Source organism: Alligator mississippiensis, chromosome 4 (assembly GCF_030867095.1).
Source record: "Alligator mississippiensis isolate rAllMis1 chromosome 4, rAllMis1, whole genome shotgun sequence".
NCBI classification, from domain to species: Eukaryota; Metazoa; Chordata; order Crocodylia; family Alligatoridae; genus Alligator; species Alligator mississippiensis.
The window spans coordinates 146,492,912-146,564,583 of record NC_081827.1 but is presented as its reverse complement, the minus strand read 5'-3'; the positions used below and the strand labels follow the sequence as shown (position 1 = coordinate 146,564,583).

Genomic DNA, 71,672 nt, shown 5'->3' with positions numbered 1-71,672 from the left:
GCCAGGTAACACTGTGCAGTAGCACGCTGAAGTAAAAACCAAGCTAATAACTGACTGCACAGTATTATTAGGCTAATGCACAGTAAGTACCACTAAATAACTGTGCACCTCTGCTAATGTGCAGTAACTCTAGGTATTGCACATTTAGTTAGTCCTTTAGGAAATACTAATCGAAATACTTAGTATCTCAAGTGCATTAATGAACATATAGATGTGCCCACTGGTCAGATGTGACCTGATGAAGAATGCACGGCATTCAAAAGCTTGCCTAACTTTATTCCAACCAGGTATTTGATCCAGTAAGATACCACCCTCCAAAGATCTCTCTCTCTCATCAAACGTGAAAGCATATTACCTCACTAAGATAACTGCACCTACTGCAGATCATCCTCTTCTCTAAAATGTACTTTTGGAAATCAAGGGACATGTCTACACAACATGATTAACTTCACATTAGCATAGTTTACTGCAAAGTAAGTGTGTGCATCTACATGTGCACATGTTTACTTCTCAGTAAAACTCCCTAGTGCCTAGTAAATTTGCTACCTGAAAATGCAAGTAGAAAATTTACTTGGCATTAGTAACAGCACCATAGTGCTCATGTAGCTACCTGCCCATGAGCCAAATCTGCTCCCTTCCCTTGGGAGCTGCCTGCTGCTGGGGCAGGCCCTGCCACAGGAGCCCAAGCAGGAACTATGTCTCCCTGCCCTGGCAGCAGGGAGCTCCAAGCCCTCTGCTCCCAGATCATAGGGTTGTCTGCAAGCACAGAGCTGGGGGTGGGGGGAGGGGGGACACAGGCTGGGGAGCTTGTTTCCACTCACCACAGGTCTGCACTCATGGAATTGGGTGGGGAACAGGGTCTCTAGGCCCTAACTGGGATAGTTCCCAGCCAGAAAATCACATACAGCCTGGAGTTGGCTGGAGACTGTTCTGTTTCCAGCAGTCCTGCCAGGTCCAGGCTGCAAATGCAGACTTCCCCACGCAGCCTGGGACTGGCTGGGAACTGTCCTGGTCAGAGGCAATTCCCAGTCTTGCTCCCTGATCAGGTGATTGAGGCATTAGTCTTGGAAAGAGCTGCAGGTGTGGCATAGGTCCTAGCCCCTTGCCCCAATCTACTGGTGGGGCACCTAGCATTGAATTAGCTGCTAGCTGCCCCACTTGCAGATCATGGAAGGGAGCTGGGACCTTCCCCCTCCCCTGCAGCTTTTTCCAAGCCCCATGGCCCTGATCAGGGAGCCAGGGTCAGGACTTCCCTGCTGGCAGGGCAGGGGGACATGGCCCCTACCCCAACAGCAGGCAGCTTCCCCAGGCCAGGAGACAGCCCCCTCCTGTCCCGATTGCCAGCCTCTGATCTAGCATCCAGGGGGAGCATGGAGCTCTCCCCAGTGGCCACAGGGGTGCATTGCATGGCTGCAAGGAACTGGGTGCAAATCTTCTCCCTAATCCTCACATGTGTAGATGCTTGCCCCAAAACTCTTACTCTGGTTTATTTTACATCAGAGTAAATCTGGACCAGAGTAAATGGATGTGTAGATGCACCCAAGGTCTACATTCTGATGTGTACACAGATTGCTTGCATTTGTCATCACACAAACACACACCTTGGACAAATCAAAGAAAAGAAAACAGCAGCAGTTGTAAGAACTGAATTTTTAAGAGTTAATGAAGGGTATTTCTGTACAATTCAGTTTTTCAGACTCCCAGGCCCTTTGAGGAAGCTACTGAAAACCCCACTTCATACCCAGGACATTTGCAAGGCATCAAGAGCCACTTGTCAAGTAGCCTGCAAAAAATGAGACACACCTTGCGTCTGGAAGGGATGATTAAGAATACGAATAAGAATAAAAATAATGGTAAATGGGTTTGTCATTCATAAGAACAGGTGTCCTTTATCTCCCCATGGGTACAAGGTGGACACTGTCCATACAGTAGATCCCACAAGTCTCAATCCAGCCCTTGTCTTCCTCACTGTAGTGGTTAGTCAGTATCTGATGTGATGCTGGGCAACACACTTCAGTTCTACACTCAAAGGAAGCACCTTTGTGTTTTAAAGAAATTAGTTCACTTTTGAGGATCACTTTAGTTCTTGCCTTCTAATGGGGCAGATAAAATCATGCCATTTATGATTATGACTGTGTGATATTGATATCTGGCCCCTAAGAACTGTACTTGGCAATGTTTTTAGCCCAGGTTCTAGAACATCCTGTAAACTGTCTTAGTGATGCTAAGTGTGGAAGGTCTAGTACCCTGGGGCACAGAGGGGACGTAGGTAAGTGGGGAAGAAGGCTGGAAGAAGTTGCATGGCTAGCTTCAGTTTAGAAGAAGTGAGAAGGAACACCTTCTTCCAAGTCTTGCTTCGTACTGGTGATTTATATATTGTCTGTGTTTTGGCTCCTTCCCCACTATCTGGTATAGCATTACAATGTTTAATAGGGAACCCTAGCCCTGTTATTAGGAAGCAGGGTGGTCCTTTAAGACCAGAGTCTGAAAAACCAAGTATCAAGAGGGCAGGGGTTAAAAGCCCAACCACACAGGTCAGTCAGCTGACTGGAAGGAGATAGGGCTCTGGGCATGTATAAGCCCCAGGCTGAGGCTGGCAGGAGTTAGTTTTCTGGCAAGGTGCCAGGGGAAGGAGCTCCTGCAGGGAAGAATGACCCAGAAATACTGTGGCTGCTGGATAGACTGTTTACATGGCTAATGAGGCTCCAGAAGTCTACAAGGTACCCAGGGCTGGGAGGCATTCAATACTCAAGGAGCAGTTTGGGGTTTTAAAGAGGCAGAGTGTGGCTTGCATTACTCATATTCTGTTATAGCCCAAGCATTCATATTTATGTTGTTGTTTTTAACTTGTGGACCGGGCTGCAGCTATTGGAGAGAACAAGGCCTCACAGAGGGGGGTCACACTACAGTATAGAGCCCCAGTGCCAGAGAGGGTGCAGAGACAGGGCTGTAGCAAGCCCAGCACCAGAGAGGGTGTAGAGACAGGACTGCAGCAAGCCTGAGGCTGCTTAAGGCCAAAGCAGAATTAAAAGTGCTAGTATTTACATACCATCCGTGAGGCATGGGCCACCCTGTAGGGGAGGTTTGGAGCAGTGGATAAGTGACCCCTGGTGTTGGCATAGTAAATGGGCAGCCTCCCACCTCAGTAACATCATAATCATTGTTCTATCAAGGCATGGCAGGAAAGAAAGGTGGGCAGTTAGCCCAGAAACAGAGGGTTGGGCCAACATTGGACAGGCCTGGGGATGGCCCCCTTTCACACTATGACAGTGGAATCTTTACTACTTGTCCCAGGACAATTCTTCTGTCATCATTTGTCACTTCCAGTATTTCTATTTTAAAACAATTCTATGGACTAATAAAAGTCAGCTTTTGATAAGACTCTAAATTGTGTCACATGCCCTTCTGGCACCATTGTTATTGCACTGTCATTTAGTTCTTCCTTTTGGAAGTACTAAATGATGGCGTGGTGAGAGCCAATACTGCACCATCTGCATAGCATATGGTTATTTTTTAGCCGCTTTGTCACCGTAGTGATGTGCTATACCGAGGGAGCACATCACTACAGTGACATAGCTGTGGAGTCAAGGTTTTTGCCCACCAACACTACGTTACTGTAGCCCATTCCTACAGTGACATAATGTCTTATATAGATGTACCCAGTGTTTATCAAATGGTGTCCTGAGCACCACAGAACTCAGTTACAGTGTTTGGGCAAAGCACTGGAAGAAAGCCAAAAAGCACTGTAGACACAGAAAAAGATTAGGACTAGAATGTAGTCTGGTATTCTCTAATGCACAGTTGTTTATAAGAAAATTAATTATGCTGGTACTTTCTTTCTCTGTTTTCCAGAAGTGACTTGTACACTGTGCCCTGCTAACTGGAAGTGGGAGGAAGATAATTCCTGTTACTACGTTTCTACACAGATGGAGTACATGGGAGCAGAGTCAGAGGTTCTGTGCCTCAAAAAATTCCACCCTTCTCTTGGTGAAAGACAGAGCAAAGCTGGTATGACTCTTAGAGCAACCTGGCTTATTTGAGTAACTTTCAGAGCTGCCCACAAGGCAACAATTGTATTTGGGTTCTTGTTTCTCCACTGATAGTATCCCAGTTCAGTGCTGGGGAGAGTTCATTGTAAATCTGCATGGCTTCCCTGACTGAGTGAACCCTTGATGTGTCATTAACCTGAGCAATCACCTGCCAATGGCTGCATATTAGACAAGAGGCAGAAAAGAACAGTAGAAAAGATGTAGGAGGAAAAGATGTGGGATAGCAATGAAAATAAAGGAGGCTAAACCTTTGGAAAAATTAGTGAGCTTATAGATGGTCACCAGGTCCCCCCTCAGCCTTCTCTTGTGAAGGCTGAACAGGTTCAGGTCCTGTAGCCTCTCATCGTAGGGTCTGCCCTGCAGTCACCGGATCATGCAGGTGGCCCTCCTCTGGACCCTCTCAATGTTGTCCACATCCCTCTTGAAGTGGGGTGCCCAGAACTGGACACAGTACTCCAGCTGCGGCCTAACCAGTGTCGTGTAGAGGGGGAGGATCACCTCCTTGGCCCTACTTGAGATGCATCTGTGGATACACAATAGGGTCCGGTTAGCCCTGCCGACCGTGACCTTGCATTGTCGGCCCATGTTCATCTTGGAATCAGTGATGACTCCAAGATCCCTTTCTGCCTCTGTGCTCTCAAGAAGGGAGTTTCCTAACTTACAAGTGTGTTGCCGGTTACTACTGCCCAAGTGCAGCACCCTGCATTTGTCCGTATTGAAACGCATCCTGTTTTTGTTAGCCCACCCTTGCAATCTATCCAGGTCTTTCTGCAGTCTTTCCCTCCCTATTAGCGTGCCCACCTCACCCCAAATTTTGGTATCATCAGCAAATTTGAACAGGTTGCTTTTCACCCCATCGTCCAAAACGCTGATAAAGAAATTGAACAATGCGGGCCCAAGGACCGAGCCCTGGGATACTCCGCTGCCCACTTCCCCCCAGGTTGAATATGACCCATCCACCACCACCCTCTGAGTATGACCCTTCAGCCAATTGGCAACCCATCTGACTGTGTAGGCATCGATGCCACAGTCACCTAATTTATTAATAAGGATGGGGTGGGAAACAGTTTCAAAGGCCTTGCTGAAGTCCAGAAAGACTACATCCATGGCGACACCTGCATCCAATGCTTTTGTGACCTGATCATAAAAGGCAATCAGGTTGGTCTGACATGACCTGCCCCTAATGAAACCGTGCTGGTTGCCCCTGAGCATCATCCCCGATGCCGGCCCATCACAGATGTGCTCCTTGATGATCTTCTCAAAGAGTTTCCCCAGGATCGAGGTAAGACTGACGGGCCTATAGTTGCCCAGGTCCTCCCTCCTCCCTTTCTTAAAGATGGGGACCACATTGGCTATCTTCCAATCATCTGGCACCTGGCCCAAGCACCACGAGCACTCGTAAAGCCGTGCCAAGGGCCCAGCAATAACCCCTGCTAGCTCCCTCAACACCCTGGGGTGGAGAGCATCTGGACCTGCTGACTTGAACACGTCCAGTCCCTCCAGAAGCACTCTAACCCGGTCCTCCTCAACCTTAGGTCTTGAGGCGTTCCCCTCAAGTCCGTCTGAAAACATGGTGGGGGAGTCCCAGTCCCTGCACAAGAAAATGGAGATGAAGAATTTGTTAAAGAGGTCTGCCTTCTCCGCTGGCGCAACCACCAGATTGCCCAGCGCATCTTGCAGGGACCCCACATTTCCCAGTGCCTTCTTCATCCTCCCTATATATTTGAAAAAGGACTTCTTATTATCTTTGATGCTAGTCCTAGCTCTATGTCCACCTTAGCTTTCCTAATAGCCCCGCTACAGGCCCGAGCAGTGGAAGTATACTCTTCTTTGGAGATAGTTTCCCCCCCCCCCCCTTCCACCGGGTGTACGCCGCCTTTTTGGCAACCAGACATTCCCGGACTTCCTTGGTGAGCCAGGGAGGCTTTTGGGCACTCTTGCCCCCTTGCTTCTTGGAGACGGGTTCAAGGAGTTTGGTTTCAAGGAGATGGGTTCAGGGGTTTCTGGAAAACTGCACCTCAAGCTGCTGACAAGCAAAACTCATGACATGGGTAACAGAAAGCAGGGCAGTTCAAACAATGTTGCCTTTTATGCTGTTTTTCCATTCCTCCCCCAGAGCACTGGAATTGAAAGGGACTTCAGGGAAGGATGACAGTCCCTGGCCAGTTACACACTCAATATGAGAGCACTCCTTCCCCCCTCTTCCCCCTCCCTCTCCTTACTTTTTGTTTCCCTGCAGGGAAACCCAGCTTCAGATTTGAAACTTTTCAAAACTTTTGAAATATTTCGACTGCCCTTATTTCATTTCAAGGCTGTTTTGAAGCCCTCGGCCTCATTTCAGTTTTGCTGTTTCAAGCTTGAAACAAGTTGAAACAGCATCGGAATGAAACAGCTGGCAAAATTTTGCGCAGACCTGCTTGGCAGGTACATGCCTGTATACCTGCCCACCTGAGGGTAAGTGCTGGAAAATCAGAGGAGAATGACAGGTTCTCTCATGTTTCAACAGTGCTTTTGACAGGATCCACTGCACCTTGCATTTAATATTTATTGAATAATGTATACAGAGTGCAGTAATGAAGTTTTTGCCTCAGTAGAAGCAAAGGCCATGGGTAAAGCCAGTCTCCCCTCCCCCTTAAAGTAGTAACCCTCTCAGAGCCACGCTATATATTTTTTGTAATCCCATATATCCCCCCTCTCTTGGCTGCTTAGGAATCCATCTTAAAAAAAACCCATTAGTTAATGCTTGACCTATGGCATGGCAGTTAAAATACTACACAAGAAAATCAGAGAATATACATGGAGTCAAACCTCCTTTGGGAAAGGAACACCTAAAACTTGGGTCTTCTACATCCTAGACAAATGCCCTAACCATCTTTCCAGAGCCACCCATCCTAGCCTTCAGACAAGCACCAAACCTCGCCAACCTCATCACCAGAAGCAAACTTCCTCAGCCCCAGAACACACCAAAAGGATCCAGACCATGCCATGACAAGAAATGCAAAACCTGCCCCCACATCTCCACCACCTCCATTATTACTACACCCCACAACAGAGCCATCAGCATCCCAGGATCTTACAGCTACACCTCCAGGAATGTAGTATACCTCATCCAATGCACCAAATGCCTTGATGGAAGATATGTAGGAGAGACCAGACAACAACTGCGCACCAGAATGAACGCACACCGGAAATCCATCAAAGACAGAAACACCCAATTACCGGTGGGGGCCCATTTCTCACAGGAGGGCCACTCTCTCTCCAATCTCTCAGTCCTGATCCTCAAGGGAAATTTACACAACACATCCCAGAGACAAGCCTATGAGCTCCATTTCCATCAACCTGCTGGATACTAGAGATCAGGGACTAAACATAGACATTGGATTTTTGATACATTACAATCTGCCTGGCAACTGACTCCCCAGCCCAGCCCAGCCCAGCCCCTGGCTTGTTTACTTTTCATTCCATCCAGGAAGAGCACGCAGCAACTGCTGCAGCTTCCTTAGCCTGACGAAGGGTTTTTGAACCTGAAAGCTTGCTTAATAACTATTCTCCAACCATTTGGGTTGGTCTAATAAAAGATATCAAATTCACCCAAGGAACCTTGTCTGCCTAACCAAACAATGCCATTTTAAACCATTGAAAGCATGCAACTGTACTCCTATCCGGCCTATTTGTAGCTGACTTTGTGCATGGGTGCTTCACTTAACACTGCAGGGTTTATAGAATTGAACCAATGCTGCTGCAGCAGAACTATTCACATATTTATGGCAGTGGTAGTTAAGCATGTTCCCAGTACTTCTTGTAAACTCTAATTTTATGTTTAATATTGAACAAAAGTACACCTTGCAATGATGGTTCCTGTTACTTTCCCCCGGTAAATATTATGGAGGTGACAGATATAACAGAAACTATCATGTTAATAAATGGTATCGCTGAAGTTTTTCCTACAGCATTCTGTAGGAAGATATGCCTACGCCTCTGGAAGGATAGGGCTCTCTTACAGGTATCCTGATGGGTAAAAAAAAACAAACACATTCTGCTCCATTGCACTTACTTTCTTTGAATGAGCTAAAAGAACTTGTTTTGTTTTTAATTGTCTGCTTTTTCTCATAGGAATTTCTAACTCAACTATTTAACAAACAAACTTATTAGATTGGATTATCGTTTAGAAAGAAATGGAAAGCCTGGGCTTGGGAGGACAACTCACTTCTTACTTATGCACAGATAGACACGTAAGTTTCAATAAACTGAGCTAAGGTTTTCAACTGGAAACACCTAAACATGAGCAGAGGTCACACCTTGGCATGAGCAGGTATCACTGCAATGAATGTCTCCAAGTAGAATTGCCATATTGCACATCCATCCCACCATCCATACCACTATCAGTGCGTAGCAACCTCCAGCCCAAATAAACTTTTCTCCTAGCTGCCATAGACTTCCTACAGCTCAGCCAGGGACAACAGTACTGTTAGGGGTATGATCATGATATGGGAAGTCAGGACTTGACTCTAGAGGGTCATGACCCAAAGGATATGAGTAAAGTCCAGACTAGAGTAAAAAACTGGGGGTTCAAGAGAAGATGAGTCAGGAAGCCAGGGCTCTAAAGGTGCTTGTATACATGATGATATCACAATGTACATGTAGTGAATATGTCATTGTGTGGCTTAATGGTGTCAAATATTACACATGCATCAGTTTTGAGGGTTTTAGATGAGTTTCATAATTGCAAACTAAACTACATCCTGGTGTAGTTTAGCTTGCAATGATGCATTGCAACTATTAGTCACCTCATCCACTGGTTGCAAGAGAGGCATGCAAGGCTTCACAGAAAAGAATTGGGTCCCTCACCACTTTTGCCTTCAGCAGGTGCCTGCTGAAGGCAGAAGTGGAGAGGGGCCTGATTTTTTTTTTTTTTTTTTTTAAGCGGATCCTGCTCACACCCAGTGGGCAAGCTTCTGGTGGTCTGAGATGCCCCTGAGCTGCAGGGGGCCCAAGTCCTTCTTTCCATAGCGGTGGTGCCCACCAGAGCTGCCCAGGCAGACTGCTAGCAGGCCAGGTACTGTCCCAGCTTGGAGGCAGTACCCAGCCCAACCCAGCTGTTCCCCAGGAGCTGCTTCCACCAGGGCCCCCCACAGCTCAGGGGCAACTCAGCTCTCCAGCAGCTGTCCCCCTGGGAATGGGCAGTCTCCACCAAAAAATAAAAAAGGATTGGGTCCCTCATACTGCAATGGAAAAAATAAACCCCCTAAATTGAGATGGTGTGGGCATAGAAAACTAAACCCTTGTCACATGTACAAGTACCCTAAGGGACCAAAACATGGGCACTCACTATCATAGAGCCCCAGGTTCATAGATTGATTCATAGTTGTTAGGGGCTGAAAGGGACCTTATAGATGATTGGGTCCAGTCCCCCTGCATTAGGCAGGAGGTGACTGTCCAATCCCCTTTTGAAGATTTCCAGGGTAGATGACTGCACCACCACTGGAGGGAGTTTATTCCACAGTCTGGACATCCTGACTATTAAGGAGTTTTTCCTGGAATCGAGCCTGAAGTGGCCTTCCAGGACAATTGCTTCTGGTCTCTCTCAGGGGTGCCCTGGTGAACAGCTGTTCACCAAGATCTTGAGGTACTTCCCTGATGTAGCAGTAAGCCTTTTCTTCTGTAGGCTGAAGAGGCCCAAGTCCCTCAGCCTCTCCTTGTATGGCTTGTCTTTCAAGTCCCTGATCATATGGGTGGCTCTTCTCTGGACCTTCTAAATTTTTTCCATGTCCTTGCTGAAGTGCAGTGCCCAGAAGTGGATGCAGTATTCCAGCTGCCATCTCACCAGTGCTGAGTACAGTGGAAGTATACTTAGTTTTGCATAAGATGCAATGGTTAATTTATGCCAACATGTTGTTTGCCCTGCTGCCCATATCATCACACTGCCAGCTCATGATCATGTGATGGTCAATCACTACCTCTGGGTCCCTTTTGGCTGTGATGCAAGTCATATTGTTGCCACAGAGCCACTAGGTATTTTGCAGATTGTTTGTCCCCACATGGAGCAACTTACACTTCTGAGTATTGAACTTCAGATGGCTCCAGTTCATCCAGCTCTTCAGCCTGTATCTACAACCTGTCTTCTGACATGACCATACTCCCCCATAACTTGGTGTCACCCACAAACTTGGCTAGTGAGTTTCACACCCATATCCAAATCATTGATAAAGATATGGAAAAGCACTGGTCCAAGCATGGACCCCTGAGGTACACCACTGGCCACTACTCGCCAGGGTGACACAGATCTGTTCATGAGATCTGTCTGGGTCCTACCATGCAGCCAGTTTTCCACCCACTGAACTGTTGAGCAGTTAAGCCTAAAATCTTCTAATGTTTCCCACAATGATATTGTGGGATAAACATTGGATAACATGGGTTAGGGGAGTCAGGAGCAGGAAGGAAATCGGGATCCAGACTAGAGTCACTGGCTAGGGGGTCCAAAGCAGTAGCTGTAGGTATAAGAGACTGGGATGTAGGCAATCACCAAATTAGAACTGCAAGGCAAGGGCCAGCTGTTGGAAGACAAGGGTCTGGACTGGAGTCAAAGTAAGGGAAGGCCAGGGCTGGCAAAACTGGCACAAAGGGATCCAGACTGGTGACTAAGGCCTGGTTTAAATCACAATTTTGCATTTTTCATGTAAATCACAAAATTAAGTAATTTTCACCAAAAAAAAAAAAAAAAAAAAAAAATGCTATTTGCAAAGAAATGGGAGCAGTGGGGGAGAACATATACATAGAGGAGCACCTACCTGGTACAGGGCCATCTGACAAGGCAACCCTCACATGCCCCTATCCCCCCCACCCCGGTTTTGCCACTTAGAGAAGCAAACTGCTCCGTCCCTACCCACCCCCAACCTCTCTCCTCCCCTTGTCCTTTTTGCAACCCCTTACCTTCTCCCCTGGGCTGCTAGGCTTTTGGTGCTGGCTTTTCAGCAGTGATCAGAGGCCTTGGGAGTAAGGCCTCTGCTGCTGCAATTAAACCTGACCCTAAACCTACCCCATCAGCCAGTCGGGGAGGGGAGGGGAAAAGGGGTAGGGGCTGTGAGAGAAATTGTCTGATCAGGCTCCCAATCTGGTAAGGGAACACCTGCAGACTCTCTTAACCCAAAGAGGGCTTATTTCCCAGCTGAGACTCAAATAAGCAGGAGACGAGGGTGTGGTCTTTTCAGTTTATTTGGCTGAAGGTCCCCTGTCCTCGTAAGGGCAGAGAGACCCTGACTGCAACTCACATATAATTATAAGCTTTGGTTACATAAGCTTCTTCATAACGCATGCACAAAACTCAGCAGAAATTTACCAAGATGGCTTGGCTTTGCTCACCCCACATGGTTGGGCCCAATCACCTTGTTTGCCCGCCTATATTGACAGATCACGGCAATTTTACTGCAAGGTTGCATCAGCCAGCATTGACCAAAGGTCATACAAAGGTCACATTAATTTCCAACAATATTTTCTAACAATCCCCCCTTATGGCCAAAGGCCTATGGCCTGCTGGCCATTTCCCAGGTTTGCATAACATTAAGATTAATTACTTTGTGTGTAACTCAAACTACACACGCTTTAATTACAGCATTTATTAGGATAATAACCAAGAAGATCCCTTATCCCCATAAGATGTATTCTAAGATATACTGTCACAGCGGGGTCCTTTAGGAGGGCCGTGATCTCCTCGAGGTCCCTCGCTCCGTGTCAAGGCCGGCCCAAGGGCACCCTCTAATTCTCACCCACCACATCTTGTTGGAAAAATATAATAGGGAGGCTACCTTGTGACTTCCCTGGGCACAGCTACTCGAGACCTCTGTCCCCGCAGTTCTTCCGGGCCCCCTGGGGGCCTCCCAATATGATGGGTGCTCCCCAGACACCCTAGCCTTATGGGCTATGCGTGGCTCCTACCCACCCCTAATACCACGCCCCAAGCCTCGCAGATGTAATAGACGTTGGAGTGTCTGCATGCCTGCTTCCCGGGCTCTCTCTAACACAATGTCCCTCACTGGGGCCCTTGTCCACTCTGGGACTTCCTGTCGGGCCCCACGGTCTCTAAGGCCCACCGCACTACTACCATCTCTGATATTGGCTCACTGCACTGCTATCCCCTTTTGCCGGGGAAACCGCAGCACCTTACCCTTCTCCTGGGGCACTGTGCCACTAACCCCTTCCGTCGGGGTCCACCACGGCACCCTGCCCCTGTCCTGGGTTTTCCTGCAGTGCAGGCCTATCACCGCATCCGCCACGCCCGTTCTGGACTTCTTGAATATCACCCCTCTCGGGCTCCTCAATAATCACCCCTCTCTAGGGCTCAGTATAGCCCCTCTCGGGCTCCTCAGTAATCACCCCACCCCGGGGCTGGGGTCTATGCACCCTGCAAGTGACACCCTTGCTGGCATCTGCTGCACCTGTCCTGGGCTTCCTAATATGGTGCTCCCCCTCTTCAGGGCTCTCCACGCCCACCTTGGGCTTCTCAATGCTACCCCGCTCTGGGGCTGGGGTCTACGTACCCCACACACAACCTGGGGTCTTTGTTCCCCGCCCGCAACCCACTGGTTGCGCTCCTCACTGCCAGTTGCGCCTTCACTGGCACACAAGCTACGCCTTCACTGGTGCTGAGGTCCCCATACCACTGGGGTACCTATGAGGATACTGTACCCTCTTGGCACTAGACTGCGCCCTCACTGGCACTGGGGCCCCGCGCCTCCTGGGTCCCTATGAGGCCTCCTCCAACCCCTACAGCCTCACCCAAACCTCTGGTTGTAATACAAACACTAACCAAACAAACTCAAAGTACAAGCCTCTAGGCTATAACATAACTACAAACCACATGGCTATAACTTAGTATCATGGCTCAAGCCTCCAGGGCTATCTTGAGCTATACTTGCAATCTAGCTTCTTCCCCATCCTGGCCACGAGAGCTCCTGCCTCTCCAGTTGCTGGCAGAAAACTGCCAGCCTCATCTCAGCCCTGGGCTTTATAAGGGCCAGGCCCTGCCTCCTACAGGCAGCTGGCTCCCCTTAGTTGCTCCGGCAACCCGCAGCTGCGCTCGTTACCCTGGCAACCCTCAGCTGGGCTCGTTATATCAGGCCAGGACTCGCTTGCTCTCTCCCTGGCAGTTTCTCCTCTCTAGGAGCAGGGGCACCGAGGTGCCCTGTGACATATACCTTCCCCACATTCCTAGAGATGAGGCAATCCATCCCATTAATGACCAGCTTCATAAAGAGTTTACCTGTCATGCTGTGTCTCGAACTGTTTTTACTACAGCAGTTATATTGTCAGAGTGGTCAGGAATGTAGGTGCAGCAGGGTCCTCCTGTGATTAAACCACATACCCCTTCTTCTCTAGCTAACAAATAGTCTAAAGCTAAGCAATTTTCTAAAGTCATAGCACGGTTGGCAGAAGCCTGGTCTTGCAATAATTCAATGCCCTCTGCTGTGCTATTGGCAATAAGTTCCAATGCATGTGCTAGTTGGTTGACGCAGTGATCTAGATAGAAATTTCCAGATAAGGGAGTCGAAACACCTATGAAATGAGACGCAGCTCGCCAAAAGCTATTCCAATCCCGTTTTTGTCGTTTTGGCCGAACAATTGGTAGGTCTGAGTGGATAATGATCGCCCCGGGCTTAAGGAAGGCTCCTCCAAAAGTACAGCGCCCTGCCCAGAGCTGTGGTAGGCTGGTATAGGCTTTGGTACCACAAATGATAACATGTCCCATTAGGGCATACTTGTGAGTATGAGGATCTCTGGGGCAAGGTATTGAACCATCTCTGTAAATGGTATAGTTAACATACGAACAACTTGGTTTTGCAAAGGAGCTGTATATGCAAGACATGATACAGCCATGACTCCAAGCCCAAGTTTTATTAGGGGTGGAGCATCCGATAGAGCCTTCCATAAACTGCCATACATAAGGACGCTGCAAGGAACTGCAGGGAGCAGAGACATTCCAGGGGATGTAACCTTTCTTTTCAGCTTCTTTGGCCCCCACTGCAGTATTGTTAGGCCAGATTAAGTGTATGGCGTTAATGGTTAGTTTACAGCCTGGCTACCATCCTAAAAATCTTTTTCCTATTCCACGAGGATTTTCCCAACACACCTGGGCAGATAACATGATGTCTGAAAGTACTATCTCTTTAAAATAAGGATTGTCCTGCCAGGTACTTATTCCAGCTCTATCCGTATCAGCCCACTCTGGATTAGAAAAATTCCCTTCCCAAGGGATTAAAGGATAGGGTGGAAAGTTAGTAGAAGGAGGCTGTTTACCACATATCCAGCAATTAGATAAATTTAGGGCCTGTGCTATAGCTATAGTGGAAATCAGGTAAGTATTATCTTTCCACTGGTCTTCCTGTTCTGTATCGCTTTCCCATAAATAAGCGTGTGTTCTATATGCTGAGAGCAATAATCCTGTCAGGATAACCCACTGAAATTTCATCATTAACTTATAACCTTCCCTGCTTTCACAGCAAAATACAAGCACAAAGTAAAACAAGAAAGATAATACAAAGCAATCCTAACACATATATCAGTCCTATTAAGGAGTCTGAACAGTCCATGAATCTCCGATTCTCTTTAACCGCAAAAGCGGAACAGCAGTGGATTGGTCTTCACTTGCCAATGTTCTGTTTTCAGAACTTGGCTCAGCACCGGGTTTGAGGTGACTGTGATGAATCCAGCCTTCTTTCTCGGCAATTTTCACAGCAGTGTGCGTAGCAAGGAGAACTTGGTACAGACCTGCCCAGACTGGAGCCAAGGCAGTTTTTCGCCGATGTTGTTTCACCCAAACCCAGCTTCCTGGTTGATAGGGATGAAGGTTACAGTCCAGGGGTACCGGCTGAACCAAAGCAGCTGACCTGTGTAAACACTGGAGAGACTCCTGTAAGGATAAAACATAACTAGTTAAAGCTTCATCTCCGCCGAGTAAGCTAACATGCGGATTTTCCCATCTCTTATATATAACAGGAGCGTGACCAAACAGCAACTCATAAGGGGACAGGTTAAGGGGTCGCTTGGGTTTGGTTCTTATAGCGAACAGCACTATTGGCAAAGCATCTGGCCATTTCAGTTTGGTTTGGGAGCAGATCTTTCCTAAAAGGGATTTTATACTCTGATTCATACGCTCTACCTGACCCGAGGACTGAGGATGATAGGGTGTGTAGAAGTGTGCTGTTATTCCAAGAACTCTGTTAACCTCTTTTAAAACAGTTTCCGTGAAATGAGTTCCCCGGTCAGAATTTATTTCTCCTGGAATACCGAAACGCGGAATGATTTCTTTTAATAAGTGTTTAGCTACTGCTACTGAATCTGCTTTTTGAGTGGGGAAAGCCTCTGGCCATCCTGTTAGTTGATCTACCACTACTAGGCAGTGCTTGAAATTTCCAGCTTTGGGCAAATCCATGTAGTCAATTTGTAATCTTTCAAAGGGTAAATAGGCCCATGGTCGGGCCCCTTGTATTTTTTTGTGTCCTCTGTATTTATTGAAGGCTCTGCACTCTGAACATTGCAAAGTTATTCGGGCAGCTTCTAGATGTATACCTGGAGCAAACCAGGTGGAGAGGACCTGTTCTGCTATTTTTCCTTTTCCCGAATGGCTGCATCTGTGGGCATCCTGAGCCAGAGTTCGGAGCAAGGTGCGAGGAGCAATTGGTCTACCGTCCTGCACACACCACATTCCATCCTTTCCTTGCACAGCTTCCCACCTTTGGACCCATATGGATACTTCATCCGCTGGGACTTTGTCATAAATCACAGACAAGGGTGGAAGAACAACTTGAGATGCAAGGAAACTTTTTTTAGTCTGTAGTGCAGCGGCTCTAGTGGCAGCATCTGCAAGATGGTTTCCTTTAGCAATTTCGGTGTCTTCTCTGGAATGTCCAGGACAATGTATTACCGCTATTTCAGCTGGTAACAGGATAGCTTTTAGCAGTTCTTGGACTTCGGTTGCATTACTGATTACATGACCAGAGGACGTGATAAAACCTCTTTGTCGCCACAACTGTCCTATCGCATGACAGATACCAAAAGCATATTTAGAATCAGTATAGATAGTGACCCTGGAGGCTGTGGCCAATTCGCATGCGCATCGGAGTGCCACTAACTCAGTGGCTTGGGCGCTGGTCCCTGCTGGCAGAGGTTGCACTTCCCATACCCAATGATAGGTAACAACTGCATACCCTGTGTGCCGAATTCCTTCTCGAATGAATGAAGAACCATCTGTGAAAAGCACGTAATCAGGATTACTTAAGGGGATGTCTAATAAGTCAGAGTGAGGTTTTTCTTGGACCTCTACCAACTGACAGCAATCGTGATGAGGGTCCCCATCCTCAGGATTTGGAAGTAAAGTAGCTGGATTCAGGACTGTACATTGCTGAAATTGCACATTTTCTGCTGCTAACAGCAGTACCTCATATCTGTTTAGACGCTGGTTAGAAAAGTGTTGAGTGTTGTGCTGTAGCAGGACAGCTTCCACTGCATGAGGTACTTGAACCACAAGAGAGTGTCCTAACACTAAATCTTGAGCCTTTTGAACTAGCACGGCGGCAGCAGCGACTGCTCTAAGACAAGGAACTGCTGCCCTTGCTACAGGATCTAACTGAGCAGAATAGTATGCTATGGGACGATTAGAAACTCCCCATGGCTGACTTACGACACCTGAAGCAACGCCTCGATTCTCATGAGTAAATAGGGTGAAGGGTTTCTGGTAGTCTGGTAATCCTAGGGCTGGAGTGACCATGAGCGAATGCTTGAGCTCATGAAATGCTTTATTTAATGTAGGAGTCCAAACAATCACCTCTGGGGCTTCTTTTATCATAGCTTCTACTAATGGCCTGACCATCTCTCCATATGCTGGAATCCACTGTCGGCAGAAGCCCACCATGCCCAATGAGGCTCGTACTTGCCGCTTATTTTTCGGTATGGGCAAATCTTGTATTGCTTTTATGCGTTTAGGTGACAGCTTACGGACACCTGGACCAATAATATATCCTAAGTACTCTACTTCTGATAGGCAATACTGAAGCTTTGTTGGGGACACCTTATGGCTTCTGGCAGCTAATCCCTGAAGTAGAGTCAGTGTGTCACGCTTACATTGTTGTTCCGACGGGCAGGCTAGAAGCAGGTCATCAACATACTGGATTAGAGCAGAGTTGGGCCCCAGAGCAATAGTAGGTAAATCCTTATGTAATATCTGTGAAAACAAGGTGGGGGATTCCACGTATCCTTGGGGAAGGCGAGTCCAGCATAGTTGCCGATTTCCCAATGTAAAGGCAAATAGATACTGAGAGTCTTTATGAACAGGAATGCTAAAAAAAGCTGCACAAAGATCAGTAACTATAAAATAAGTGGCGGTCACTGGGATCGAAGTAATTATGGTGGCTGGGTTAGGTACTACTGGATGCCTGGGAACCACATAGTTATTGATAGCTCGCAGATCCTGCACAAAATGGTAGACAGGTTTTCCTTCTGCATCAAGCTTAGGTTTTTTCACTGGCAATATGGGTGTGTTGCAAGGTGAGGCACATTCCCTTAGAATGCCTTGCTGCAAGTAACTATCTATGAGTGGCTGTAGACCCTTTACTGCTTCTTGTGGTATCGGGTATTGAGGGACTGAGGGTGGTGGACCAGGCTTCACCTTGATACGGATAGACTCTGCAGACCGCAGGAGGCCTACCTCCGTAACTTCCCAACCCCACAAGGAATGCGGTAACCCGTTTAAATCTGAGGGGAGTGGAGAATTTTTTTGGCTAGGTAACAATGCCATCTGAAGATGCTCCATCCGATGCGCTGGCAAGGCGAGAGTGATACCGCTTGGAGAGCATTTGATAGTAGCCTGTAATTTACAGAGTAGATCTCTGCCAAGGAGGTGCACTGGAGTTCCCTCAGCTAATAGGAAAGCACAATTAGTGGTTAAGGGTCCTATCTGCACTTGTGTTTCAGTGCCACGGGGCACTCGCGTAGATTTCCCAGTTACTCCCATAATCTTTTCAGATCCTGAGACTGCAATTCCCGCCCTTTTTGGAGATTCTCCCAGTGAGGACAGATCTGCTCCCGTATCTATAAGACATTTATAAATTTTCCCTGCTATTTGAAGTGGTACATAAGGGGATGAAGGGGCGCAGGTATACTCAAATGTGGAAGATTCCCCTAGATACATAATGTGGAAGAGCCCCCCCACTTATTTCATTGAGAATCATCTATATATTGTTGCAAACCTTGGACCCAGGGATCTGTAGGATCGGTGCTGGCAGCCCGGTTGTTTCCCTGGGTTCCCCCTTTCTTCCTCTATAAGGGGGAGGTCCCTTAGGGTGGTTTGGGCATTCTCGTTTCATAGATTCATAGATGTTAGGGTCGGAAGGGACCTCAATAGATCATTGAGTCCGACCCCCTGCATAAGCAGGAAAGAGTGCTGGGTCTAGATGACCCCAGCTAGATACTCATCTAACCTCCTCTTGAAGACCCCCAGGGTAGGGGAGAGCACCACCTCCCTTGGGAGCCCGTTCCAGACCTTGGCCACTCGAACTGTGAAGAAGTTCTTCCTAATGTCCAATCTAAATCTGCTCTCTGCTAGCTTGTGGCCATTGTTTCTTGTAACCCCCGGGGGCACCTTGGTGAATAAATACTCACCAATTCCCTTCTGTGCCCCCGTGATGAACTTATAGGCAGCCACAAGGTCGCCTCTCAACCTTCTCTTGCGGAGGCTGAAAAGGTCCAGTTTCTCTAGTCTCTCCTCGTAGGGCTTGGTCTGCAGGCCCTTAACCATATGAGTTGCCCTTCTCTGGACCCTCTCCAGGTTATCCGCATCCTTTTTGAATTGCGGCGCCCAGAATTGCACGCAGTACTCCAACTGCGGTCTGACTAGCGCCCTATAGAGGGGAAGTATCACCTCCCTGGACCTATTCGTCATGCATCTGCTGATGCACGGTAAAGTGCCATTGGCTTTTCTGATGGCTTCGTCACACTGCCGGCTCATGTTCATCTTGGAGTCCACTAGGACTCCAAGATCCCTTTCCACCTCTGTGCCACCCTGCAGGTCATTTCCTAGGCTGTAGGTGTGCTGGACATTTTTCCTCCCTAGGTGCAGCACTTTGCATTTCTCCTTGTTGAACTGCATCGTGTTGTTTTCTGCCCACTTGTCCAACCTATCCAGGTCTGCCTGCAGCTGTTCCCTGCCCTCCGGTGTGTCCACTTCTCCCCATAGCTTTGTGTCATCTGCAAACTTGGACAGAGTACATTTGACTCCCTCGTCCAAGTCGCTGATGAAGACATTAAAGAGTATCGGTCCAAGGATCGAGCCCTGCGGGACCCCACTGCCCACACCCTTCCAGGTTGAGACCGACCCATCTACCACGACTCTTTGGGTGCGACCCTCTAGCCAATTCGCCACCCACCGGACTGTGCAGTCATCCACATCACAGCCTCTTAACTTGTTTACCAGTATGGGGTGGGATACCGTATCGAAGGCCTTCCTGAAGTCTAAGTAAACGACGTCAACCCCTACTCCTGCGTCCAGGTGTTTTGTAACCTGGTCATAAAATCATGTTTTGTAACCTGGTCATAAATCGCAGTTATGCAGCTAGGAACAATTTCCCCAGCCCCTGCTCCATGATTGTGAAGCAGGGGCTGTGAGCTCTCTGCTGCAGGAGCACAGAGACATTTTCCCTGACCAGGCTCTAGTGCTCTGACAGCAGGCAGCTCCAGGGGGCAGGAAGCAATCTCCCACACCCTGCTGCCTGGCTGACTAGGAGCAATTTTGTTTCCAGTTGGCCATCTACATATGCCATATGCCTTCCTGAAGTCTAAGTATATGACATCCACCCCTCCTCCTGTGTCCAGGCGTTTCGTAACCTGGTCATAGAAAGAGACTAGGTTGGTCAGGCACGATCTGCCCACCACAAACCCGTGCTGGTTTCCCCTCAGCATAATCTGCCCTGCCGGGCTCTCACAAATGTGAGCCTTGATAATTTTTTCAAAGACTTTACCAAGGATGGAGGTGAGACTGACTGGCCTATAGTTGCCCGGGTCCTCCTTCCTCCCCTTTTTGAAAATGGGGACCACGTTAGCCCTTTTCCAGTCCTCTGGGACTTGGCCCGTGCGCCACGAGCGTTCGAATATTCCCGCCAGTGGCTCTGCAATGATGTCGGCCAGTGCCTTCAGCACCCTCGGATGGAGCCCTTCCGGGCCTGCCGATTTAAAGGCATCCAGTTCTTCCAAATGACTCTGCACCACCTCAGGATCTACGTATGGAAGTCTGGCGCCTTGCTGCTGCCTCTCTACAACCCCAGTGAGTGACTTGTCGTGCCCCTCACTTAGGAACACTGAGGCAAAGAACTCGTTGAGGAGTTCAGCCTTGTTCCCCCTGTCTGTCACCAATTGTTTCTGCCCATTTAGCAGTGGTCCTATTCCTCCCTGGGCCTTCCTTTTACTCCCAATATATCTAAAAAACAATTTCTTGTTGTCTTTTACTTGGGTTGCCATCCTCAGCTCCATGGTAGCTTTGGCCCGCCTAACTGCCTCCCTACAAGCACGAGCAGAGGAGGTATATTCATCTTTAGTGATCTCACCCTGTTTCCACTTTTTATGTGCTCCCCTTTTGGCCCTTAGGCTGCCCTGGATTTCTCTGGTCAGCCATGGAAGCCTTCTGGCCCCTTTCCCTTTTTTGCCTCGCTCGGGGATCGTCTTGCTTTGTGCCCGAAGGATCGTTTCCTTTAGGCACAGCCACCCTTCTTGGGCTCCCATCCCTTCAAAACTCCTACTCTGCAGTGCGTCCTTGACTAATCGCCTGAGTGCATTGAGATCAGCTTTCCTAAAGTCTAGCACTTTCACCCTACTAGTTACCTTACCCACTCGCCGTCTTATGTTGAATTCTATTATAAGGTGATCACTGTCTCCCAAATGACTACCGATCTGGAGGTCCCCGATCATGTCATCCCCTGTTGCCAATACCAGATCCAGTATGGCATTCCCCCTAGTGGGACCATGCACCTCCTGTGTCAGGTGGAGGTCCTGTATATAGGTTAGAAACCTGCGTGAGCGATGGGACCTTGCTGTCTGCGTCTCCCAGCAGATGTCTGGGTAGTTTAGGTCCCCCATGACTACCGCCTCTTTAGCTTTTATGGTCTCCGAGAGTTGCCTCAGGAGCCCCGCATCTATTTCTTCCCCTTGGTGTGGGGGTCTGTAGCAGATCCCTACCACCAAATCCCTTTCTCCTTGCCCCCCATGTAGCCTAACCCACAATCCTTTTACTTCCTCAACCTCGGATTCTGTCTTGATGAGGGTTGATGTATATTGCTCACTGACATAAAGTGCAACCCCCCCCCCCTTTCTTCCCCGACCTGTCCTTTCTATACAATCTATAGCCCTCAATATGTACCGCCCAGTCATGGGATGAATCCCACCAGGTCTCTGTTAGCCCCACTAAGTCATAGGTGTTTAGTGCAAGCAGGAGCGCTAGTTCATCCTGCTTGTTCCCCATGCTCCTAGCATTAGTATATAGGCACTTGAGCCCTGCGACTGGTGCCTTTGCTGCCCCCCCGCTCCGAGTCCCAAGGGGCCCATTGTTTCTTACCTTCTTGTTTCTTACCTGTTCTGTAGTGCTGGTCTCCCCATGGCTTTCAGGTTCCCAATGCTCTCTTTCTTCAGGCTGGGCTGTCCTTGTGGGTGCCACATGGTTTGGTGGTCCACAGCTTCCCCTGCCCTCGTACTCCCCTCCCCCCGATGAGCCTAGTTTAAAGCCCGCTGGAGGAGATCCGCCAACCTAGTAGAAAACACATGCTTACCTTTGGGGGACAGGTGAAGCCCATCCCAGCTGAGCATGTCCCTCGTCGTGATGTGCGGGTCATTGTCCAGGAAGCCGAAGCCTGCCTCGAGACACCACTGCCGAAGCCGCCAGTTGGTCTCTCTGATGCAGTTCTCCTGCCGTCTTCCTCATCCGGTCACTGGTAGGATGGAAGAGAAAACCACCTGTGCACCGAACTCCTTCAGCACGCCACCCAGAGCACTGTAGTCCGCCATCAGGTGATCAGGGGTTCTCCTGGCCGCATCATTAGTACCCAGCCGCATCATTAGTTTCCAATGCCCCAACTGTTTACAATAATTGCACATATCATTGGGAGCAGGTTCCCTTGGAGTATTAGGCCTCCCTTGGTACCGCCTATAACCTCCTCTGCCTCTTCCCTTTGACTGAAACTGAGAGCTGAGAGCAGCTGCCAAAAATTTAGCTGCTTGTTGTTTCATTTTTAATTTCTCGGCCTTTTGAACTTCTGGTCTTCGATCAAAAGCATGGTTAGCTAAGTCTACTAATTGTTGTATGGCTTTCGTGTTCCAATCAGGGTTATATTTGACTATATATTTTTTAATATCTGATGCGCAACCCCCTACAAAGGTGGATGCTACAATGGTTTGATTTTGCGGAGCCTGTACATCGAAACTTCCTCCATCGGTTGCAATGGCTTTCAGCAGCCTGCTGTAAAAATCTTGCGGATGTTCTTTCGGACCTTGAACCACAGAAGTTACCTTGGTCCAGTCAATAGTTTTGCATCCTGCCCTATTCATTCCTTCTAACAAGGTCTGTCTAGCTAATTGTAATCTGTCTCTTTCATGGTTATCTCCATTTATTTCCCAATTTGGGTTAACCAGCGGCCAAGGGACTCGTCCTGCTGGTTCTTCCTGTTGCCATTGGTTCCCCTGATTTATTATATCTAATTTCTCAGCAGAGGTTAACAGTGTATCTAAGAGTTGATTCATATCTACCCACGTGGGGTTGTGTGTGGAAATAATGGTCTGTATCTTCCATCGAACAGCCTCTGGGTCATCACAAAACTTCGGTGTTCCCTGTTGCCATGCCTGAAGATCTCGGGGATTAAAGGGAATATGAGTATATGGATACTGGATTCTGTCGGCAGTGGGCACAGGATACTGTCTGAGAGGCATCTGTATGACCTGATTTAAACGCTGCCTGGTATGTCCTGCAATGGGACTGAAAGTAGGCTCTGAGGGTGCAGGTATAGACCCTGACACTTCTGTTGCAGGAGGAGAGGAGCCTGATGGAGGGGTAAAAGGTGCCGGAAGGGCCATGGCCGAAGCAGCCGGGTTTATTACGGCTGGTCCCCTAGCTGCCGGTGGTGGTATAGTGGGCCGCTAGTCATCTGTTTCTGAGGCATTTGGGTGAGGATAAGGGGGAGGAGATGCCGCAGTTTGACATTGTTGAGCGGCCAGAAGTGGTCGTTTTTTCTGCGGAATTAAATCCATCAAATCGCACCAGAGATACCAATAATCCATTTGTCGGGGATGGGGTTCCTCTAGGAACCCCTTGAGGTACCTTAATTTATCTACACTGAGGGATCCCAATACTGGCCACTGAAGTTCGGGGTTTTTATAAGTGTAGCCAGGCCAGACATTAGTGCATAAGGCTATAGCGCGCTTCTTACTTAATTGGCCATGTCCAGATAACTTATTCCAGTTGCTTAACAATTCTCCAAGAGGACTCCTGGCGGGAATTGACTGTTTCTGTCCCATCGTCACTCTTGGCGGACGTCCCTTTCCCAGATGACCTGATATACTATAAAGCTCCCCAAAAACCCTGCTTTCTTGGCTGCCCTAGACCTAAACAATCTGGAAAGGCAGGTTCTAGGATGCCTCAAACAGGTTGGAGGACTTATCCAGTTACAAGGTGAGAAACAAAGACAGTTCCTCAGTGCGCGAATGGAGACATAAAATGCGCCACACAGATTTATCGGCTCAAAAGAGTCGAACGGGCAAATAAATAAAATTGCCTGTGTGCCCAGGTTTGAGGAACCGGAGAACAGACTGGCCTATAACACATCAGAAAAGACATACACAACATATAAAAGACCACACCATGCCAGTAAAATTGAAGGCGTCACCTTATCGTCCTGCCGTGTCTGCAGCCTCAACCCAAGACTCCCATGGTGAACTCACCTCTGTTATGGCCGGCTGGAGGTTGGGTTCAGGCGGCAGCGGCAACGCGTCGAGCTGGTTGCTCCTGCCTGGCTCGCCAAATTGTGAGAGAAATTGTCTGATCAGGCTCCCAATCTGGTAAGGGAACACCTGCAGACTCTCTTAACCTGAACAGGGCTCGTTTCCCAGCTGAGACTCGAATAAGCAGGAGACGAGGGTGTGGTCTTTTCAGTTTATTCGGCCGAAGGTCCCCTGTCCACATAAGGGCAGAGAGACCCCGACTGCAACTCAACACATATAGTTATAAACTTTGGTTACATAAGCTTCTTCATAACACATGCGCAAAACTCAGCGGAAATTTACCAAGATGGCTTGGCTTTGCTCACCCCACATAGTTGGGCCCAATCACCTTGTTTGCCCGCCTATATTGACAGATCATGGCAATCTTACTGCAAGGTTGCATCAGCCAGCATTGACCAAAGGTCATACAAAGGTCACATTAATTTCCAACAATATTTTCTAACAGGGCACACCACGATCTGGGTGTGAAAATGATGCTCCCTGATGTGATTGGGCCCATGATATTAGCAAGATGGGCCCATGATTGAAACCATGATTGAAATCATGTAGGAACTGGAAACAAGGATGAAGCCAGGAAGCCAATAAGCAGGATGCAGGGATCAGGAAAGTAGAAGTACACTCGTGACGCTGAAAAGGCTGATGCTTGAAAGCAGGCAGGCCAACCCTACAGGCAACTGGGGCCACTGTGAACCAGGCCCACTCAGTAACCAGGGCCAGTGGGGGTTAATTAGCTTGTTGACTACCCCGATTCCTTACAAATACACGTCAGTGATAGGAGGGAAACCTAAAGTAGATGTGATCTCTCATTCTCCATGGCACAAGCAGGGGTGACAATGCTGTGCAGGATATTCTCAAAGCCTGTGGCATTAATGCTGTATATGTCATCCAGGCCACTTGAGGTTGCAGTTGTGGTTTCTGTCTCTCATTGTTATTAAATCTGCTTCCTGCTCAAAACACTGGAGGCTGGATCAGGACAACTGGAAATTTGGTGATCTCTATGGATACCAGTCATGTTTGCATCCTGGGTTCTTTCCCATCTCTTGAAGCTAAAAGTGCAGAGAATTTGGTATGGGCAGGGCTATTGCCCTAAGAGTCAACAGATCTGGGAACTACCAAACTCTTCAACAAGTTAGAGGGGCATATTTCTGTGAGAATAACTTTTTGTGATTTGACCCTGTGTAGTTTTGCTAAGAGGTTAGACAACAGATTTGTATGGGATGGTTTGGATAGGGATGCTGCTGCTGTAAACAGTGGGTTGGACTTAGATGACCTCTCAAAGTACTTCCCAGCCTTACTTCTCTATGCTTCTATGATAAGGTCTGTATGGGTGTAAGGTCTACACTACGTTGCCATAGCAATGCACTATGGCAATGTAGCTTTACAAGCATATACATATGACCAGCAGCTACTTTGCCATAGTGACATGCTCCCTGGTATAGCACACCACTATGGTGAAGTAGCTGCTAAAATAACTGTGTATCACACATACGGCACAGTACAGGCTGTTACTGCACCATGATTAAATACTTCCAAAAGGTACATACAGCGACATGTGTAGTCATGCCCTATGAGTATCACCAATGTGGCACAATGTAATGTAATATTGTTTTGATTTCTAGGTTCAGTTTTCATAACAACTATCCCTGTGCATCTCTTTCTGAGTGGTACATCTATGACAAGAACTGTGAAGACAAATATTACTGGATCTGTGAGAGGGCACTTCTTGAACTGAAACTAACAGAAATCAGCACCAGGAAGACTGATTTATCATGAAATGATTATTTCTTAGTAGTTGCAGCATCTTCTATGAACACTATGTTAGATTCTTTGAATTTTGATTGTAATTTTCTTTCCAAAAAACTATTTAAATCTGTGTTTAATGAGTCACATTTGGAATCAGTAATGTAACTTGGGGTGGGTGAGTGAGGAACTAGCTTCAGGTGCCAGCTTAGGAGGGGCACCAGAATTGCCCTGCACCCAGGTGGAATCTGTGCCCTGGCTACAAAAGCAGCCCCATGGTATTGCTTTGGCAGCAGCAGCTGGGGCAGGCAGAGCAGGCTGTGGCAGTGGTGGCAGCAGCACAGCAGCTAAGGTCTGTTTTTGAGTCCCCAGTGTAGATAAGACTCCTGTGACTCTGCTCCTCCCTCTTCCACTCAGAACTCCCACTCCTCTGGTGCTCCACAGCATTTTCCCCCATCTCCTTCCCTCCCTCTTCTCCCACAAGGATTGCCCAGGGCACAAACCCTGCTTGTTACTCCTCTGATTGGAATCTCCATTTTCATTGAGGGAGTCTTTCTATCACATGCCTAAAGTAACCATTTGGGTTGGTCTAATAAAAGATATCAAATTCACCCAAGGAACCTTGTATGCCTAAAGTAACACACACAGTGGACTTGTCTGCAGCAGACTAATTTGCTGCACAGGAAAGCAACACCATCTAACAATACTTAGGGTGCAGGAGACTAATATACTGCACTGCTGTATAGTAGGGCTGTGCGAAACAGCACCATTCTGTTTTGACATTTCATCTGAACAGCATTTCGTTTCGAATTGCGTTTTGATTTGAAACCGCTGCTCCGTTTCATTTTGTTGAAACAGTTTAGCTGTTTCCATGCTGTTTTGACATTTTGCCCATAGGCTATAATGAGGAAGCTCAAAACAGCTTATAACTTTGTCATTTCTGGCCTGATTTAGATGGAATTTGCAGGAAAGGTAGCCCCTGCTGAGGCCACAAAGCCTGCCAGCTGTCAAGGAGATCGGTGCAGGGGGAGTCTGGGTTCTGGGACCCTGCACCTCTACCTGCTGATAGGCAAAACTCGTGACATGGATGGGTGACACTGTGTATATATTAAGGTCTGCCCTCACTCAACTGACACCAAGGCAGAAAGCAGGGCAGTTCAAACAATGCTGCCTTTCATACAGTTTTTCATCCCTCCCCCAGAGCACTGGGATTGGAAGGGACCTCAGGAAAGGATGACAGTCACTGGCCAGCTACACAGTCAATAATGAGCGCGCTCTCTCCCCTGCCCTTCCCCCCTCCCTCTCCTTACTTTACTTTCCAGTTCCTGGCAGACAAACCCAGCTTGAGCTTCAAAACTCGAAACATTTTGAAAAGTTTGAAACATTTTGACTTGCCTCATTTTGTTTTGAGACTATTTTGAAGCTTTCGGTTTTGTTTCGATTTTGCTGTTTCAAGTTCAAAATAAGTCAAAAAAGTATTGCAACAAAACTGCTGGTGAAAATTTTGCACAGCCCTACTGGATAGTCCCATCAGATGCAAGTGGTATCCAGGAGCACAGCAAGTTACTAAGCTTAAATGCACATGTAGACGGTAATGTCAGGATTAGTTTACTCCAGCTCAAATTGAGCCAGAGTATATTCAACGGCATTAGTGGGGCACATGACTCTGCAGAGAATGTATCAGGTCCACCAGTTCACATCAGTAATGAGCAACAGCTGCCAAACTGAAAAAAACCAAGAAGACACAAAGTGATGCAAATAAGGTTTAAAGAAATATAAGGCCTAGGCTTCTCATCCCTTAAAAGCTTAATGAAAGATTCTTTCCTATTTCCCCAATTTTTATCCAGCATAGGTAAGGATGAAGTTCCACATTACATTGAGACCACTCTAAAGACACTTAATGTGAGTTTCTTCATGTTAAAACTCCTTGACTCATGCTAAGTGCACTCTGAGCTTCTCAAAGTTATGCCACTTCAGGCAAGGATTAACTCTGGGCTATGCTACCTAGTTCATATTAGGGTAACTTCAGTCTGCTCCATGGAGACAAAATGAGCAATTTTCAGTCCTCCAGAATCCCAGATACACCACTTCCAACACTGATTTCCCCCTCTTCCCCCCTGCCCCGCACCCCCGACCCCCAGCAGGGATAGAGTCCAGATGTCCTGGCTCCTACCCATGTCCCTGCTCACCTGCCCTCTAGTGAGAAGTCAGAGCTGTGCAGGTAAAAACATTATTAACAGGTAGTGACATGGATAGCTGTTCTTAAACTAATACAATATTTACTGGTCAACCTCAATACACCAGTTATGTCCTTGAACCCTGTGGCAAAGTGGGGGGTCCCTGGCTAACCACAGAGCTAGTTTCCCCCCTGCCTCTGGGCACACCATCCACCTGTCTCTCCTGCCACGCCTTGTTGTTATTAATTCTATTGTTAATTAAGGCAGGAGGCTACCCATTTTACACCCTGATATTGGGGGGGGGAGGGGGCTATCAGTGGCTTCGTTCCACACCTACTCTGCAGCCTAAGCCTCACAGATGGCATCTCAGGCAGTTGGCTCAACTGTCACATTCGCCCATTAGCTGTGGCCCCACTCATGGGACCTTTGGCTTCCATATAAGCTCTGGCCCCATCTCAGGTCAGTCGGGACCCCAAGCTTCTTTGTTCATCATGGACATCCCTCATGGTGGGCCCCTGGCCCTTTTGACCCTTCTGGTCCTAGCCCTAGCATTGACCAGTTGAGTCCCTCAGTTGGGTTTACACCTCCTGCCTGCACTCAGGTATCAGGGTCCCCCATTCCCAGCTCAGGTGCTTCTGGAAGCATGCCTGGCCCTGTGGGGTCACTCCCCCAGCAGGCTCAGGCCCTTCCTGAAGCTTACCTGGCCTACCCTGCCCTGATGGTACATGACCCACCCAAAGGTGAGGGCTGGGGTTAAGGCACCCCATCCACCTTTCACTGGGGTGATAACTGGCCTGGCATTTCCTGGGGACTCCCATGCCACTGAGAGCCCCACCAGGCCACCCACTACCAGCAGGGTGCAGTTTTAGGTCGTGCCCAGGACCAGGAGCCTCCAAGACATTCCCTAAAGCTCCTGCCCTTACCTCCAGGATGTTGCATGCAGCCTTGCAGCCAAGCAATGTTACTGCCTGGCCTGCCAGCAGTGAACTGCCCTGTTTATATAGGCAGCTACGGATCTAAAATAGCTGCCACAATCAATCACCTGCTTGCTGCTTGGTTCAGCTGTTAAAGTGGCAGGCACCAACAGTGCCCTGCCACAAACCCCAAAACGTGTGCAGTGCATCAGGAAAACAACCCTAGCTGTTCTTTCTCAAGCCTCAAACTCCTCGCTTCCTACCTGTTTGTCTGTGCACCCCTTGTCTCTGGGAGTATCCTATTCAAGATAGTCTCTTTTCACTGGGCATGTCTACACATGCATTTACACCAGCTTAAATTTACTGTGCAGTAAATAGGAATAGGCCAGCATCTACATGTGCAGTCATGAAAATGCATTAACACTGTGTGTGGACTGACTTGGGACTAAAGTTACTCTCAAGTCAGTCCATACACACAGTGTTACTGTGCAGTAAGGCATCTACATATGCATTACTAGTCCAAAAAAAGGCATCATTGACAAGTCCAGACAAGGGTGCATATGCATTTTGTGACACTGCAGACCCATCTACAGTGCTGCAAACCACATGGGCCACACATTCAAGCATTTGCTGCACTTCAAATTAGCAGTGTGGGTGGGTTTTTTGACAATGGGAGAACCTGATGTCAAAAAAACCCATGCCAGAAAAAAGTGGGGCAGAGCATGTGGCAGCAGTGTCCTCTACCCAAAACCAGAGCCTGGTTAGCCAGAGTCACACTCCAGTTGCTGGCCAGGTTCTGCATGTCTGTATCACCACTGTTGGATCCCTAAGGGGGCCCCAGGTAAGGCTGCTGGAGCTAGCCCAGGTGCCAGCCCCAGCCTCCCCTATCCATACACAGCAACTTGCCATGTACCAGAGCACACATACAGGGGCATTCCCCAGGAACAACTAGCAGTAGCACAAATATGTGCTGCTGTTATTTGTCCCTGGGGAATGCACATTCCTGCTCCTGGGCGACACACCCAAAGGTTAATAGCAGAGTATAAGAGGATATAGGAGGAGAAAAAAAAAAATCAAAAAAGGAAATTATTTCTAACTGAGAAAAAGAGAGAACTACTCAAGCTCTGGAAAGTAAAATGTATAACTCTAATCAAGTGTAGGTTTCACTCAAGCATTGTTGAATATACTGCTTACACAAAGGCTTTGCTAAAGAATTGGCCAGAGTAGGCCTGATTGGTGAACCTCACCAATGCAAGAACTCTTTACATATACAAATATTGGCATGTGGGCCAGATGAACACTGCTACCAGAAAAGGGGAGGGGGAGATGGCTGTACACACTGTAGAATAGTCCAGTGCTACAATGATAAGGCTGGAATGTGAACACCCAAATCAGGATGTGGAAAAAGCCCATGATACAGAACAGCTTAAGATATTCAAAATACTGGTGAAACATAATATTTAATTTGTTCTGACCACTGTATAAAAGGAGAATTGGAAATTATGGTAACTTTGTATTGGTCAAGGGGAGTCTACGTGGTATTGTGCCAACCCCTTGTCACAGGCATATATGAATGAATGTAGGGTTACCATGCATTTGTGTTTTCCTGGACACATCCTCTTTTTGGATCCTCTGATCTCCATTTGGACAGTTTTTTGAAATCTGAACCAATGACCAGGATTTTGCTCTGATCCACTGGCGGGAACAGAAGGAGGGCAATAGAAGGCAGGAGGCATGTGCATGCACATGGCCAGCATGCAGCCAGGCAGGATGGTGGGAGTGTCTTTGGTAGCTGGATGCAGGTAAGGTTATGGGGACCAGGGCTTGGAAGACCACGGCTTGGAGACTGTCCAGAGGGACTGTGTATGTGTATGTGAGCATGGGTGTGTTGGTGGCTGTGCGGCAGGGGGTGCGGAGGGGATGGGCGTGTGAGGGGGGAGGGTGCCTGGTGATGCTGTGGAAAACTGTCTGGGTGCCAGGGCTGCATCAGGGTGGGGTGCTTGCCCCTTCAGAAGGGGAAGGGAGTGGGGAGGCCTTTAGTGGTAGCAGGGAGCTCCATGGCCAAGCTGGCAGCAGAGGGGCCAGTGCCAGTGCTCACAGGGATGGGGTGGCCAGGAGATGCTGTCTGCGAGGAGAGAGGGGAGGGAGGAGGTGGGGCATGGCCAGGTGCCCTGGTGCAGCTGTGGAGCTCCAGCCCACCACAGGACTACCCTCCTCTTCTGCCTAGCCAATGCTGGGGCCAGACTCACTCTGCCACCATCCCTAGGAATTGCAGCCACCGCACTCTGGCCCAGTCAAGATGGGGGCAGCTGCACCCCCCCCCCCCCCCAGCATGGCTGGGGGGAGCAGATGGCTATGGCTTTGGAGTGAGCGGCACCAGAAAAGACGGGGGGCAGGGGACTCGGTCAGGAGTGAGGGGCACTGGCAGAGCCAGGGGTCTGCGAGTCGGGAGTGAGGGTCAGCAGCAGGGATAGAAGGCTGTGGGCTGGGACTGAGGGGCACCAGCATAGCCCAGAGGGGTGAAGGACTGTGGGTCAGGAGTGAGGGGCATCAGCAGGGCCTGAGGTCTGCCGGTCAAGAGTGTGGGGCAGCAGCAGGGATGGGGGGCAGGGCTGTAGGTTGGGAGTGAGAGGCACTGGCAGGGCCAAGGGGCTGTGGGTTGGGAGTGAGGCACCCTGCAGGTGTCTTTTTTGGAACTGGAAATATGGTAACCCTAATTTAATGCCTTGTCTGTCACACTTACACATCACACTTAAGATATGATTAACCAGTTAATCATATTTTGTGATGCAGCCACACATTAATGCAACAATGGTGTGATAAAACAAGTAATAAGCCACAAAGTTATTCCACAAAAATGTGTAATAACTTTGTAGTTCTTTCTTATCATGCTATTGATTGAATGTGTAGCCATGTGCACCCCCATGGTTGGGACCCCCATTAGGGGACAGGGCTCCCAGCCATGGGGGTGCATCATGCACTGCCATGGCTGCAAGCCCCATCAGCTGACAGGGTTCCCAGCTGTGGCAGCTTGCTGCTTGCCAGTGCAGGGGGAGCCCAGAATCATAGTCTCTTTCTGAGTCCCGTAATCATGTAGCATGTGGCATGGAAGGAGGCACTATTGTATGTATAAGGCCTCTACAATGCTTCTGCAACCAGGTTAGCAACACTCAACCCCCTAAGCAGGGCCAGCTGAGCCTGAGCCTGCTGATTGATTCCAGGGCTGCTCTTAAGGAGCTCTTGCAGCACTGGCCTTTACTGCTCAACATAGTGACCTCCCTGATGACTGTGTGACTTCCCTGGTGCCTGTTCCTGCATTCCTGCCCATGTACTCAGACCCTGAAATCAAAATCCCAGTTTGACCTCAGTTCGTCCCCTGACCTCTGCTCCTGGTACCCCCTGGCTCAGCCTATGGTCCCTGGTATGACTCCGGCTTGCTCCCTGACCTCCCCTGCGTGTTACCCCTCTGGCTCAGTGTGTGATCCCAGTTTGATCCTGGCCTGCCCCCTGACTACAGAAGCTGGTAATAACTTCTGGCTCTAGCCACTAGCCCCAACACCTCTATGGACCATGTTAGTGTGGATTGTGCATCAGATTCTATCACACCTTTATCTGAACATGTAGAGGGACCCTCAGATCACAAGTGTATTAAGGCCATGTCTTGTAGACAATACCCCTAGCTAACATTGTTGCCACTAAACCAAGCCTGTGGTCATTCTTTAAGACAAGATCGATGTTGGCATCTCCGTTTCTGCACCTTTTTATGGACATTGCAGTCTCTGAGACTTCAACACTAACAGCACATCAATAATACTTGACATAGCAACAACGACATCAGGCAGGCCAAAAGTAATTTGCGGAACATCTTACTAAAGACACAGAAACTAACCATATTTTTATAAGAACATGTGAAGCAGGAAGAGTCATAAGCTGATGGAGAATAGGTTTAGGTTGGAGATCAGAAGGCAATATTTTACAGTTAGGGTGGCCAAAAACTGGAACCAACTTCCCAGGGAAGTGGTCCTCAACCCTACCTTGGGCAAATTCAAGAGGAGGTTGGATGATCACCTGTCTGGGGTCTTGTGAACCCAGCATTCATTCCTGCCTATGGCAGGGGGTCAGGCTAGATGATCTGTTCAGGCCCCTCCTGACCCTAGCTACTATGAAACTACTAAGATCATCAAGGTGCCCAAGGGAGAGTGCAGGGAAGAAGAAACAGTGGGACATGTGTTTTGGGATGTGGGAAAGGATTCACCACTTTCTGACTGTCACCAAAATAAACCTATCATTATAACAGGAGATTTATACTATATGAACTCATTCCAAAAAGACTGGAGGAAATATTAATGACTTTATTAAAGTGTTAAAACTAGTTTCTGGGAAGTGGGAAACCTATGGGGCACTTGTACACATCACAATGTTACCATGTACATGTAATGAAAATGTCCCTTCATGTGGCTTAATGCCATCACACTTTACACGTACGCAAGTTTTGTGGGTTTTAAATGAGTTTGCATCATCACAAACTAAACCACATCCTGATGTAGTTTAGTTTGCAACATTGCAACTTGGAACATTGCAGCCATGAATCTGTCAGCTCACCCCTGTCTGCAAGAGACATGGGCAGGTTCCGCCAAAAAAAATATAAGGCCCCCCACCACTTCTGTCTTCAGCAGGCACCTGCAGCCACCAGGAAGCCTGGGGACACTGGGGAATGGGCTGGCTTGCCCCTGGGGCAGGGCAGGAAGATGGCAGGAGGGTGGCTGGGTGTACTGGCAGCCAGAGAAGGCAGTGGGGATGGTGCATGGGGCACTGGAAGCCCAAGCAGGCTCAGGGAAGAGTTGGATTGGGCACCTCCAAGTTGAGGCAGCACCCTGCAGCTCAGAGGCACCCAATCACAGAAGAGGAGGGCAAACTCCACTGAAAAAAAGGATTAGGCCCCTCGCTGTTTCTGCCTTCAGCAAGTGCCTGTGGCCATCAGAACAATGGTGTGTATACAGTGACGGGAAAATAATACCCACCATTTCAATTTAGGGATCATAGAATTCAACCCTGAAGGACTAAACCCCATCACGTGTACAAATGCCCTGGATATTTAATTGGTGGCTTTCACTGAAAGAGAGTGCCTGAAGCTAGGGCTGCATGAACTGAAATACTACATCGATCAGAACAAGGAAAAGATCAGAGAGGAAGAGATGAAGAAGAAGTGGAGGAAAGAGGACTTCACACACTTACAGAATCACAGAATCATAGAATATTAGGGTCAAAAGGACCTCTGGAGGTCATCTAGTCCAAGCCCCTGCTCAAAGCAGGACCATCTCCAATTAGATCACGCCACCTGAAATTTCTCTAGCTGGGTCTTGAAAACCTCCAAGGATGGAGCTTCCACCACCTCTCTGGGTAACCTGTTCAAGTGTTTTACTACCCTCAGGCTTCTCTTCTCTAGAACAAATAAGCCCAGTTCCCTCAGCCTCTCCTCATAAGTCATGTGTTCCTGCCCCCAAATCATTTTTGTTGCCCTCTGCTGGAATCTCTCCAATTTGCCCACATCCTTTCTGTAGTGGGGGGCCCAAAACTGAACACAGTACTCCAGATGTGGCTTTACCAGTGCTGAAGAGAGGGGAAAAATCATCTCCCTCGACCTACTGGAAACATTCCTACCGATGTAGCCCAGTATGCTGTTAGCCTTCTTGGCAACAAGGGCACATGGTTGGCTCACATTCAGCTTTTTGTCCAATGTAATCCCCAGGTCCTTTTCTGCAGAGCTGCTGCCTAGCCAGTCAGCCCCCAGCCTGTAGTAGTGCACAGGCGTCTTCCATCCTAAAAACAGGACTTTGCACTTGTCCTTTTTGAACCTCATGAGATTTCTTTTGTCCCAATCCTCAAATTTGCCTACGTCACTCTGAATCCTAGCCCTACCCTCCAGCATATCTACTATTTCCCCAGCTTGGTGTCACCTCCGAACTTACTGAGTGTGCGCTCTATGCCATCTTCCATTGATGAAGTTATTGAAAAAAACTGGCCCCATGACTGACCTTTGGGGCACTCCACTTGTTACCAGCTGCCAACTAGACATAGAGACATTGATTACTACCCTCTGAGCCTGATGGTCTAGCCAGTTTTCTATTCACCATACAGTCCATTCATCCAGCCCATACTTCCTAAGCTTACCTGTGAGAATGTTGTGGGAGACCATATCAAAAGCCGTGCTAAAATCAAGGTATACTTATTTACACTTATTTCACTAAACCAACAGAGAGGACTGATAGGAGGGGCAAAGAGTTTCAAGTGGTTACTGAGGTAACAGTTTTTCATATGGTTCTATATGGAGAAAACATTTCTATAAAGGTTTGTTTTTCTGTGAGAAGTTGATGTATGTTATTTAAGGATTTAACATATATGTAGTTGTATATTTTTGATATGTAGTTTTTTCTGTGCTGTGAAGTTTTGGTAAACGAGAATGCTCAATACATGTAACTTTAGAAGTGTAGTGTGATTTGTGTTTTTAATAAAATGTATTTTAAAAAAAAAGTTTCCATTAACATCAAATGTAGCATCTTTGGCACCAAAGGAAGGGTGTCAGGGCTGGCTGGTCTGGCATTGCAGTACCTCCAGGCCTACTCTTTGCAGGTTAGTCTAAACTGCACAGATTAAATTGCAACAGAAGTGAACAAACAGTTTACCTTTGATTCAGTAAATTAGAGAGTAAATGCAGCTACATGCCTACACAGGCCAGAAACCAGGGGGTGCTAAACCATGGCTCTCTGGCATGTAGCCAGCATGGGCTGTGTGTGTTTGTTTTTCGTTCCTGCTGCCCCCGAGGTTTCTGGGATTTGTAGTCCAAAATAACAGCAGTAGGACTGCAGGGTTGCTCAGCACTTCTTCCTACTTCCAGGCACCTCTGGGATTTGTAGTCCACAGTCTCGGCCAGGAGTAAGTTTGAATGGGGGAAGAGGTATTTAACCTCCACTCCCTGGCCCCAGACCCCAGCCAGGGTTTGTCTCCCCCCCCCCCCCAGACTGGGCATCCCCAACCAGGCTTGCCCCCCCTCACCCCTCTACCGCCTTCTTGTCAGCCAGCCCTCATTGCTCCAGCTAGAGAGCAGAGGGGCAGGGCCAGCCCTGCTCTCTGGAGCAGACAGCACAGCACAGCCCAGGGCTGCAAAATGCTGGGATGCTGGAGGACTGTGATTGAACTTGAACCAGGAAGGAGTCTGAAACAGAAGTATCATAAACTGGTTTAACCTAAATCAGTTGTGTGATAACTACATTCAACCAGGTTTATCTTAAACCAGTTTCAGCCATTTTGGTTCTGTTCAGCCACTGAGGTTCTGTTCTGTTACAGGTCTAAACCAGTTTCCAATCACTTAAACTGGTTTATGTGTAACTTCTGTCTCTAGCCTAAAGCCTCAGAAGATGTAATGGCTCTCAGGTAATGCAAATGCCTGTTGAAATCCTCCTGAACCTTAGCACTGCACAGCTGACAACACTTACCCCTTACAAAAATGTAGTGCACCAGTCAATTTTTTGGGCAGCCAATGTCTCTCTAAACATTTTGGAACCTGTAAAACTGTCTGCAAATGCCACTTGTATTGGCTCCTAAGCTTTTCACACACTCAACACTTTAACAGAGGTGATACCAAAAGCACGATTGCTTGTGTAGCTATAAACCAAACAGCAGAGTTCACAAAAATACCTGGCCCCACAGGGCTTCTTTATATGCATATACATACGCACATACACTCACACACATGCACATGTTGTTGCCTAAAATGAAAATCCTATAAACAGACAACTATTTGAATTATTATTACCAGGTTCTATATTTATATGAAATAAGCATAAGCAACTGAAAACAGCTTGGCAGCAGGTATGTTTTAAACACAACAACAAACTCATTCCTGTGGCTAATTCTGCTTCAAGTTCATTGGATATACACAAAACAGGTTAATGTCTAGATTATTTAAGAGGCCCTCTTTTGCTTCTCTTCAGAGAGGCCTTCTGGACCTCGTGAACATGATCAAAAATGAGTTGTCAGGTCCCAAATCCCAAGTTTAACATAGCTATTACTGAACATTTTAGAGAAACATTTCTGTGTTTAAACACTGCAATTGTCATCACTGGTTGCAAATATCTGAAACATATAAGGCAATTGAAACAAACCAGGTTTCAAAAACCTATATCCCTCTAAACCAGAAGAGGGAGCTCTTGATCCTTAAGAATCAGGATAATGTAACAATTTTGGCATATTTCAGTAAGATCATTCTTTTCTCACCCCTGGCTTTCCACAAATATTATAGTCATTCCTTGGAGTGGGGGTATGGGATAATAAATAATCTTGCTAATGTAAAAGTATAAAAATGCTTGCCCAGGCACCAGCTTGATCCCCCAAAAGAGGGAGAAGGACCTGACCTGTCTCTAGGCCAGGGGTGGGCAAAATATGGCCTGTAGGCCAGATCTGACCCACCAAGTGACTGTATCTGCCCCACCAGTGGGTGGCCACAAAGTCATGTAATCTGCCCCATGGGGAGCCGGTGGCTCTGGCTGCTGGGTCATGCATTCCCAGCCCCATCTGCAGCTTACAACAGCTCCTGCCCTGCATGTCGGAAGCAGCACGGGGCTGGTGCAGCCTGCAGGATCTGGGTGGGGATCTGGGCATCCGCCTGGGTCCACAGCTGATGCCGCTGCATCAATGGAGTCACCTCAATCCCCACCGGGAACTTGACAGCAGAACCTACACCTGATGCCAGCACCTGCCCGGCATTACTTCTGGCGCACAAGCTGATGTAAGCAGCAGACAGGGTCGGGACACTGTGAATAGGAGCATGCTATAGCTGTATGGTCAGTTCGGCGGGGAGGAGAGAGAGAGAGAGTGAGGCAGATGAGTGTGTTCTGAAGCTTCAGGGAGGGTTCCAACACGGAGGATAGAGAGAGAAAGAATGATTGGCATGTGCTGTGGCTGTGGGGAGGGAGAGAGATCAGGGACAAGGCTCTGCTCAAAGCTTAGATATTCATCCACCTCCTTTGGGAACCCCAAGCAGATACATAATTTCTCCAGCCACCTCTTAAGCAGACAGTATTTGAGTTGCTGACAATTACATACACTCATCTGTGTGTGCTCTCTTGGCATCATTTCTACCTTGTGACACTTACTGAGATTTTCTCACAAGTTGAACTTGCAAATGCAGTTTCTAGGATTTGAGCTTTTCAGATCTAATGCTGCACAGAGAGGTTTCTGATCATCTTCTAGTTTTTGTATTTGACATAGCCAAAAATGACCATGTGCCACCAGCATGGCGCAGTATGGGCTGTTACAACACTGTCTTTTAGTACTTCCAAAAGGTAGCACTTGCCATACAGACACATACAGACATGTCCAGTATATCACATCCACCACTCATCTCCTATCCATGGAGCCTGTCACCTTATCATAGAAGGAAATCAGGTCAGTCAGGAATAAGGAGACATCTGCACACGTGTAAAGGGAATCTGATTCCTATAATTGGGGCACCTATGCATCCAGTGGCTGCTGCCAGATGAGAGCAGCAGCCATGCAGTATGTGGCACTGCAGACCTGTTTATGGCACCACACATCACACATTCAGGCATTCCCTGTGCTGCTATCTTGCAGTGCAGAGGGGGGGGGCGGGGAGGGGGGATAGAAGGGTTGACCCCAGGAGATCCCAGGGTCAAAAAACCTGAGTGGAAAAAAAGCAGGGCAGCATACAGGTCAGCAGCACATGCTGCCCCAAATCAGAGCCTGGCCTGCTGAAGCCACGCTCCAGCTTCCAGCCAGGCTCCCTGCAAGAGCTCCATGGCTGCAGCCCCAGGAGGCTTCCAGGATCCCAGGTAAGGCTGCTGGGGCCGGCACAGTTGCTAGCCCCAGCCTCCCCTATCCCATCAAGGGTAACCTGCCACGTGCCAGAGGGCATGTGGCATGGGTGTTCCCCAGGGACAAGTAGCAGTGGCACTAGGTATACTGCTGCTTCTTATCCCTGGGGAAACAAATGTCCACACTCATGTGGCCACAGCCAGAGAGGGTAACAGAATCACTTTTGCACAATAGTTGGATAACTCAGAGATGGTCACAAGTTGTACTTTGATCATTCACAAGATGACAGAATTCTGCTCAAAGGGTGCATCTACACATGCAAGTAATGCGCACAAATAAACTCTGGAACATATTGGTCTAGAGATTTTTTCTCCTGGGTGCACTATTTGAATATGCTAGAAAATTTGTTAGAAGTGAGTATTGAAACTGAAGAAGGGTGTTTCTACCTGAAAGCTTGCAAAGAACAATTTTTCCAACTATTTAATTGGGCTAATAAAAGCTATGACATTTACCCAAAGACCCTTGTCTGACTATTGAAAATTAAGAACTTTGCAAAGATACTTTTAATTGTGTTAGCTTTTAATTTTTTTTCATTGTGCCATGCTTATTATTCATATTTATTATTTTTAGTATTTTAAATAACTCACAATGTTACTTATTAAATTGAATACTTGCACTTATTTCTTTAAATACTTCAAAACCAGCAATATAAACAACTAGAAGCAACCTACAAATAAAAAATAAATAAGGATGCAGACAGAAGTTATGGTTTTTTATGTGATCAGCCCCCTAAAAGCACTCTACAGCCATGCTGTGACATACCTGAATGGCTGCAGAGTGCCTTTGAAGTGGCTGATCCCATGAAAAATTAACCCTCCTCAAATGAGGTATCAGATAAGGGTGCTCTGCTTTAGAACACCTTAGGGAACTTATGTCCCCTCAGCTTAATTTTTTGTGCATTCAGGACTGGGATGATGCAGTTCAGCCTTGCCCCTAGGGCTCTCAGCAGGAAGGGAGGGGAAGAAGGGAGAGAAAACGTAGCAGAGAGCCCAGCCTGAGCTGGAGGAGGGGGGTTGGATCCTAGCCCCTTGCTTCATGGGCTCAGCCCAGTTCCTCCCAGTACCCCAGCCAGCTGTGGGGTGTGAGACAGGGGGGCTTCAATCTACCCTCCAGCTCAGGCTGGGCAAAACCCAGCTGGTAGCTCACTGCTGCTGACTGCACCCTCCCTCCTCTATCCTCCTCCTTCCCTTTCTACTCACATCCCCAGAGCTGGGGGGTGGAGAGGGAGTGGCAGGGTTGGGAAGAGGAGTGGCTTCTTGGCTTTCTATTCACCTGCAGGCAGGTTCAATCTTCCTGCAACAACCCAACAGGCAAAAATCTGCTGGGGGGAAAGGGGGGAGGAGTTCACTCTAACTCATGTACTTTATGTAAAGCACCATGAGTTAGATTGGCAGGCTGAAATCTGTCAGCACACTGAGAAAGAAAAAGGGCTGTTAATAATTTTTTGGACCAAAACAATTAATGGAAACAAGGAAATCCACAATGCTTTGACAAATATTATTTCATTTTCAAAAAATGGTTGTTTTATTGAATGGATTTTTGGTCAAAATATTTCAACCAGTTCTAATTTGCCTATTTTTTCCTTATCATAATCAGTGCTCACTATTATCTTTTACCTTCTATTTCTAAATCCAATTACTCACACATTTATCTTTATTCCATTATTACATATAAAGATATACTTAATAATAGGACCTTACTTTTGAAAAGATTATATTAGACCTTGGACAGCATACACTACTGCACAGTGATGTAAAATGTTCACAGTAGTATTGTATCCACAACTTTTCATCTGTGTAAGGTAAACACAACAAATAGTGTCTTTCAGCTCTGAATGCCTTAAAAAGGAACCATGGGAAAAAGTTAATCTGGCTCTCAAATTATTGCATTGTGTTTATTCTGCTTAGAGACTTGCAATATTTAGCAAAGACAGGACATGCTGCCTGGCCAAAGAAAGAAAGGCACAATGTTTTTTCCATGGTTCCATGCAAAGAGACAGCAATTGTTCCGTGGTCTCATACAAATAAACAACACTTTTCTTAGTGTGAAGTTACACATTGCACTTCGATCTGCTCAAATGTTGATCAGTTTTAGTGTTAACTTTAGTTTGGAGCAGTCACATGTTCAAGCCAGCAGAGGCCTTGAAAGGTAAGACTCTCCCCCTCCCCCATTCCAGGGCGGGTGGCAGGGGAGCAATGGACTTATCCAGGCTGGGGGGAGTGTAGCAGGGGACAGAAGCTGGATCAGAGAAAGCAAAAGGGGGCAGTGGAACCAAACAAGGCCGAAGGGAGGGAGAGGGGGTGTGGCTGGGGTGTTTACACTAATGTGTAGCCTAGAGTGGCTAGACATCAATGTAACATGAGCTAGGTAACACAGATCAGAGATAAAAGGAGCCAGGTGTGGCATAACTTTAAGCTGCCTAAAGAGGGGTTTAAACTAGTTTCACATATTAATATGTGGAAAATCCAGGGGTTCAGAGCTCCAGGAGCCATCTAAAATTAACGTGTAACAATGCCCTTACATGTTATACTTAAACCATACTAAATCTGTGGAATTTTAAGGTGTGTTAACATTAGAACATGCTTTGAGAAATTGTACGTTAAGGGTTAATACCATTTCTTGCCGGCACAGCTCTGACTTGCTTTTGGAGGGATGGGATCAGGAGCCTGGCTAGTAGCCAGGACACCTGGGCTCTTTCCCTGCTCTGAGTGGGAAGCCAGTGTTAGAAGCAGTGCACATTGAGACACATGGGGTAACCTTTTAAAGAGTGCCTGAGCACCCAGGCAGCTGTAGCCAGAGCCTCCAGCTCTCTCAAACTGCTGCAGGGGGGCAGAGCAGGGCAGGAGGAGGCTTGGAGCAGGCTACTCCCATCCGGAGTCAGGGCGGCTAGGATCTGGAACCAACTTCCAAGGGAAGTGGTGCTGGCTCCTACCCTGGGGGTCTTTAAGAGCAGACTTGACATTTACCTAGCTGGGGTCATTTGAGCCCAGTTTTCTCTCCTGCCCATGGCAGGGGGTCAGACTAGAAGATCTACAAGGTCCCTTCTGACCCTACCAACTATGAATCTATGAGTAAGGAGAAAATCTGCTTCCAAGAGGCTGCACGTGTAGATACGTTCCCAGGGCTGGCTGACTGCGCTGTTATTTTACCGTGCATTAAGCCAAATGTACATTAATAGTACATGTAGAGATCTAGGTAAAGACCTATAGCTAAACCTCAGCTATAGGGTACATTAATAGTACCCACTGAGATCTAGGTGAAGACCTATAGCTAAAATTGGGAGTATTGCTGGTTTAGAGTAGCGTGACCATGAAGCAGCAGGCACTCTGTTGTTGTTGCTGTTTTTCTGAGGCCCGGATTGCTGATTACTAAATAGACTACTAAAATTACTAAATACTGAAAGATGCTCAGTGCTGTTATTGTTACTGCCTTACCTAAGACTGTTCAGTCCTAGTTAGCATTCAGTCTGTTCAATCATGGTCTTTAAGCCACCCTAAAATGACTATTTTCCTGGGTCATTAGCTACTGCTTTTAGGAGAACTCAAAGCAGTGCCCAGCTCTCCACCAACGATCTAGTTTTAGGACAAAGGCCCTCTTTTTCACAGCCTCAAATACTAAATGACACTAGTGAGACAGAACTTATAAGGATGAGCAGTCTTTTATGTCTGTGGTACTACAAAAGCAGAACGGCCTTTATCCTTCTCTATTTCTTTTGATTTTAGAGCTTAATATTCACTAAATGCATCAGTAAGGTATTAATGGGAACAGGAAAAGCTGGCAAGTTTTCCTGCTGACAGGGCCTCATTCTTTCCAAACAGCTTTAGAGTTGATTGGTGCCATGGAAACAAGACTTCCAAGACTTTGTATCCCTGCTGCCCATTCAGCCTCCCAGAGAGATGCAAGTATAAGGACACCACATATAGGGAGCTTATGGTGTTATGGCTTTTCACAGCCAGCTTACAAAGCTCTGAAGTTTGAGGTCCTCAGGAACAAAGGATCAGGAGGAAAGGTATACCATACAAATTATTGTTACCAACAATATTTATACAGGTTGTAAAATTCACAGTTTACAGGCTGGAAAATAGAATTTAGGAAAACAATTACCCAGAGCAAACAGACAGAATGGACAGAGTGTGCCATATCCTGATATTGTTTCTTTGATGGCCACCAGATGTAACACAGTTTCCTATTAGTGTCCAGTATTGCCAACACCAGGCATGAAAATTTGGAGAATTAAAATTCTGGTAAGTAAATAAATTTTGAATGTTTGTAGTTGCCTTCTGGATTTTGAGCTTCTGGGTTCTACTCTGGTCACATTTTCAAGCATTTTTCCACAATCATGAAGGCTAGAAATAGGATCTGTCTTTGTTAGAAATCACTGGGCAGAACTGGTTTCAGTATCGCAGAACCCAGGATGCATTTCCTTATAGAGTACTGTGCCCTGTCATCGGTCTGATAAGCCTTTTTGCCCAATCCCCGCTGGATTTACCATCTTCTCACAAATGCAGAACTTGTAATCGCTACATTCCGCAGTGTTAACATTTGTACCTTGGATCCACACACAGATCAGGGAAGAAGTGGAGCTGGCTTCTGGGATGTGAAATCTAGAACAGAAAATCAGAGTTTCCATCCAGCTGCAGCCCGATTCAGGTTGTAAAAATCACAGATCAGCATTATTAATTCCAACCCTGCCACCACCTTAAATAACAGGTAAGTCAGCTGTCCGATAACTATCCATCCGTACTTGTCAGGTATGCAAGTAATACATGAGTACATGAGCTAACAAAAGGAGAGTGGGATCAGTTGGATGAGTGGGTGATTTCTTGATAAAGTATCACTTCTTGCTTCATACCTCAAATTACAGTTTATGTAATACATATGCCCAAAACTCCATTGTTTTTAGATGTAGTGCAGACTTACAGGTCACTGGAAAAAGGTGTGCCATCCTCCCATAACCATGGTTGGCCAGCTCCATTATGAGATAAACCAATCCAGAAAGAATTGAAACTGTATAACTGTGCTGATTTCATTACAAAATCCTGTATGGAAAGACAAGCAGAGTTTTGAATGTCATCATGACTTGGAAGCTGTTCATAGTTAGAGTGGGGGAGAGATAGCTAGAAATAGAAAAAGAGACTGGTATCTGCCACTTATAACACATTTTGTTTTGCAAGGAAACCTAGATAAGTCTTTTGAGTCCTGGTAATTATTAAGATTTTATAGGCCAAAAAAAATGAGATGCTGAGTGTCATCAACTGCTGTTGGGTACATTGGGAGGAACTGAGGTTGATCAGTGCTTCATAGAATTGGCTAATAGGTCTGGAAGAAATTCTCTCCCTCAAAATACACTACTCAGGGCATGCCCAAATGAGCGTACACATGTGCTTTGCAGCACTGCAGACCTATCTGCAGTGCTGCAAACTGCACATGCTGCACATGTAGGCATTTGCTGTGCTGCTAATGTGCAACATGGCAGTTTTTTTGACACCGGGAAATCCTTGTGTCGAAAAACAAGAACCCACCAGATTAAAGTGGGGTGGTGCATGTGGTGGCAGTATGCACCACCTGAAACTGGAGGCTTGCTGACCAGAGCCACGTTCTGGCTGCCAGCCAGGGTCCCTGCACCCAGATCACTACTGCTGGAGCCCTGGGTGGGCCCCAGGACCCCAGGTAAGGTAGCTGGGGTCATTCAGGTGCTGGCTCCAGCCTCTCCTACCCCACCCAGGTCAACTTGCTGCATGCCAGAGCACACATGCAGGGGCATTCCCTGGGGATGACTAGCAGCACAAATATGTACCGTGGCTACTTGTCCCCAGGGGATGCACATTTCCACTAATGGGGACACACCATCAGAGGGGGAACTAAAAGGTTTTAACTCTTTAAGGCTGTTTGGACACACCAAGGGGGTTTAATTTGGTTTAGTTCTCCCTAAACTGAAATGGTAGGTTTTTAAAAACACTGTTTCAATTTAGGGAGAATTAAACCAAACGAAACCCCTGTGGTGTGTACACAAGGGTGGTGGCCCGATCCTCACCTGCCTCTTCAGCGGCAGGAGGAGAGCGGGGTGGGGCGAGCTGCTGGAGGGAAGTACTGGGCCCCCGCACAGCTCAGGCAGGCAGACAGGCTCCAGGGAGGAAAAAAAGAAAAAAGATCAGGCTTGCCACTCTTTTTTCCTTCAGTAGAGCCTTCCTGCACAGGCTTCTGCCAGGTCCCACAGTCCCTGAGCTGTGCGGGGCCCTGAGCATGTCAGCTTCCAGCACCTCGTGCACTGTTGCAGTTTGCTAGGTAGTAAACTAAAACACCTCGGAAGTGTTTTAACTTGCTACGTACCAAAGTTATTTAAAAGCGGCATACGGTGCTGAGCATGCAAACAGCAACACCATTAAAGCAGTGCAAAAAGGCATTTAAGCCACTTTAAAAGCAAATTTTGTGGCATGTACCAAGGTCTTAAATAAGCAGCACATGGTATTCTTACAGTAATGAGAGTCAAAATAAGAATAAGACACAAAAATCATAAGCTCCAGAGTTTGAACTAATTGCTCATAAGATCTGAGAGGACATTTCATTTTACCTATTCAGTCAGTTAAAGATAGATTTGCCTGCTCAATATTGTAGGAGTCAGGAAAAGAGATGGGCAGACGTACGGATCTCATGGGACAAGAGACAGAATAACAAACCAAACCATCTTAGTCTTCATATTCAATGAAGTCTTGAGACAGGCAATCAGACTAAGGAAGAAGGACCTTGATTTAATTCATCTGAGGATCTGGCTCATTGTTCATATATATCAAGCACCATTCAGGATTTCTCCCTTAGATGAACAATACAAATTATACACCAGATAAGAGAAATTAAAAATAAATCTTTACCAGCTCTTTCTTGCTCTCTATCTTAAGGAATCTAGAATCCAGAGAAGAGCAAAGAGCTTCACTTTCTTGCCAAGTTTTCCATTCAGCAAAATAGTAGTAACAATTCTCTCCATGCTGTAGCCAGTTTTCAGGGCAAGGAGTACATGTATGTCCTTGAGAACAGAACAGCATGTCACCATGTTTATCAAAAACAGCATTTTTCTATATCTTTTCCCCCTGAAAGATTACAAAAACACTCCACAGACTGCATTATGGGGTAGCAATGGTTATTCCATAGTTTGGTTGTAGTTAAGTTCACAAATTTATCAAATTTATCAATTTATAAACCCAACTGATTCAGCACTTTCAAACAAAAATAAAAGTAAAATAATAATAATTATTATAATAATAATTATAATAATAAAATCCATTTGGAACCTGGCCAGAAGCTTTAGGGCTATAACCTCTGCCCTCACAAATAATGTTATGAAACCTTCAACATGTACAAGAAAGAAGAAACTGGATATCTCATTTGCGTCAACATTTCCAGCAACAAAATGACCCTGGACAGAGGGCAGAAACACTGTCTGTTCCTCTGTGAACAAGGGGATGAATCCAGCCTTTCTTTCCTCTCAATTTTGTATATGCAGAAAGCTTGTGACTGTCTGATCCAGTTAATCTCAAAGGGACCACCCTTCCCTACCTCTTCCCTGACTTCAGACTGACCCTCTCAAAGTTATCCACATCCCTCTTCCCATCCCACCATCAAGTCCATTTCCAACACCCTGAAAAGGGATCCCTCACCAAACATCCTAACCTAGAAGAAGTCTGGCATGCCATCAGGGAAACCAAGAACAAAAAGGCTACTGGACCAGATAGCATGCCTGCTGAAATCTTCAAGGCTAGTGGCAAGGAACTAGTAGAGTCTCCACAAATTTAACCTTCAAATATGAAAAAATGAGGAGATCCCAGGGGCTAGATAATCACCTAGCCAGGGTTGTTTGACCCCAGCATTCTTTCCTGCCCATGGCAGGGGGTCAGACTTGATGATCTGCCCAGGTCCCTTTCAACCCTACCAACTATAAAACTATGAAACTATAGCTGACCACCTCTGTACCTTACACTGGCATAAGTGATTGGAAAAGGGATATGAAAGAAGTCTGCTGCTGAGACACAAGTCTTTGGAAAGTTGGTCTGTTCACTAGGTTATTGGTGTGAATTAATAGCCAACTTAGGGAATTCTGTTTACTATGTGAACATCTCCATTAATTTGTTTTAATGTCTTGCTGAAAGTATTGGGGCTTATTCTTCCCTGCTGTATACATACATACATACATACATACATACATACTTACTTTCTCTCTCACTCACACTCACACATTACAGCTGTGCCACTGATAACATCTTAGACCTAATTTGCATTATTTAGTACAGGTGTAGATAACAAGATGTAAAGCAGGACAAAGTGAAGATAGGTGCTCCTTAAGAAAAAGACCTGGCTCTCTAGCTATTTTTTTTACTGACATGTCATTCCACTGACTTGCTATACCCAAGCATCATAAGACCCTGGGTCAATAGTGAAGTCTAGAAGTATAAATAAAGAAGTTTATATTTTTTATCTGATCGTCCCTGTGTCCATGGAACTAGTAATACCATATTAAACAGAAACAGGAACAAGAGAAACAACTGCAGACAATAACTCTTTTTAATAGAAATCCAGACTTTTTAGAACACTCAAAAGCTCTAAATGGGGGCAGTGTGGAGGGGAGAGGCTTTTTGTTTTGTTTTTCTTTTCCTTTGTAGATCACAGCCTAATTTGGTCAGTTTATATTCTGGTCTGCTCAGGCCAGATGGCAATTAGGATACAACTGCGGGCTATATTTATTCCTTTGATATGCTGCATTGTGCTGCTTTATGCATCTAGAATCAGCTGGTTTTCTTTCAGTGCAGTTTGAATGCGGCTACCCAAGGAAATAACCATAATGCTCTGTCAGGGAGATTTTTGTTTCAACTTGCTTTGTTCCCCACTTAAGTTCTCAATCTACACTGCTCTTGTTTTACTGTATGGATGATTTATGCGTAGCATAACAATTTTTGCAAACTCAGATATTCCTGCACTAGAAGTCCAGATCTTGATCAGATGATGGAAAGAAGAATCTTTAGTTTAAAGTTTTGGGGTTTTTTTTAAAGAATTTAATAGTTCTGATCATATTCACAGCAGTGCTGATGATGTTAACATTTTCTGTTTTCTGATAAAAAATATGTATTTTATTTACAGGAAGCTCCCCTTTAGTGCAGCTTTATTCACACACACAATAGTAGTAAGAAACTATCATGGGTGACTGAATAGAAGAGAGTTTGTACACATTGCTATCAATAAAAATCACTCCTTTTTAAGGGGTGATGGGTCTTGTAACTGCAACATATTAGAATGAAACAGCCTTAAGGAAACAAAACAGTCATCAATAGTTAGACCCATTCATGAGTGACTGGTGCCTTCTGAATCTGGGGGGGGCATCCCCAGTAGCTACCGGCGGCAGCGGCCCTGTTGGGGGGAGGGGAGGGGGACACCAGCCCTACCAACACCATCAGTATTGGCCATCAGATTGGAGATGAGATTGATGTCATATATCTTGACTTCAAAAAAGCCTTCGATCTGGTGTCCCATGATCGTCTCTTGGAGAAACTGGCCAATTGTCGCCTTGGGTCCCCCACGATCCACTGGCTGGAAAATTGGCTCCGGGGTCGGACCCAGAGGGTAGTAATTGATGGAAGTCACTCATCGTGGTGTCCTGTGACCAGTGGGGTCCCCCAGGGCTCTGTCCTTGGACCCATACTGTTCAACATCTTCATTAACGATGTGGACACTGGAGTCAGAAGCGGACTGGCCAAGTTCGCCGATGACACCAAACTTTGGGGCAAAGCATCCACGCCAGAAGACAGGCGGGTGATCCAGGCTGACCTGGACAGGCTCAGCAAGTGGGCGGATGAGAATCTGATGGTGTTCAACGCCGATAAATGCAAGGTTCTCCACCTTGGGAAGAAAAACCCGCAGCATCCTTATAGGCTCGGCAGTGCTATGTTGGCTAGCACTATGGAAGAAAGAGACTTGGGGGTCATCATTGACCACAAGATGAACATGAGCCTGCAATGCGATGCTGCGGCTAGTAAAGCGACCAAAACGCTGGCTTGCATCCATAGATGCTTCTCAAGCAAATCCCGGGACGTCATTCTCCCCCTGTACTCGGCCTTAGTGAGGCCGCAGCTGGAGTACTGCGTCCAGTTTTGGGCTCCACAATTCAAAAAGGATGTGGAGAAGCTTGAGAGAGTCCAGAGAAGAGCCACGCGCATGATCAGGGGTCAGGGAAGCAGACCCTACAATGACAGGCTGAGAGCCCTGGGGCTCTTTAGCCTGGAAAAGCGCAGGCTCAGGGGTGATCTGATGGCCACCTACAAGTTTATCAGGGGTGATCACCAGTATCTAGGGGAACGTTTGCTCACCAGAGCGCCCCAAGGGATGACGAGGACGAATGGTCACAAACTACTACAAGATCGTTTCAGGCTGGACATAAGGAAGAATTTCTTTACTGTCCGAGCCCCCAAGGTCTGGAACAGCCTGCCACCAGAGGTTGTTCAAGCACCTTCATTGAACACCTTCAAGGTGAAACTGGATGCTTATCTTGCTGGGATCCTATGACCCCAGCTGACATCCTGCCCTTTGGGTGGGGGGCTGGACTCGATGATCTTCCGAGGTCCCTTCCAGCCCTAATGTCTATGAAAATCTATGAAATCAGGGGGTGCACCAGCCCCATCGGGGGGGGGGGGTACATGCACCCCCTACCATTCACCTATGGACCCATTTGGGAATTTTCCACTAAAATGGGTATTTTGGAGTTAAAAAAGCTGAACTGAAACTGTTCATGGCAAGATTGAGTTTCAATGAATTGCCCAAAATAAAACATTTTTGAAGGGGGGTGAGAGGGAAAATGTTGGCATTGTTAATACATCCCACTTTTGACATTCTTAAATGACAAGCTTCATTTTTGGTTTAAAATGCCCTTTTCCCAAAATTTAAATTAATTTGAATATTTAAAAGTTATGAAAATAAGTCAAAATGAAAAATGAAACATTTTAATTGAGGCTATCCAAGATTTTTTCCTCAGATAATCAGTTCCCAGGTAGTTTTGAGAGTTTTATGCTTTTCATCTCAGGTTAAGACAGGAAAAAAAAAATCAAGCTCTTGAAACCTCTCAAAGGACAACAAAATCACCTCCTGCCCAGCTCTAACAGCAAGTACTTCCCCCCACAACTTACCTCTCGAGCTTGCTAGTTGTTCTAGAGTCTCTGATAGATTTAAGTTCTGGGCTTGCAGAAGCTCCAGCTGCTGTGTGAGGTTTTCTTGCACTTCTCTTTCGCTCATTAGGTGGGACACCTGAGTAACTGCAATTCACAATACAACTAGAATGAAATTGTTCTATTTAATATTCAAGTGAACTATATCACGCAAGACTGCATATATTTTGAATTCTGTCATCAAGAAAGTCGCCTATTATTCCCCCTGAAATTGCTTCACTCTTCAGAAAAGTAGAAGAATTAAGCCACATGGGTTTGAGCTGACTAGACATGGCCTGTGATCAAATACAGGGAAACTGAGGAAGAAAGATCAAGTGATTGCCCAAGGTCACACAGCAAGGAATAATTTTGAGCTTCCCTCACCCTTAAAGTTAAATCTTCCTTGTTCAGTTTATTCCGAACATTTTTATATTATTAACATTAAAACTTCCTGCTAATACTTACACTTGACAACTAAGACACCAGCTGTTGCCATGAAACCCAAGCAAAAGATCCCAAGGATCACTGCCACAATTCGCCAATAAGGAGATGGAGTTGGAGCATCTGAAATAAATAAGAAAGAAGTTAATAGACAAAAATTTGGATTCTTTCAGTTTTCTGACTGAAAGTTGTTCTACTCTAATGGCTATGCAGTGATCCTCAAACTATATTAAATGAGTGTTGGGATTTCAGTTAATTTCATAGGAATATTTTACTAAAGCTGCCATCACAATTTTGTTACATAGTGACAGCGCCACCCTCCATTAGTAGACAGAGGGTAGATAAAGGTATTTGGGGAGGTTAAGGGGAGGTTAGATCACATTTAACATGGCCACTTGATCTAACCTAGTTTGTCTAGGTGCAGTCCTTACACTTAGATCCCTAGTTAAATTGATCTAAATGTGAACTATACAGAAGTTCCAGGAAGTGTAGATTAGTCTAAAAATGGCTGACCCAATCTAAATTAACCCTACCCCCAAGGCAGTCTAATTTAGATTGAGCTGGACATTTTTAGAGTGATCTAACTATCCAAAACTTCTGTACAGTTCCCAGCGTAGCCCCAGGACTAGGAAAGCTCAGCTGCTAGCCCCAGCCACAGCACCAGGGCTGTACTTTTCCTACCTGCCCCCTGGCACCAGGCTACTTTTAGCAGTCTGGCCCCTCACCTCACACCCAGATGAACAACCTATGCCTCAGCACCAGACAGTTCTCCCTCTGCCCCCCACCAAGCCCTCCATCCCATGAGTTGCTTGCAGTACCAGTTTTATTAGCATTTGCAGATGCTGGGAGCCAAGAAAGTAAGTCCTGGTGGAGAGAAAGGAAGGAAGGATGATAGGGTAGGCTTATTGGAATGGGGTGGGGAGGGCTAAAAAAAGCCCCAGGTCCTGTGGGGTGGGGGAGAGAGCCCCTCCCCCCCCCCATGGACTCCCCTGATCCTGCTAAACCCTCCACCAAACCCGCATGTACCTCACTTGGCCCCCTTGATCCCCCTTGCAGATGCTGCCTCCTCCCCAATCTCCCTGATCCTCCTACAGATCCTGCTTGCCCCCAATCCCTCCATCAGATGCCCCCTGCCTCACCCAATCCCCCTAATCCATCCTAAGAAGTGGTAATGACAGAGAAATCTCCCCATGGAATTCAGTCTGCTAAATTAAGACCCATTTATATGCTTAATATACCAGTTCTTTGTTTTGCTAGCACTTCTATGCTGAACAGTTTCCAAGTGCTTCAAAAATCACAGATGCAATATAGAATGTGGACTAGCCTAGACCAGGGGTGGGCAATTATTTGGGCCCATGGACCATCCAGGGAGTTTTGGTGAGATATTGTGGGCTGGGTCAGCACCTGCCCACCTGCCCTGTACAACAGCTCACCAGAAATCCTCAAGTGGCTCTGCTCTGTGCTCGGCTGGGTGGCTAGGATGGGGCTGTGGGTAGGTGGGGAACAACATCCAGAAGTGGGACAGGCAGGCAGGGCCAGAGCTAGGATTGTGATGATGGCGTGGTGACAGTATGGGCCAGGGTCTGGGGTAGAGCCATAATCTGCTGCCTGCACACCCCTGCGACAGGCACAGGTTCTGTGGGCAGGGGCATATGGGGAGCAGATCGCAGCTCGGCCCCAGACTCTGGCCCCACGTTGTCACCACACCAAGACCCTGGACCTGGCCCTGGACGCAGCTCCCCATCCACCTGGCCACACAACTGTCCATGTGGGTACTGTCTCCATGGAGGCCCTGGGATCATTGGAAGGTAACAGTGCAGGTCCGTGGCCCAAGGCAGAGCTGTGATCTACTCCCCGCATGCCCTTGTGATGGATGTCAGTTCTGCGAGCAGAGGTGGGCAGGCAGCAGACTGCAGCTCTTCCCTGGACCCCAGCCCCACACTGTCACCACCCCATGGTGACCAGCCGGGACCCATGCAGGCAGGGTGAGCTGCCAGGTGGAGAGGATGGGGCCACAGGCAGGCAGGGAGCTGTATCCAGGGCCAGGGCCAGGATCTTGGGGTGGTGGCAGAATGGGGCTGGGGCCTAGGGCAGAGCCACGATCTGCTCCCCAAATACCTCTGCCTGGAAACCTATGCCCTTCACAGGGCTGTGCAGGCAATGAATCACAGCTCTGCCTTGGCCCTAGCAGTGGCTCTGCACTGTCACCACCCCACGATCCTGCCCCATGATCCTGGCCTTGTCTGCCCATCGCACTCCTGAACACCACTCCCCACCTGCCCACAGCCCCACTCCATTTGCCCACCAATGTGCCCTGCTGTGTGGGTCCCACCCCTTGCAGTGGGTGTGGAGTGGACTTGCCGGGTCTAGCAGCAGTGGCAGCCAGAAGGAGCCACCGCTACCACCACCAGGGCTGCTGGTAAGCAAGTCCAGTTGCTGCACTGCCCCAGCCCTGCTGCACACCTTGGGGTGGTGTAACTACCCACATGCACCATGGCCCAGGCTGCCCCCTGTGCCTGAGTTGGGCGGGACTGAGGGACCCAGTGTAGGCTGGACAAAATCCTTCAGTGGGCCAGATCTGATCTGTGAGCCATATTTTGCCCTCCCCTGGTCTAGACCTATGGCTGTTGTAAAGTTACACAGCATTAGCTTTACAGCCTCACTGAAGTTAGAGGTAGAAAGGTCTAGCTAGCTATTCCATCCCCTGGAGATAATGTAGAATTTTTCCCTGCGGTGTATACTCAGGTGCTTTGGTCCAGTCCAGATGGGACTTCTGTCATTGTGAGAGCTGGGGGAGCTGATGCCAACCTAGCCTGAAAATATTCCCCTTAAATTTAGCTGAGCCCTGTTATCCCTAAGTATCTCACTTTCCTTGCATGAACAGTTCTTTCTTGTCGTTGGTGTTTACACACTCTAGCAAATATACAGAGGAGACATATTCCTTTGTCATTATTTTTTTAGCTCAGAGAAACACACTTAGACCCACTCTAGTCAGGTTTATGCCACAGATAATCCTAATTACTTCAATCTCTGTGACTGCAGTAGGATTGCAAGTGTGTGAAACAGATGATAATATGAGGCTTAGCTCAGTTTTTTCCTAAAAATTCCAGCCCTCCAGTCTCTTAACCATTTTGCGCTTTTTGTTTAATCTCCCTTTAAATTTTTTATTTGTATGATTTTTGTTTGATGGGAGATTCAGGCCTCTGCAAAACTAATTGTACCATTTTAGGTGAGGTCCTACCCATGGCACAAACAGGAAAAATTCTAAGCATGAACACTCGCCATGAAAAGATCTACCCCACCCTGCTACCTTTTGTGTTGGCTCCATGAAGCTCCTGCTTCCTGGGCTGCTCCAGTGTCATAAACCTCAGGTCTGCATATGTCACTTCTTCTGACATTTCTTGCAAAGTTCTGATACAAATCAAAGTTAGGGCTGAGCATGCACAGGGAGAACCAGACAGAGATGTAGTTCGAGCTGTGATCATTCAAGCAGCTGCTGTCATTAGGAAGTGATTCACATAGAGTCAAATGGAGACTTTGGTTCATGCCTGAGAGTTTTATGACACAAAAATTCTGAGGCCTTGGAGTGTTTTGTTTTATATCCTGTGAGAACTTTTAAAATAGATTGACAGGGTTATATGTGTATCATCTTCTGCCTAAGCAGAAGCGCAGCTAGCATGGGTTATGGAATCGTTGTCTTTTTATCATGCCTAACCCTTGCAAGGCTGCTGCTTCCGGGGGTGGGAGACCACTAGTGGGAACTGAAACTGGCTCTTCTTGGCTTACAGATAAATTAAAGTAGATCAGCACATGGGGGAATTTAAGCCCCATCAGACTCTGAACCCTTGCTAGCCAGAGGTCAGGAAAAGGACTTGAGCTTGTGTGTCATGCTTGGCAGCCCAGAACTTTGACTCACAGGCCGGATCCAGATGGGCAGGCATGTGCAGTTTGTGGTGCTGCAAACCTCCTTGCGGTACCACAAACTGCACGTGTTGCATGTTAAACCATGTCCCATGCTGCTAATGTGCAGTGCTGGGGCTAAATTTGCTACTGGGATTTCTTAGTAGCAAGAAAAAAAAATCCTAAAAAAAAAACCCCATGCAAAGCATGCCGAAGTGCAGTATACCAGGGCAAACGTGGAGATGAGGGAGCAGGCAGCCTAGGTCCATGGAGTCCTCGCAGTGAGGCATGCAGAGACAAGGGAGCAGCCAGCCCAGGGCTGCCTGCTCTCCTGTCTCACAGCCTGGTGCACTCCAGATAGCTGGGGTGCGGCTGACTGGCACACAGGGTGCCTCAGTGCAGGGACTCCACAGCACAGAGACAGGGCAGCAGGAAGCCCTGGGCTGCCTGCTCCTCCCTCTCCATATGGCACTCCCGGGCTGGCTACTGGCTAGCACTACACTGAGACACACTGTTTCCAGCCAGCCCCCCCTCTGCAGTACATGAAGCAGTGGGACAATATGTCCCACTGCAAACTGCATGAGCAGGGGCACTGCAGCACAAACTAGCGGCTTTGCTTGTGCTGCTGCAAATGCATGCCCCTGCTCGTGTGGATGTGGCCACAGGGGACAAAAACCCAAACTCTGCAGAATTCTCACCAGTCATTGGTATAGTGGGCAACAGGCTAGTACTAGGCAGTTTTGACTGCTGTTCTGGAGGTGGCTCCAGTCTTGCCTCCACAGCATCCCTAGGCAGAGGGCATGAGAAGTCAGAGGCTCTGTTCTCCTGTGAGAGGATTACTATAGCTGAAAATAACGTGTAAGGCATTTGATGTTACCTGAGGTCATGCAAAAGATGAACATTCATCAAGTTTTACTGTCCGAAGTCTAGGAGAAGGAGAAAGCACATTTTGTGCCCAGTTCCAGACAATTCCTTACTTATATCCTTCTGTGGAACAAAATGTACACAATGACTGCACCATGCAGCAGTGTAAAACCCAGTAATCCCCAAGCAGGTGCCACAGTTAGATACAACAGGACTCCATCTTATTAAGTCCCCATCAAATCCTCTGAGGTTTGTGTAGCAACCCCCATGGAACTTGGATGGTGTAGCACAGACTGCAAGAGAGAAGAGTGTGGATGAGACACCAGAAAGCTAATCTATGTAGACATGGCAAAAATGCAAGCTAGAGCTGGCACATCTATGTTTTAGTTGTCTCAGTAAAGAGCCAAGTTAATTTTAAAAGCAGAGCAATGTAGGACTGGAAGGGGCTTCATGGGCCATTAAGTCCAGTATGCAGCCTTTCCAGCAACCAGTTGTCCAAAGGAATTCACAAATACATCCACTCTGACCCCTCTTGCACACTGCAACTACAAAGCACGTTATAAAAAAAACACTAGAATATGCCTGAGGGAAAGACCAGGAGAGACAAGGGCACCAACAATGCTTTTCCTCTGCAGAGGCAGGGAGTTAGCCCTTTTATGCGGTACATGGACTGTGGGTCTACTCCATATGTAGTTGCAGGGGAAAAAAATGAAATTCTTGTGAAACCCAAGTTCTTTTCCATCTTCTGTGTTTCTGAATACGCAAGGGAAAATATCAGATGTGTGATGAGGCTGGTCTTATCAAAACAGTCCTCAGAATTGTGATAAGGCATGAATAACTTAGGAGTTTCCATCAACTAAGAGTTGCACAGCTAATTTTCTTCTCAAATCTACAAGTAGATGTGCTCCCAGGTGAGATTGGGTTAGCTCAAGAAAGAAGATGTGTGTAGTCTAAACATGTTTTTACACATGCAGTGTGCACATATCCATAAGCAGACCTTGTAAATAAGGAACTCCTCTTTATCTACACCAACCAACTATGCTGTATGCAGAGCCCAAGGGTGGATATGTATAAATCTGTGGACCGTTGAAATCTTCAGCAACACAGAAGAACATATTTGAAAGACAATGGTGTGTTTAAGCAATTTTATACGTCTGTTCTCACAAGCTTATAATTGTAAATCTTTAAAGAGAAGAACATTTGGTGAGAGAAAATTCACTTTGGGATCAAATAAATCAAAGAACAATAAAACTACTTGATAATGAGGAAAAGTATTACATTGATGTGAAGGGAATTCTTCTATAACTATTTAGTGGACTAACAAGGCTATATTTGAATTAAAGTTCTATTGCCACAATATTGTCAGACACACCACAGAAATTAAAGCAGTTTAGAAAACAGTGTCGAGCCAGCATGAATAATCTCTGAAGGCTGCTGTTTCAGATGCCAGAGTTGTTCTTTCACTAGAGAAACTTTTATCATTTAACATGCTATTTCTCCAAATCTGATAATTCTAAAATTGAAATTCTCTTCTCACTGATAGTTAAAGTCTGACTGATAGTATGTTGTCAATAACTATGAAACTTAAAAAAAAATCTGGAAAGGTTTGGGCTTCTGTACTTGATGATATATGACCAACTAGATTCTTTGCCAGTGTTAATCATTAGGTCAAGTTGACTTCAAAGAAGTTATGCTAATTTGCACCATTTTAGTATTTGACAGCTGCAAGATTAAACAGATCAGGAAGATTACATTGAATTTTTTAACAAGAAATGATCATGTATTTAGGGTTGGCATGAATCCTTTGTAAATTCAATGACAAGGTCCCCTCCTCCTACCACCCCTACCCCCTCCTAGCTCTACTTGTGTTAATTGTAAGTTGTTAAATTAGGCTGAGTTTTTACATTGCAGCTAGGTTGAGCCCACACAGATAATTTGTGCTTGTTTCTTTTGTTATTTTGTATTGAGCCATATCAGTTCTAAATGTTGCATTTAATAAGAAAGCTGCTGAGCTGACATGTATGTGTGTATGCTATCTTTTCTTTTCAAGCTTTTGTCATATATTGGGAGATTTAAAAGGGAAAGAAAGGAAAGGTGAGAACAAGAAAGTGGAACAATGTACAGGTGGACAACAAGTCCTTTGGGGCCTCCCACCATTACTCAAAATACACTTCAAGTTCAGAAACTGGCTTATGTACAAGAATGTTAGATAGATAGATAGATAGATAGATAGATAGATAGATAGATAGATAGATAGATAGATAGATAGATAACCTAAAAAGAACACCCCAATGCTATTTTGCAAGTTGCTCACTCATGCTCATATACACGTTTTTATAATCAGGTTGGTGGATGGTTTCTTAACCTCTGTTTGAGGGAATGAGTGTGTTATGTTCCTGAATCCATTTGTTCTGCTCTGTGGGTATAATAGGCATGACTGGAGCTAATGATTCACTCGCCTAATGTGGATACAACGTGATCATAACATGAAGTAACAAGTCTCCCTCATCACTGCACTGTTCACTTCCTCGTCACCCTTCCCCAACAACATTTTTCTATACCAGTCCTGGGTGGTTGCAGGGCACAAACGGTAACAGATTACTAGGGAGCATTTTCCTATTTCAGAATTGGAAACAGAGAAAGCAAACCTAATTACATACATGTAATCACTCAGTGGCTACTCGTGAGCAGGAATGTAATAGAAATTCAAAGTGATTATGCAAGAGGGGGAAAATAAGAGGGCATTAAAAGAAGTCTGTTAAACTGAAGAGCTTGAGGGAGAATAGCAATAAATATAGTAGGAGAAGCAACAACACATTCTGTTACAAAAAAATATAAGTGGTTGAAGGGCATTGGAAGAACTGGGTGGGGAGCAAGGGGTTTCAGGGAAGGACTGAGGAGCATCAGCAGAGCTGTGTGGGGAGCCCAGATTGCAATACCAGATGGAGGGATTGGAGGGCAGGTTGGAGATGCATCAACAGAGGCCCAAAATTGAAAAGGCACCAATGGAGGAGTAATGAACACTGTATTAGAAATGTGTTCCAGTACTTCTCCCATGCCTGCCCGCTCTGCACAGGAGGAGCTTCCCAGGTACAGTGAATATCCCCTCTATTCTGAAACTGAACTTCTGGTTAAACTCAACATGCCAGATCAGCAAAAGTATAACAATGTAAGTGGGGCAGGAGGGGGTCTGCATGTGGGAGGAGAGAGAGGAATATCGTCTTGGGTAAAGGAATGGGTCAACAGCCTGACCTTCAACCTGCACCATTTTCCCTGGGGAAGGGGGTGGAGAGAATGGTAATTGGGAATGAATGAGGTTAGAGAAGTTTTTTCCCCATAGAAGAGAAGTTCTCTCAAGACCAGGGTTGTATTTTTTTTTCTTTGACTCCATGGACCAGATCAATTGGAAATAAAAAAAAAATAGTTACTGGTATCTTCAGTGGTCCTCCTGCAGTGATTGAATATTATCTGAGTTCCCTTTAGCAGAGGAAGAAAGAGAGTAACATAAAGAAACAGACACAAAGAGATGAACAAACACAAGTGGAGAGAAACAGAGAAAGAAACAGCCAGAACAGTGTGAGAGAAAGGAAGAAGACCTGGGCTTCAGCAAGAGGTGGAATAAAGAGAAAGGGGAGCACCCCTATTCCCTTCCCTGAATTGAGGATTGGTGAGGATGCACTAAACATAGGAAAGAAGGACGGACTGTGGGTTGCATGTGAAAGCAGAGACCTCTCTAATTCCTCATGGGGGCCCATAGCCTGGCCGTGACCTTCTTTACCCTGGCAAGTCTCTTGTGGGTGAGTCGCATCACAAGTTCCTCTTTTGTCAAGTATAACATCTGGTTATGGTATTACCTCAGTACATTTATAAGGTGTCAAAAGCATATGTGAAATAACATTTTCCCTGTTGTTTCAAAGTGGTGGGAATGTATAGAAGTGTCCATACAAGACAGAAGGTCATTCAAAGCTGTAATGGGGAAGACATAGAAAATAAATGTAGATACATGAAGCAAGAGAACAAGTGGAACAGAACTATAGTGAGGAATGATAGAAAGTAAAGGTGACTAACTGCAGGTTCCCAAGAGGCAGAGGAGAATTCAGAGCTGTAATAAGCATGATGCTGATGGCTCAGTATTTGACAGCGGAAGGGAATTCAGATGTGTAACTCAGACTGTAGAAAGTGGGTGATGATTTACACAGAGAGAAAAGAAGAGAATTTGGGATCTATAATGGAAGCAACGACAGCTGGGATGTAAAACCGTGACAGAGGAATAGATACAAATATGGTAGAGTGAGTGAGAGGGATAATAAAAGGTGTCTCAAAAGTGAGTCTTTCCAGGCTGGGGCTTAGGATCGGTATGGGGAGAAATAAAAGATAAGATGATACCAAGACATCAGGGAGCCCGAATCAGGACAACTAACACTGATTGCCTCTGCTTGCTTTTTTTCCATGTAGTTTCCACAAGTGCAATGTGAGGAGGTCTGTGTGAACACTGAACAGTAAGTATATGCACATCCTGAATTGGTTCCAAAACAGGGCAGCGTAAGTATGGGTTTGAGAAGACTCCACTGATGGTATTTTCCACAGTCTACTACAAGTGAGCTGCCATAGTGATAGTGCAGATTCCCAGAAGAAACTAATGCAGACAGAACGTGGAGTTTATTTGAATTATTTGCCAAAAAATTCCTAGGAATAAATCTTGTTCTGCAGCTGATTCATAAGCAATTCATTCTAAGTTGTCCGCAATATGAACTTGAGACATACTGACTAGATCTGATTGGACACATAAGTCATGCTTCTGCTTCCTACATAAGTAGTACTTCTACTTCCTACCTGGATCAATTTAACACTGATCGGGCATGTCTACATGTACTTTTATGTGCACCCAAACTTAATGTGCATTTGCCTAAGGTGTACGCTGTAAGTAGCCCTGATTAAAGTTATAAATTGAAAGTTTTCTACATGAATATATACTTAAATTTGCTATTTCTTGGAAAAATGATATGGACATTTTCAAGAATCTTAACAGAAAGTGAATGCAAAGCAAATATTAAAGCATCCAAGAAAAATTATTTTTATTAATGAAATTTTGGGCAAACATTTTTTTTTCAGATGCTTAGCTAACTATATGTAAAGTAATGTACATTGTGCATGAGGGATAAAAATACAGAGAAAAAAACAAAACAGCACTGTTGGAAGACCTAATTTATGAAGAGAGATTAAGAGAAGAGAGTTTTAGAAATTATAACTCTCTATTAGTAACTGTAACTGAAAGTTGTAAACAGAATAGAGGTACGTGCATGAGAAGAAGGACAAGGAACAAATGAGCCAAAGCCAAGCAAAAATTTCAGGCTGGCTCTTTAATAGAGAGATTTATTGGAATATTCTACTTGGTGTGAGTAGTAGAAGACCCTCACATAAGTCATTTAAAATTTGGGACACAGATTTGCCCACAGGCAGTCATCAGCTGGAGTGAACAGGGGAAGTGCCATGGGACAGTAGAGAAGACAAAGATGGATTTCCCTATCTGTAACTTCCAGGTTTTTCTGTTATAACCTTTTTATTGCTCCTTTTCCTCAGATGCTCAGCCACTAACTGGGTCCACCTCTGGTACATCTGGTAAGTTTGCGTGTGCATCCCTCCATAAATATCTGGTTTAGCTGTCACTTTAGTTACTGAGCAAACACAAGAATTAAGATTATTTAACACCTCAAATCTTCCACTCGGTCCCCTCTAATGTTATAAAAGTTGTATTGCATTTCTCCATTCTTCCTGGGTTGCATTAGTGTTACCACATTATCTTGAACATACCTTAGTGTCTCTTTCCATCTCAGTTACGTATTCCTATTAAATATATTAAAGATAAGATGCATCATGCACAGAATGTTTTTATGGTATGGCCAGGTTGGGGGTGACATTTTTTAAAGGACTGTCTCCTTACATTTTAATAATTGCAGTTGGATCATGTATTACAATTCCTTCAATGCCTGCACTAAAATGTATGGTAGTAACTGTGTTCCCTCTCCCTTTATAGGCTGGCGGTAGCTATTGGTGGGCTTCTACTCTTGTGTGGCATAGTCTTAACCTGTGTGAGGTGCTGCTGCCTTAGCTGTTGGAGGACTGGAGAAGAACCAGTTCCTCACCCGTATGAGGTTACAGTCATCGCCTTTGATCATGACAACACCCTCCAGAGCACAATTACATGTGAGTGTCACCTTGCCAAAGCCAAGCTCCTTATAAGGAAGGCTGAGAGACCTTGAATTAAACTTTTTGAAAGGTTCTAGTACCCATAATATCTTGAAATATGCCACATTCTTTAGCCCCACAAGTCTTATATTTTCTGTGTGTGTGGTGGGGGAGTAGGGGAGTGGCAGGTTAGAGAGCAAAGCTGGCATCAGATGAGGGTAGGTTCATTATGTCACTTGGTGGAGTGATGATGGGAAGGTCCTCACCCCCATGTCGCACCACATACAGCAAATTATCTAGTGCTGGGGAATGGGAGGACTTGGTATCTAGGGACACTTGTACATGTGATGGGGGTTTAGTTGCCTAAATTGAAATGGTGGGTTTTAACTGAAATGATTAAAAACCCACTGTTTCCATTTAGGGGCTTCCATCACTGTTATGGCAAGGGGCATAGTCCTTTTTTTTTTTCTTTTACATAGCCCCCGGCCCTTCCTTCCGAGGCAGCAGTTCACCCTGGGGCTGCCCAGGCCAGCTGCTAGCAGGTGGATGCTGCCTCAGCTCAGCCTCAGGGAAGAGTTTCCTAGTTTCATAGTTGTTAGGGTCAGAAGGGACCTCAATAGATCATTGAGTCTGACCCCCTGCCCAGGGCAGGAAAGAGCACTGGGGTCAGATGACCCCAGCTAGGTGCTTGTCCAGTCTCCTCTTGAAGACCCCCAGGGTAGGGGAGAGCACCACCTCCCTTGGAAGCCCATTCCAGATTCTGGCAACCCTGACTGTGAAGAAGTTCTTCCTGATGTTCAACCTAAATCTGCTCTCTGTCACTTTGTGGCTGTTGTTCCTGGTTATTCCAAGGGGTGTTCTGGTAAACAGAGCATCTCTTATTTCTTGCTGCCACCCCACCCCCTACCCCTGCAATGAATTTGTAAACAGCCACAAGATCCCCGCTCTGCCTTCTCTTGCAGAGGCTGAGGAGATTCAGGTCCCTCAGTCTCTCCTCATAGGGCCTTACCTGCAGGCCCCTAACCATACAAGTGACCCTCCTCTGGACCCTCTCAAGATTGTCCACATCTCTCGTGTAGTGTGGCACCCAGAACTGGATGCAGTACTCCAACTGCGTCCTGACCAATGCCACATAGGGGGGAAGTATCACTTCCCTGGACCTGTTTGTGATGCACCTGATAATGCAAGATAGAGTGCAGTTAACTTTACTGATTACTTCATCACATTGATGGCTCATATTCATTTTGGAGTCAACTATGACTCTGAGATCCCTTTCTGCTGCTGTGCTGCTGAGAAGGTCATCCCCTAGCCTGTAGGTGTGTTGGTGATCCCTTCTCCCTAGATGCAGCACTTTGCGCTTGTCTTTGTTGAACTGCAACCTATTCTTTTCTGCCCACTTTTCCACCCTGTCTAGATCTGCCTGGATTCAATCTCTTCCCACTAGTGTGTTTACTTTTCCCCATAATTTTGTGTCATCCGCAGTTTGGGCAGAATGCTTTGCACGCTCTCATCCAAGTCACTGATAAAGACATTGAGTAGCACAGGTCCAAGGACTGAGCCTTGGGGGACCCCACTGCCCACATCTTTCCAGGTCGATACCAACCAGTCCACCACCACTCTCTGGGTGTGACCCCCTTAAGCCAATTTGCCACCCACCTGACTGTGTAATCATCTATGTCACAGCCGCTCAGTTTGCTTATGAGAATACAATGAGATACGCTATCGAAGGCCTTCTTAAAATCCAATTAGATGACATCTACCTCAACTCCTGCATCTATGGGCCCACCGGCAGCTCACTGCCCAGCTGCAGGAGAGGAAGGAAGGCGCTACAAAAAAAAAAAAAAAAAGGATCAGACCCCTCAATGCTTTTTTTTTTTCTTCTCCTGGTGGACTCTGGTGAGCTGGTGCCAGGCCACACAGCCCCAGAACTGTGGGGAGGCCCTGGTCCTTCCCTCTGTGGCTGTGGTGGCCCCTGGGGCCACCTGGGTGGGGTACTAGTTGCACGGGTGCTGCCCCACCTCAAAGGCAGCACCTACTGGATTCAACTCTTGCTCAAGCCTGCATGCTGGAACCAGCAAGTATACTTTCCTTTGCCTTCTGACAAGTTGATGGTTTCTGGTTTAGACTAATTATTGTTCCCATCCCTTTTAGCTCTCCACTCTGTGTTCGGTCCTGCTGCCAGGAGGATACTGGCCGTGGCACACTCCCATAACACTGTACAAGGAACACCACCCCTTTGTGGATCAGAAACCCCTCCAGTGTATGAGGAAGCCCTACGCATGAGCAGGTTCACTGTGGCCCAGGCTGGACACAGAGCTACAGACTTTGCCTCGATACCAGAGGAAAAACAACAGGCCCCAGCTGAGAAAGAAAATTCACAACCAACTCTTCCATGATGCTATCACTTCTGACTTTATTCAGCAGAAAATGGGCACATCTACATGTGTACTTTACTGTACATTAACCTATTTAATGCGCATTAAAACATCACTAAAAAACCATGCTCTTTAGTTAACGTGCATTTTCTTAGTACCGCACAGTGGAGCTACTAGATTTAATGAGCATTGACTAAAGTGCATTAATGCACATGTAGACATTAATATTCAGGGAAAACATCTAGATCTGTACTGGCTGGATACAGGACACATGTTTGATTTTTTCTCTGTTTTTGTCCAATGTAATAAACAAGGAAAGAAAATAACTTGATTTCCAGTTAGGCTATAGTACAGAGTATTTTTGTAGAGCTCTCCTGATCAGTCTCTGAGAGTTGGGATTATTAACCAGTTATTAATATCCATTGTTACTATTTATTGCTTTTATTACCCACAGCAGTAAGATGCTTATTATTGTAGTACCAAGCACCATAGGTGGCACATACAATAAGCTGACAGTGCTGTACTCTTGATGCACTCTAATAGCAGGTGCAGAAACCCTGCACTGAGATGCACTAGCTTCTTTTGGAAAAGTATGGATGCAAGATGCTCCATTTGGTGGGGTTTATCCGGTAAATTCAGCCTGGCTATAAGGGAGGTAACAATGATGCATTAGTCAGAAGGGACAAGAGCGATTTGATGGGAAGAACATTAGGAACAACGAGAACTGGAGAGAAAGCCTTTATGTTCTGTGGTGATTAGTAATCTTGTTAATAAAACCAACCTCTTGAGACTTTATAGCCAGCCTCCATATTGTGCAATGGTAAAAGGATGAATTTAACGTAATTCAGTATGCTTTGTAATTCAGATCAGGGCAGAACTATCAGCTGTTTATTTAAGTGAAACAGCATAGTGAAGTAGCTATTGTGCGTGTGGACACTCAGGTACATCTAGTTCCAGTTTATCTTAGTCCAGGCTACTCCATGTGCAGAGAAACATTCACATTTGAATTAGGAAAATGCAATATTTAGACTGACAGATGAGACATAGACAAGACAGAGATGCTACATGGGAAATAAAGCTCATTCAGTGTTTTCACTGCATCTGTATTGCAATGCTTATTAATATTACTAGAGCAGATCAGACTATTCAAGCTGAATAATATTCAGTGGGCACATCTACATGTGCATTAATGCACTGTTGCTACCACAGATTAAGTTTAGTACTTCTAATATGAGATACTAAATAATGCACAGTAGCCAGTGCTAATGTACAGTATCAGCTGCACACAGTCTTACTGTGATGCTTAATGTGAAGAAGACTAAGTATACTGTGCTTTAGTGCATTAGTATGTTTTTTGCCATAGCACGCTAATGCGCAATAGAATTAGTCTACTGTGCATTGTCTTGTTTAGACACACATAGTATAAATGTAAGTCACTTCTCTGAACCCTAAGCACTAAGTTTTCAAAACTATTTAACAAATAGTTTGTATGAATAAGTTTCAACCTATAGATTCTTTTAGAAATCTTACCTTGATTAGGAACTCTTTCTGAAGCCTTTTTAGTTTTTTCTGTTATGTGATTATTGGTTCTGCTTCCAGATGAGATGGGTGAAAAACATTTATGCAGACAAATAGAAAATGACAAATCATGAAAAATTATGAATTAATTCATGATAAATTGATAATGTGAACATGTAGATGGAGGTTCAGATCAAAAGTGCATCAAAAGTGCATGTATATAAGGTTATGATTTTGTTGGGACAGTCACAGATGTCAGGAACCATGGGTCTGAATAAGTGCTTTGACTCTTACAGTGTTCCATGCCATCCAATCAGAGATGAGACTGTGCTGTTCATGGGAAGTGTAGATCAATCAGTAAGGTTGGGCTACCGAAGGGAGTGCTAGCAATCCCCATGAGGCATTGCACCACAGTAGAGAAATACAGCCAGTGACATAGTTGGTCAGATGTTGCAAACATGATTGGAAACCTTGATGTGAGTATTGCTCTTTTTTTCTACAACTCTGATGTGGACTTCATTAAAAATTCCTGTGCCAAAATCATAGCCTTACATATAGGCCCCCTGTCACTGTAGGATCTGAGTACTTTACTGTCCTTATTATGGTATTTATCCTCACAACCCATTATGAAATCAGGGAACATTTTATGAATAGAGAACTGGGGCATAAGAAGATGAAGGCCCAGACCGTTAAAGGCTTTTATGCACCTAACTCTCACAGAAATCACAGTAAAGGGATGCTTAAAGGATGGTTTTGAAGGAAGATAATGGAGCAACTTGGCTGATCCAATCAATAGGGATTAGGTGCCTAAATACCTTTGGATATCTAGATGTAAATGTCTTCCTAAAGATCACAAGGTAAGTCTGCAGCAGAGAAGGTCTCAATTAACCAGTTAAGAAATTTCCTGAATCCCTGATAATTTTCTTGTATTATCCAGACATTGTCTAACTGGTTACTACTAGGAGCAACTGCAGACTATTGACTTGTGAATAATTGTCAAAACCCTTTTTCCACCATTCACCTTGAATTATTATTAATAATTATTTTCTGGGGTATTGTAAATTCTCATTAATCTCATTCAGTAGTTGGTTTTAATCAAAGTCAAATTTGATGACTCCATTATGTGGTTGAACATTTCCTGGAAAATTCTGGGTGACTCTGCTATAAAAATCTGGAACAGATGGTCACATTTCCACCTGCTGACTCTTTGCACAGGTCTGCTAAGTACACAGTTTCAGGAATACTTAAAGATCATCTTCCATTTAAAACACAACATACCTTCACTTCCTCCACCCTTCCAAAGCTCAGAGTAGAACAGTCCAGTATTTGACACTTCTGTGTGTTTAGCACTAGAGGTCACTCATTCTCCAGCACTTTAGATTTTGGTAGGGAGCATTTTCATGGAGCAATAAAGATATGGCTAAAACAGAATTGTAGTACTCCCTTCCAGCCAGTTTTCCCTCTTTCCTGCCATCCCTCTTTCACTCACTGTACAAAACACTGTCTTGCTTGTTATGCAGCCCTATCACCCGGATGCCATCTTTGATTCAGCCATTTCTGTGGGTTTCTGCATCCAAGTTCTCTAAATCTTGCTGACTGTTTCTGGGTAAAATATGGCCTTTCCAATCCATGCACAAAGCTAAAACTATTGTCTGAGGGCTTGCCACTTTGTACCTGACTTACTCCAACAACATTTTCAAACGATGCAGTTATGCCCTGCTTCCATCCACTTAGAATGCTGCTGCAAAGATATTTTTCCAGCCGATCATTTTGACCATCGTGCCCCTCTGTGGAGACCTTCTCCACTTGGCTGTTTTTCCTCTAACATAACAAATATAAGCTATTTGTCTTCACTTTCACAGTCCTTTATATAGCCTCTCTTTTCTTGAACTGTCATCCACAATGCCCACCTCCTTTGCCCATTGCAAGTTACATTTTTGAATAAGTACCTTTGTGCTTTGTTGCATGCTTACCCTCATGCTTGGGAGAAGTTCATCCACCAAAATGCCTCCATGTTTTAAAACCCTCCTTAAAACTTTTTTGCTGTGATGCACAAAGAATACTTGGCAATGATTAGACTGATGGAATGCTGAGACGCCTGCTTGCCATGTTGACAAATATTATCTTGCTGTTCCCTTATACTCTTGTACTGGTCAGGTTATATCCATTTATTGTCCCTTCAGTGGTAAAATAGTTGGCTCAGGGGCTTTTGTTCTGTGTTTCTACAGTTCTGGAACAATGGAATCTGTCCATGATTAGGGTTCCAGAGTACCATAAAATAATGATAATAATAAATTTCACCTGCTATAGGCTTGTGTTTTATTACTGTGACCTCAGATGAGCCGGGAATTAAAAACAAAACAGAAAATGTCATTGTGTCACTGTGTAAGTCTCTGGTACACCTAGACTTTGAATACTGCACATAGTTCTGGTTCCCCTGGCCCCAAAAGGATAGAATGGAACTAGAAAAGATATAGAAAAGGGCAACGAAGATGGACAGGGGTGTGGCACGACTTTTGTAAAGGACAGATCAAATATATTAGGATTTGTCAGCTTGCATAAGACATGGCTGAGGGGCACTGTATTTTGGCATATACTCCTCATCTTTTCCACCAATATCAGCTGAGGAAAATTAGGGTGCATATTATATGTGAAGAAAAGGATTCCCCATATGTCCAGAAATTTGGTAGAGGGGGCAGGGAGAGGCAGAGCAGTGACAGCATTAATTGCTGAAGCTCTGGGAGTCACAGCAACTAATGATGTTTCTGATCCTATCCCCTGCCACCAAATTTCCAGACCCATAGGGAGCCCCACTTCCTGATTGTGCACGTGATTGGACTAGCACACAGGGTTGGTCTGACCTGGCACATGGCCCTGGATCTGGCTTGCCATTTATCACCCCATGTACTGGCTCCACAGTTATGTGCTGGGTCTGATCCCACATGCTGCCTCTGGGGTTGTGCAGTGAGCCTGAGACCATGTGCTGGCTCTGGAGCCATGTGCTGGATCCAACCCAGACAGTCCTGGGCTCAGTGCATGACACTAGAGGCAATGCATGTGGTCAGACCTGGCATGTGGCTCTGAACTCAGCAGTTGGTCCCAGGCTCAGCACACAGCCCAGATGGCAGCACATAGGGTCAGACACAGCATGTGGCTCTGGAGTCAGGGCATAGCTCCAGACTTCTCATGTGGTCCCAGACTTGACCCACTGGGTCTGACCTGCCATGTGCTTCATGAGCTAGCATGCAGAATCAGACTGGACATGCACCCCTGGACCCAGCATGCCAGGTCAGTCTGCAGGCCCAACCAGTGTAAAGGGGCTGGCAGTAGGCTCAGGAGTGGGCTCAACTCCCTAGCTGTCACCACTAACTTACCTTGATCAAAATTTATTTTGTTTTCCTACAGGCTTCCCTGAAAAATCAAAGCATATACTATATACAGGGGCATATTATTTGTGAAACAATATGGTAGTTGAGTTCTATTATTCTGAGAATTCAGCCAGTAGAACAGAAGTCCTAGACTTCAGAAGGGCAGACTCTGGTAAACTCAGGAGACTAGTTAAAAGGGCCTTCCGTGACCAACAACTGAATGATTTGGAAGTTCAGGATCGGCAAAGCTTCCTTAAGGGGGCAATTTTCACTGCTCAAAAAGAGGCTACCCCCACACGGTCAAAAAGCAGGAAAGGGGCCAAGAGACCCCTTTGGCTCAACAAGGATATTTTGAAAAAGAAAAAAGAAGCATATAAGCAATGGAAAAACGATTCAGCATTCAGAGAGGAGTACAATCATATGGCCAGGGTCTGCAGGTATCAGATGTGGGAAGCCAAGGCAGGCATGGAGATCAAGCTGGCAACCGAAATAGAGGACAACAAAAGGTCCTTCTATAGGTACATATGGAGCAAGAAAAAAAAATCAAGCTCCACTGTGGGACCTCCTACTAAATTCCAGAAGGGAGGGGGGGGGCAACCCACAGTTGATCCCCACCAAAAGGCAGAGCTCCTAAATACTTACGTCACATCAGTGTTCCTGAAATCAAATGGGAGCTGCTCACCTGTCCAGAGGCCCAGGGAATATGGGAAAGACAACAGTCCACATGAAATCAGTCCTGAACAGATGAGGATACTCCTAGAACGTTTGGATGTGTTCCGGTCTGCCGGGCCAGATGACCTGCATCCAAAAGTCCTGAAAGAACTGGCTGAGCTCATAACAGGGTCTCTGGCAAAGCTGTTTGAAGAGTTGTGGAACTCGGGAGTGGTCCCGAATGACTGGAAGAGGGCTAACATGGTACCCATTTTTAAGAAAGGAAAGAGGGACAACTCTGCAAACCATAGACTGGTCAGTCTAACCTTGGTCCTGGGAAAAATATTTGAAAAAAAATTGTCAGGTAGGCCATCAGCCACAAGCTTGTAATTGGTGGGGTATTAAGAAGCAACCAGCATGGCTTTGTCAAGGGTAGGTCATGCCTAGCAAATCTGGTGTCCTTTTATGACCAGGTAACTAACCAACTGGATAAGTGATATGAGGTAGACATCATTTACCTAGACTTCAGCAAGGCCTTGATACTATCTCCCATGAGATCCTTTCAATTAAGCTGGGGGGTACTGGCCTAGTCTAGTCTACAGTGAGGTGGATTGGCAATTGGCTCAGAGGCCAATCCCAGAGACTTGTAATCGATGGGATGGCCTGATCCTGGAGGACCATCTCCAGTGGTGTCCCCCAATGAGCAGCGCTTGTGCCCATACTCTTTAACATCATTATCAATAACTTGGATAAGGAGGTGGAAAGTACAATGATTAAGCTTGTGGATGACATCAAGCTGTGGGGAAATGTGGCCACATCTGAGGAGAGGGTTAGGATCCAGGTTGACCTCAACAGACTGGTGGTCCTATAGGCTGAACGTAATCAGATAAGGTTCAATAGGAACAAGTGCTGGGTCTCTCATCTGGGTAGGAAGAACCTTCTCCACAACTATACAATGGGTGGTGGTCCACTGGCTGGCATTGCATCTGAAAGGGACCTGGGGGTGACAATCCACCAGGATGTATATGAGCCAACAGTGTGATGAAGTCGCCAGCAGGGCAGGACTCTGGTGTGTGTCAGCCAGTGTGTTGCAAATAGATCCAGAGAGGTGCTCCTCCCCTCTATTCAGCATCAGTGAGGCCACAGCTGGAGTACTGTGTCCAGTTCTGGGCACCACACTTCGAGAAGTATGTGGATAAGCTCAAAAGGGTGCAGAGAAGGGCCACCCATATGATTAGGGTCCTGGAAGATAGGCCTTATGAGGAGAGACCCCAGGAACTGGGTTTGTTCAGTCTGAGCAAGAGAAGACTGAGAGGTGACTTGATAGCTGCCTACAAATATGTCAGGGGCGAACACCAAGATCTAGGGAAGCAACTCTTCAGAAAGGCACCCTCAGGGAGGACAAGGACCAATAAGCACAAGCTAATTGAGGAAAAATGTAGATTTGACGTTAGGAAAAACTTCTTTTCTGTAAGAGTATCTAGAATCTGGAACACGTTCCCAGCAGAGATGGTTCAGTCACCATCCCTGGAGGTGTTCAAGAGGAGACTGGACAAGCATCTTATAGTTTCATAGTTTTTAGGGTTGGAAGGGACCTATTAGATCATCAAGTCCGACCCCCTGCCCTGGGCAGGAAAGAGTGCTGGGGTCAGATGACCCCAGCCAGGTGTCTGTCCAATCTCCTTTTGAATATTTCCAAGAAAGGGGACAACACCATCGTTTGAGCCCAATAACCTCCTGCCCGTGGCAGGGGACTGGATTTGATGATCTTACAGATCCCTTCTGATCCTTTGATTCTATAAAATCATAAATGTTATGAAAGAAGTAAGTAGGAATTTATTATTCACTATCTCGTATAACTAGGGAACATATAATGAAATTCATTAGGGAGCAAGTTTATGATCAATAAAAGGAAGTTCTTTTTCAGAGAGCATGTAATTAACTTGAGGAAATCATTGTCACAAGATGTTGTGGAAATGACAATTTGATCAGGTTCGAAAGGGGATTGGACAAATTCATACAGGATAGGTCCCTCAGTGAGTATTAAATACAACAGCAAGGCTACAATCGCTACATTAGGACTTGTCAGGCCTCTGAAAACTGGAAGTTGGAAGGGAAGAGGGACAGGAAGCACCAGATCAGTTGAGATAGGACCTGCATAAATGCTGTTTCCCTCAGCATCTACTCTCAGCCATTGTAAGAAGCAGGCCTATTTGTCACATAGCAGGCACATCCACATATGATATCAGTGTGCCTGAAAAACTCTGGTACAGTTTGAACCAGGGTTTATTGTTCCCAGGTGCAACATTTACACATGTGCCTGGGACCTGGTACCAGAGCAGCTCAGCCCTGGCTGTCAGGGGACCTGCTACCATGGATCCTAGTACCATGGATAC

The 71,672-nt window shown here is 46.2% G+C and overlaps 2 protein-coding genes across 5 annotated transcripts; one reads left to right on the top strand and one right to left on the bottom strand.

The window, feature by feature from the left end:
- Nucleotides 1–38,891: 38,891 nt before the first annotated feature.
- On the bottom strand, nt 38,892–51,042 carry LOC102560907 (C-type lectin domain family 1 member A). The gene is made up of 5 exons (XM_006260640.4): nt 50,439–51,042; nt 49,956–50,081; nt 45,663–45,814; nt 43,714–43,832; nt 38,892–43,397 (listed from the first exon to the last, which is right to left on the bottom strand). Exons 1-5 carry the CDS (start codon nt 50,467–50,469, stop codon nt 43,238–43,240), a joined length of 588 nt encoding a protein of 195 aa, XP_006260702.4. The 5' UTR covers nt 50,470–51,042; the 3' UTR covers nt 38,892–43,237.
- Nucleotides 51,043–58,178: 7,136 nt separating this feature from the next.
- Nucleotides 58,179–63,865, top strand: TMEM52B (transmembrane protein 52B). 4 transcript variants are annotated; one of them, XM_019497672.2, is made up of 6 exons: nt 58,179–58,268; nt 58,662–58,975; nt 59,634–59,677; nt 60,759–60,797; nt 61,213–61,382; nt 63,516–63,865. In XM_019497672.2, exons 2-6 carry the CDS (start codon nt 58,922–58,924, stop codon nt 63,758–63,760), a joined length of 552 nt encoding a protein of 183 aa, XP_019353217.1. In that variant the 5' UTR covers nt 58,179–58,268; nt 58,662–58,921; the 3' UTR covers nt 63,761–63,865. The 4 variants fall into 4 exon arrangements, with proteins under 4 accessions (XP_019353217.1, XP_019353216.1, XP_059582740.1 ...); XM_019497671.2 differs by having other exon boundaries at nt 58,652–58,975; XM_059726757.1 differs by lacking the exon at nt 58,179–58,268 and having other exon boundaries at nt 58,291–58,975.
- Nucleotides 63,866–71,672: the final 7,807 nt, after the last annotated feature.

Bases quoted from the DNA above. Each gene is read 5' to 3' on its own strand.
- LOC102560907 (XM_006260640.4), bottom strand. From the start codon at position 50,469: ATGGCAACAGCTGGTGTCTTAGTTGTCAAGT. The intron at 50,082-50,438 runs GTAAGTATTAGC...TGTGAATTGCAG, and splicing joins TGGTGTCTTAGTTGTCAAGT to TTACTCAGGTGTCCCACCTA. The intron at 43,398-43,713 runs GTAAGTCTGCAC...TTTCTGTTCTAG, and splicing joins ACACCTTTTTCCAGTGACCT to ATTTCACATCCCAGAAGCCA.
- TMEM52B (XM_019497672.2), top strand. From the start codon at position 58,922: ATGGGGGCCCATAGCCTGGCCGTGACCTTCTTTACCCTGGCAAGTCTC. The intron at 59,678-60,758 runs GTAAGTATATGC...CCTTTTCCTCAG, and splicing joins GTCTGTGTGAACACTGAACA to ATGCTCAGCCACTAACTGGG. The intron at 60,798-61,212 runs GTAAGTTTGCGT...CTCCCTTTATAG, and splicing joins GTCCACCTCTGGTACATCTG to GCTGGCGGTAGCTATTGGTG.